The sequence below is a fragment of the Nicotiana tabacum genome, chromosome 7 (assembly GCF_000715075.1).
Source record: "Nicotiana tabacum cultivar K326 chromosome 7, ASM71507v2, whole genome shotgun sequence".
Lineage (NCBI taxonomy): Eukaryota > Viridiplantae > Streptophyta > Magnoliopsida > Solanales > Solanaceae > Nicotiana > Nicotiana tabacum.
Window position 1 is genome coordinate 110,847,908 of NC_134086.1, and position 72,089 is coordinate 110,919,996.

At 40.2% G+C, this 72,089-nt stretch overlaps 1 protein-coding gene and 1 non-coding gene across 11 annotated transcripts; one reads left to right on the forward strand and one right to left on the reverse strand.

Moving 5' to 3' along the window:
• The first annotated feature begins 44,136 nt into the window (after positions 1-44,136).
• On the forward strand, positions 44,137-53,733 carry LOC107760837 (sterol 3-beta-glucosyltransferase). 10 transcript variants are annotated; one of them, XR_012693480.1, is made up of 16 exons: positions 44,137-44,354; positions 45,932-46,003; positions 46,524-46,608; positions 46,776-46,918; positions 47,349-47,419; positions 47,854-47,935; positions 48,251-48,352; positions 48,725-48,780; positions 49,254-49,408; positions 49,956-50,172; positions 51,305-51,520; positions 51,787-51,846; positions 52,068-52,107; positions 52,225-52,331; positions 53,003-53,224; positions 53,498-53,733. XR_012693480.1 is itself a non-coding variant. In XM_016578939.2 (15 exons), exons 1-15 carry the CDS (start codon positions 44,289-44,291, stop codon positions 53,552-53,554), a joined length of 1,644 nt encoding a protein of 547 aa, XP_016434425.2. In that variant the 5' UTR covers positions 44,137-44,288; the 3' UTR covers positions 53,555-53,733. The 10 variants fall into 10 exon arrangements, 7 of the variants coding, with proteins under 7 accessions (XP_016434425.2, XP_016434426.2, XP_016434427.2 ...); XR_012693478.1 differs by having other exon boundaries at positions 52,093-52,107; positions 52,204-52,331; XR_012693479.1 differs by having other exon boundaries at positions 52,093-52,107.
• Positions 53,734-53,949: 216 nt separating this feature from the next.
• Positions 53,950-54,022, reverse strand: TRNAK-CUU (transfer RNA lysine (anticodon CUU)). The gene has a single exon. It is a non-coding gene; the product is annotated as a tRNA-Lys (tRNA).
• Positions 54,023-72,089: the final 18,067 nt, after the last annotated feature.

Consider the following 72,089-nt stretch of genomic DNA (forward strand, 5'->3'; position numbering starts at 1 on the left):
TTACCTTATATTTATCAATAATGCCATCATCTTTCATTTTCCTCTTAAAAATTCATTTAGAACCCAACGGTTTATTTCCAGGAGGAAGATCAACCAATTCCCATGTATGATTGTTCAATATGGATTCTATTTCACTATTGACTGCATCTTCCAAAATAATGATTCTGAATACGGTATAGCTTCTTTAAATGTTCGAGGCTCATTTTCCAATAAGAAAGTTACAAAATCTGATCCAAACGAAGTAGACGTTCTTTGACGTTTACTACGTCTTGGATCCTCCTGATTAAATGTACTTTCTTTTGTTTCTTCCCGAGGTTGTTTAGATCCTTCACCAATCGACTCACATTCTTTTTTATACGGATATATATTTTCAAATAACTCAGCATTATTTGATTCTATAACTATATTATTATGAATGTCGGGATTTTCTTATTTATAAACCAGAAATTGATATGCTTTACTATTGGTCGCATATCCTATGAAAACACAATCAACGGTTTTCGGTCCTATTTTTACCCTTTTGGGTTTAGGAACTTGCACTTTTGCCAAATACCCCCACACTTTGAAATAATTCAAGTTGAGCCTCCTTCCTTTCCATTTTTCATATGGAATTGATTGCGTTTTGCTATGGGGTACTCAATTTAGTATTCGGTTAGCCGAAGAATGGCTTCCCCCCACAAGTTCTGTAGCAAACCAGAACTTATCAACAATGTGTTCATTATCTCCTTTAATGAACGGTTCTTTCTTTCTTTCTTTCTGCAATCCCATTGGATTGGGGCGTGTAAGGGGTCGTTGTTTGATGCCATATTCTAAACATATTTCTTCAAAAGGAGATTCATATTCACTACTGATGGGTTTTCAATGTCTTTGCCTTATGCCTCTTATGTTTTGATAATCTAACAAACTTATTGTCAAGAATCAGATAAAGAACCTTATCCACCTGGTGTACTTTTCAAATGAACAATGTTCAGTCTAATCTCCAGCAAGTGAGTGAACAACCACAAGGAAGAACACAACAGGGATCTGGTCCCTTTGGTTCTCCAATAGAAGTACAAGTCAACTGTACAGCTGGAATGTAACAGTAGGTAGTGACTATCCGCAACTACTACAAAGAGAAACACAACAGGGACATCCTTTAGGGTTCTCTGACAAAAGTACAAGTCAACTATACAGTTGGAACGCAACTGCAGAAAATGACTGTCCGCAACTGTACACGTGATAGTGTAGCAGTACATAACTGCAGAAAGTGACTGTCCGCAACTATACACGCGATAGTGCAGCAAACAGTGCATCAATCACTTCTCATTAGAAAGAAGCATGTACCGAGATTTGACATCACCACTGTGATGTCTTTTGTGGTATAACAACCTGGTGCAAGGCACAACACATTTACTTGTGCATTCAGTGATATTCTCTCAAACATTAAAGTGTTTATCCGACATTGAAGTCACTGGTGTGTCAAGAACAAGAAGACAACTCCACTTAAGGATCAGTTTGACAATGAGTCTATGTGTATCCATAGTTGAGTTGTAATCTTGTTATTTGTTCTTCATTGTAACTCCTATCTTGCTTTCTTAGAAGCTTTGTTTTAGGAAACCCAAAATCCGTAAACTTTCTGAGTTTATGTTGTGACTAGGTTTAGTCATAAGTTTAAAGCCTTTGTAACTAGAGAGTCACAAAGTGGCTTGTGGTAAGAGTATCACAAGTTAGTTAAGTTGAATCCTTTGTAGTATAGGTATTACAACGTGGCTTGTAATAGTGAGATTACAAGTTAGTGAAGTTGAAAGCCTACAAGTGTAGGTCGTGGTTTTTGTCCCCCTGTGTGGAATTTTTCCACGTAAAAATCTTGTGTCTCATTTACTTACAGTTTTACTAGCATTCTCAACTTAACCTCATAGAGGACCAGGTACTCTACTGTTTGGTGGACTCATATAAAATAATAATTGGTATCAGAGCAGGTTCTTTCTAAAAGGTTAACACCTAGAAAGGATCTCAATGGCTGCTCTACCCAACTTTGAGGAAGGACAATCAACCTACAGACCTCCTAGATTCAATGGTCAATACTACGGCTGGTGGAAGTCTCGCATGCATGATTTCATAATGTCCGAAGATTCGGAACTGTGGGACATCATTTGTGATGGTCCACATGTTCCTATGAAGAAGCTTGAAGAAACTGGACCAATAGTGCCGAAAGATAGAAAAGAGTACAACGATATTGACAGAAAAGCCGTAGAAAAAAACTATTACACCAAGAAAATCTTAGTGTGTGGTATAGAACCTGATGAGTACAATAGAGTCTCAGCTTGTGATACTGCCAAAGAAATATGGGAAACATTGCAAACCGCACACGAAGGAACTACTCAGGTTAAACAGTCCAAGATTGACATGCTCACCATAGAGTATGAGCTCTTTAGGATGAAGGATGATGAGTCTATACAGGATATGCACACCATATTCCATTCCATCATAAATGAGCTTCATTCACTTGGATATGTTATTCCCAGAAACAAGATTGTAAGGAAAATCCTCAGTGTTCTACCTGGTTCTTAGGAAAGTAAGGTAAATGCCATCACTGAAGCTAAAGATCTACAAACTCTAACCATGGATGAGTTGATTGGTAATATGAAGACATACGAGATGAAAAGAAAGAAAGACAATGAAAGGAGAGAGCCGAAGAAGGAAAAGAACCTGGTACTCAAGGCTGAAAGCAGTGACTCAAGTGATGAAGATAGTGATATGACCTATCTTACTAAAAGTTTTCAAAAGATGGTTCGAAGAAATGGTTGTATACCAAAGAGGGGCAGTTCAAGTAAGGCAAGGAACAATGATCTCTATCACAGGTGCGAAAAGCCAGGGCACTTCATCAAAGACTGTCCATTTGTGAAACGGGAGCAATACAAACAAAATCCTGACAAAGCATAAAAAAGAAACCTGTTTCCAGACAAACGATTCAATCGAAAAAGTGCAGCTGACAATATTGTGAAGCAGGCTCTTGCTACTTGAGGAGACTCCTCCAGTGAATCAGAAAGGGAACCAGATGCAAAAAACAGTTCCATGATGGCAGTGGAATCTGAAGCAATGAAGTATGACTCATTGTTCGCGCTGATGGCTCAGTATGATGAGGATGAAGATGATGAGGTAAATTTCAGGGATGTTCAGAGAAATCTGAAATCCTACTCTTCTAAGAAGTTAAGGTCATTAGCAAATGTTCTAATTGATGCTTATTATAGCCTTGATAATGATAAGGAGATCCTGACCATAGAACTAGGAGAAGCTGAACAATCTAGAGATGATTTGGTGGTCTGTGTAGTGGACCTAATTGAGACCATAGCTAATCTTGAAAAAGAAAAAGATGCTCTAAATAAAAAAATAAATAGTGTAGAAAATGAGAGAGATAACCTGATGGTAGTGGTTGTTGACTTGAAGGAAACAATAGAAGGTCTCAGTAATGAGAAACACACTCTAGAAGAAATTTTTTAGCTACTGAGCAAGAGAGGGATGATTCTTTAGTGATAATCACTAACCTAGAGAAAACCATTGAGGGACTCATGTGACGACCCGGTCAATCATCTCATGAGTTAGCGCTCGGTTTTTCCCATTTATGCTTCTTATTGCTTTGTCTATCGGTTCTATATATGATCAGGTTGATTGGCTCGGGTTCGAAAAGGATTGGGTAAGGTTTGAGACACTTATAGCCCGTTTGGCCAAGCTGCAAAAATCAGCTTATTTTGAGAAGTGCTTTTTTCAAAAGTGCTTTTCTCAAAAGTACTTTTGGTGAGAAGAAGTTTGTGTTTGGCTAATTAATTTGAAAAGCACTTCTGAGCAGCAATTAGTGTTTGTCCAAGCTTTAAAAAACTGCTTCTAAGTGTATTCTCAAAAGTGCTTCTCAAAAAAGTGCTTTTGGAGAGAGGCTACTTTTTTCTGCTTCCCCAAAACTGCTTTTTTTCATTCCATAACCTTGGCCAAACAACTCAATTTTTGGCCAAACAGGCTATTAGTCTCTTTTGAGGAAGCTTAAGTTGGAAAAGTCAACAGAATGTTGACTTATATGTTAGAGGGCTCAGATGTGAGTTCCGATGGTTCGTATAGCTTCGGGAGGTGATTTGGGAGTTAGGAGCGTGATCGGAATGTATTTTGGAGGTCCAGAGTAGATTTAGGCTTGAATTGGCGAAGTTGGTATTTTGGCGATTTTTGTTTGATGGGTGAGATTTTAATATAGGGGTCGAAATGGAATTACGAGAGTTGCAGTAGCTCCGTTGTGTCATTTGGGATGTGTGTGCAAAATTTCAGGTCATTCGGATGTGGTTTGGTTGGGTTTTTGATCAAAAGCGTAATTTAGAAGATTTTGGAATTCTTAGGCTTGAATCCGATGCGAATTTGGTGTTTTGATCATTCCGAAGGTTGGAACAAGTTTGAATGAGGTTATGGGATATGTTGGCATGTTTGGTCGAGGTCCCGGGGGACTCGGGTGAGTTTTGGGTGGTCAATCGGACCATTTCATGATGTTTGGAATTACAGAAAATTGCAAATCAGTGTTGCAGAGAGGGTCCTCACGTTCGTGAAGGGTCAGTTGATCTGGGATTTAAGCCTTCGCGTTCGCGAGGAAGGCTCCGCGTTCGCGAAGGGCTGGGTGTTGGGTCATCGCATTCACGTGAAGAGGACCGCGTTCACATAGAGGAATTTGGTCAGCTGGACTTGAGGTATTTTATTCATCGCGTTTGCGAGAGGGCTAACACGATCGCGAAGAGTGGTCTGAGGAAAGCATTGCGTTTGCGATGGGAAGGTCGCGATCGCGAAGAGTAATTTTTGGTCAAAGTTGATTTGTGCTTCGCGAACGAGAGGCGTCGACCGCGTTCGCGAAGAAGGATTTCAGGCCCGGGCAGAATGTTTAAATAGTCGTCTTGTCCGCGATTTTGGGGTTTATTTTCACCATTGTTGAGCATTTTTGGAGCTTTTTGAAGATGATTAAAGAGGGATTCAAGGGGAATAACTTGGAGGTAAGATTCATGGACTTATAACTCAATTCTAATGTGAAATCTACCTAATTAATCATGGAAATTAAGCCTAAAATGGAAGAACTAGGGCTTGAAATTGGAGACCTAGAAATGGGTATTTGAGGGGTCATTTGTAGTTGGATTTTGATGCTTTTGGTATGTATGAACTCGAGGAGTAATAAGGAATACATTTATGTGATTTTTACCGGGATCCGAGACGTGGGCCTAGAGGTCGGGTTTTGGTAATTTCGGGATTTATGTTGTAAATTGCATATTTTCGCTTGGGCTTCGTTCTCTTAGCATATTTTGACGCCGTGATTATGATTTTGGATAGATTCGACGCGAGTGGAGGCCGATTCGAGGGGCAAAGGCGCCGTGGGCTAGAGATTTGACTGGATTGAGGTGAGTAATGATTGTAAATGATGTTCTAAGGGTATGAAACCCCAGATTGCACATTGTTATGCCATATTGAGGTGACACACACGCTAGATGAAGAGCGTGGGGTCGTGCACTATTGGGGATTGTGACTTAGTCCGTCCCGAATGACTATTTTACCACGTATTTGACTGAAACTTATTTGTGAACATCATGTTTTGGGCTAAATGCCATATTTGGGCTTCGTGCTATCTATTTGAACCCTTAGGGTATTTGTATTGATATTTCCTCACTATTTTGACTTTATACTTGAACTCAGTCATGCTATATCCTAATGTTTTTCATAACTCAGCCATGTTTACTCTACTTTAACACTTAAATGACATTTTAAATGATATTTTGGGCTGAGCACTATGTTTTACTATTTCTCAAGTGGCTGCGAGATTCTGACTGAGTCAGGCCGAGGGCTTATGTTGTGAGGAAACACTGATTATGATTATGAAGCCGAGGGCTTGAGATATGTACGCCACTAGGTGGCTTTTTGATATGAGACCGAGGGCCTAGTGATGATACCACGAGATGGCTTGATATTGTGCTTGGCCGAAAGGGGCCCTTCCAAGAGTCTGCGCACCCCCAGTGAGTGTGGGTACCCATTATGATATGAGATATAGCCCGAGGGGCTGGTATTGTTCCGAGATATTGCTCGAGGGGCGGATTTGTTGATATTGTGCTCGAGGGGCGAACATTTATGTGTTTATCTTTCTTATTTGTCCATCGTTTACATGTTTAATTGTTGAATAGGCATTTCATGAAGCTTAAACTGAACTTATATGATTTTACATATCTTTACTGAATCACTATTCTTACCTGTTTTACTACTTCATTATAGCATGTAATGTGCCTTACGTGTTTTCATATCTCTCAGTCATTTATTTATGATTATTACTCACTGAGTTGGAGTACTCACTTTACTCCCTGCACCCCGTGTGCAGATTCAGGCGTTGCTGACCCTGCTAGCGCGAGTTGAGAGCTCCCGACAGACTTTGGAGTCCACGAGGTAGCTGTTTGGTGTCCGCAGTCCCGTGTTTCTCCACCTTATCTCATTTCTATCTCCTTATCAGTTGTTCTGTAATAGTTTCATAGGCATTTCAGACTTATAGCATATTTTTAGATGCTCATGACTAGTGACACCCCCGGTATCGGGCTGTGTTGGGTTTATCTTCCGCAACTGTACTGTTAACTACTTACTTTTGGATTATTTATCATGTTTCAAACTAAATTTGTGCTGTTTAATTGCCTAAAACTGAAATTGGTAAGTGTCGGCTGACCTTGTCTTCACGAGAGGCGCCATTACGACCGGGTCCGGGTTGAGGTCGTGACAAGTTGGTATCAAAGTCTAGGTTACATAGGTCTCACGAGGCATGAGCATGTTTAGTAGAGTCTCGTGGATCGGTACAGAGACGTCTGTATTTATCCTTGAGAGGCTGTAGAACCTTTAGGAAAAACTTCATATACTTGGAATTTTTGTCGTGCAAATTTGTTGATCCGAGTACTGAACTTCTGTTATTCTATTCTCTCACAGATGGTGAGGACACACGCTACCGATCAGGATGGATAACCAGCAGTACTGCTAGTTGCGACCACTAGAGGCTGAGAACGCGGTCGTGGTCATGGTAGGGGCGGAGGCGTGGCCCGCACAACAGCTAGGGCAGCACCTGCAGATCCACCAGCCACCCCAATTCAGGATTAGGTCCCAGTTGTGGATGCTCCAGCAGTACCAGCTCAGGCACCAGCTATGCCCATTGTGATTCCAGGTCTTCAAGAGGCCTTGGCTCAGATTCTATCAGTTTGCACTAGCCTAGCTTAGGCGGTTTCAGTCACTACAGCCGTAGCTACTTCTCAGGCCAGGGGAGGCAATCAGACTCCCGCCGCTCGCACACCTGAGCAGGTCGTGCAGGGACTTTAGACGCCGGGGGCACATCCAGCCCAGCCAGTTGCAGCTGCTCAGGACTATGTAGTTTCTGCCATGCCAGATGACAAGTAGCGTAGGTTGGAGAGGTTTGGTAGACTTCAGCCTCCGACCTTCAGTGGTGCAGAGGGCGAGGATGCCCAGGGTTTCTTGGATAAGTGCCAGAGGATGCTTCGTACAACGGGTATTCTGGAGACCAGCGGGGTCGCTTTCACTACTTATCAGTTTTCTGGAGCTGCCTTCACTTGGTGAGAGACTTTTGAGAGGCGTAGGCCTATTGGTGCAATACCCCTTACCTGGCAGTAGTTTTTCGTTCTCTTTCTGGAGAAGTATGTGCTGCAGTCTCATAGAGTGGAGTTGCGTAGGGAGTTTGAGTGGTTGCATCAGGGAGAGATGACTGTGACGTAGTATGAGATGAGGTTCTCTGAGTTATCTCGTCATGCTAGTTGGTTGGTTCCGACATATAGAGAGAGGATTAGGAGATTTGTTGATGGCCTCACTTATCAGCTTCGTATTCTTATGACCAAGGAGAGGGTGACTGGTACTACCTTTGAGGAGGTTGTGAACATTGCTCATGATATTGAGTCTATTCATTGCCAGGAGCGAGAGGAGAGGGAGGCCAAGAGGCATCGAGGATCTGGTAGTTATAGTGGTGCTACTTCGAGAGGTTAGTTTCAGCACGACAGATGTTGTCCATTTAGGCATGCTCAGCCAGCTCGCCCAGGTTATCGTGGGGCGTCATCGGGTCATGGTTCTCACAATTCTCATCAGGTCCAGTCATCACTTAGTGCCCTTCCAGCTCAGAGTTCATCTCGTACTCCATCAGTTTAGGGCTCTTCCATGCCAGGTGTATCTGCTAGTCACTTCGGTGCGAGGGGTTCCCTTCAGTCCCCTTATCTGTTACCTAGGAGTTGTTATGAGTGTGGAGAGATGGGCCATATGTGGAGACAGTGTCCTCGTCGTCTTGCGGGTTCATCTCAGCAAAGGGGTCAGTCATCGACTTCAGTGCCAGTTACTTCACCACCACCCGCCCAGCCAACTAGGGGTGGAGGTAAGTCAACTAGGGGTCGCCCTAGAGGGGGAGGTTGATCAGGTGGCGGTCAGACCCGTTTCTATGCACTTCCAGCTAGACTCGATGCTATTGCTTCCGATGTTGTCATTACAGGTATTGTTTCAGTCTGCCACAAAGATACCTCTGTATTATTTGATCCCGGTTCCACCTTTTCTTATGTGTCATCATACTTTGCTCGTTATTTGGATACGCCCTATGAGTCTCTTGCTTTACCTGTTCATGTATCTACCCCGGTGGGTGATATTATTATTGTAGACCGTGTGTACTGGTCGTGTATAGTGACTATTGGGGGGTCTGGAGTGGATCTTTTATTATTGTGTATGGTGGATTTCGATATCATTTTGGGCATGGATTGGTTATCTTCGTGTCGTGCTATTCTGGACTGTCATGCTAAGATAGTGACATTGGCTATACCGGGTGTGCCACGGATTGAGTGGCGAGGTTTGATTATTTTGTTCCCAGTAGAGTGATCTTATTCTTGAAAGCCCAGCGTATGGTTATGAAGGGTTGTCTTTCGTATCTAGCCTTTGTGAGGGATGTCAGTGCAAAGACTCCCAGTATTGATTCTGTTCTAGTTGTGAGGGATTTTCCCGATATGTTTCCTGCAGACCTGTCGGGCATGCCACCGGACAGGGATATTGATTTTGGTATTGACCTGGTATTGGGCACTCAGCCCATTTCTATTCCGCCATATCATATGGCACCAACGGAGTTGAAGGAGTTAAAGGAGCAACTTCAAGAACTCTTTGATAAGGGGTTGATTTGGCCTAGTGTGTCACCTTGGGGTGCGCCGGTTCTATTTGTGAATAAGAAGGATGGCACTATAAGGATGTGCATTGATTATAGACAATTGAACAAAGTACCAATTAAGAACAAGTATCATTTGCCTCGCATTGATGATTTATTTGACCAGCTTCAGGGAGCGAGAGTGTTCTCCAAGATTGATCTCCATTCAGGTTATCACCAGTTGAAGATCAGGGACTCGGATATTCTTAAGATAGCTTTTAGGACCCGATATGGTCATTATGAGTTCTTGGTGATATCTTTTGGGCTGACCAATGCCCCAACAATATTCATGCATCTGATGAACATCGTGTTCCGGCCTTATCTTAACTCGTTTGTTATAGTCTTCATTGATGATATTCTGGTGTATTTGCGTAGTCAGGAAGAGCACGCGGAGCATTTGAGAGTTATGTTGCAGAGATTGAGGGAGGAGAAACTTTATGCAAAATTCTCCAAGTGTGAGTTTTGGCTCAGTTCAGTGGCTTTCTTGGGGCACGTGGTGTCCAGCGAGGGTATTCAGGTTGATCTGAAGAAGATAGAGGCGGTTCAAAGTTGGCCCAGGCCATCCTCACCATAGAGATTTGCAGCTTTCTTGGTTTGGCAGGCTATTATTGAAGGTTTGTTCAGGGATTCTCGTTTATCGCATCACCCTTGACCAAGTTGACTCAGAAGGGTGCTTCCTTTGTATGGTCGGATGAGTGTGAGGAGAGCTTTCAGAAGCTCAAGATTGCCTTGACCACAACTCCAGTATTAGTTTTGCCATCAGCTTCAGGTTCATATACCGTGTATTGTGATGCTTCAGGAGTTGGTATTGGTTATGTATTGATGTAGGAGGGTAGAGTTATTGCTTATGCTTCTCGTCAATTGAAGCCCCATGAGAAGAACTACCCCGTTCATGATTTGGAGTTGGCTGTCATTGTGCACGCATTGAAGATTTGGAGGCATTACTTGTATGGTGTGTCTTATGAGATCATCATAGCCTCCAACACTTGTTAAAGAAGAAAGATCTTAATTTGAGGCAGCAGAGATGGTTGGAGCTGCTTAAGGACTATGATATCACTATATTATACCATCCGGGAAAGGCCAATGTGGTAGCTGATGCTTTGAGCTGAAAGGTGGTGAGTATGGGGAGTTTGACTTATATTCCAGTTGGGGAGAGACCTCTTGCAGTTGATGTTCGGCCTTGGCCAATCGGTTCATGAGGTTAGATATTTCGGAGCCCAGTCGGGTATTGGCTTGTGTGGTTTCTCGGTCTTCCTTATATGATCGCATCAAAGAGCGCCAGTATGATGATCCGCATTTAATTGTCCTTAAGGACAGAGTTCAGCATGATGATGCCAGATATGTAACCATCGGTGATGATGGGGTGTTGAGGAAGCAGAGCCGGGTATGTGTGCCCAATGTGGATGGGCTTCGAGAGTTGATTCTGGAGGAGGCCCATAGCTCGCAATATTCCATTCATCCGGGTTCCGCAAAGATGTATCACGATTTGAGGTAGCATTATTGGTGGAGAAAAATGAAGAAAGACATTGTGGGATTTATAACTCGGTGTCTCAATTGTCAACAGGTGAAATATGAGCATCAGAGACCGGGTGGCTTGCTTCAACGGATGGATATTCCAGAGTGGAAGTGGGAGAGGATCACTATGGACTTTGTAGTTGGACTTCCATGGACTTTGAAGAAGTTCGATGCTATTTGGGTGATTGTGGATCGGCTGACCAAGTCCACGCACTTCATTCTTGTGTGTACTACCTATTCTTCAGCGTGGTTGGCAGAGATCTATATCCGGGAGTTTGTTCATTTGCATGGTGTCCCAGTTTCCATCATCTCAGATAGGGGCACTTAGTTTACTTTACAGATTTGGAGGTCTGTGTAGTGAGAGTTGGGTACTCAGATTGAGTTGAGCACAACTTTTCACCCTCAGACGGACGGGCAGTCCGAGTGCACTATTCAGATATTGGAGGACATGTTGCGTGCTTGTGTCATTGATTTCGGAGGGTCATGGAATCAGTTTCTACTGCTTGCAGAGTTTACTTATAACAACAGTGACTAGTCGAGTATTCAGATAGCTCCTTCTGAGGCTTTGTATGGGAGGCGGTATGGATCTCTAGTTGGTTGGTTCTAGCCCGGTGAGGCTAGACTATTGGGGACAGACTTGGTGTAGGATGCTTTAGAAAAGGTGAAGGTAATTCAGGAGAGGCTTCGTACAACGCAGTCGAGGCAAAAGAGTTATGCTGATAGGAAGGTTCGGGATGTGTCCTACATGGTAGGTGAGAAGAATTTGTTGAAAGTCTCACCCATGAAGGGTGTTATGAGATTTGGGAAAAATGATATATTGAGTCCTCGATTTATTGGGCCTTTTGAGGTACTTCGGAGGATTGGGGAGGTGGATTATGAGCTTGCTTTGTCACCCAGCTTGTCAAGTGTGCATCTGGTATTTCATGTTTCAATGCTCCGAAAGTATATTGGGATCCATCTCATGTTCTGGATTTCAGCACTATTCAGTTGGATGATGATCTGACTTATGATGTGGATCCAATAGCTATTTTGGGTCATCAGGTTCGAAAGTTAAGGTAAAAGTATATAACTTCAATGAAAGTGCAGTGGAGATGTCGGCCCATGGAAGAGGCTACCTAGGAGACCGAGCAGGAGATGCGGAGCAGATATCCTCACCTGTTCGAGGCTTCAGGTATGATTCTTGACTCGTTTGAGAACGAACGTTTGTTTAAGTTGGATAGGATGTGATAACCTGACCAGTCGTCTCATGAGTTACCACTCCGTTTCCCCCATTTATGCTTCTTATTGCTTTGTCTATCGGTTCTATATGTGATCGGGTTGGTTGGCTCGGGTTCGAAAAGGATTGGGTAAGGTTTGAGACACCTAATCTTTTTTTAGGAAATTTAAATTGGAAAAGTCAACCGGATGTTAACTTATGTGTTAGAGGGCTTGGATGTGAGTTTTGATGGTTTGGATAGCTTCGGGAGGTGATTTGGGAGTTATGAGCGTGATCGGAATGTATTTTGGAGGTCCGGAGTAGATTTAGGCTTGAATTGGCGAAGTTGGTATTTTGGCGATTTTCGGTTGATAGGTGAGATTTTGATATAAGGGTCAGAATGGAATTCCGAGAGTTGCAGTAGCTCCGTTGTGTCATTTGGGATGTGTGTGCAAAATTTCAGGTCATTCGGATGTGGTTTGGTTAGGTTTTTGATCAAAAGCGTAATTTAGAAGATTTTGGAATTCTTAGGCTTGAATCCGATGCGAATTTGGTATTTTGATGTTATTTTGAGTGTTCTGAAGGTTGGAACAAGTTTGAATGAGGTTATGGGATATGTTGGCATGTTTGGTTGAGGTACCGGGGGCCTCGGGTGAGTTTAGGGTGGTCAATCAGACCATTTCATGATGTTTGGAATTGCAGAAAATTGTAGATCAGTGTTGCAGAGAAATGACCTTCGCGTTCGCGAGAGGGTCCTCGCGTTCGTGAAGGGTCAGTTGATGTAGAATGAGATTTAAGCCTTCGCGTTCGCGAGGAAGGCTCCGCGTTCACGAAGGGCTGAATGTTTGGTCATCGTGTTCGCGTGAAGTGGACTGCGTTCGCGTAGAGGAATTTGGTTAGCTGGACTTGAGGTATTTTATTCATCGCGTTCGCGGGAGGGGTAACACAATCACGAAGAGAGGTCTGAGGAAAGCATCACATTGGTGATGGGAAGGTCGCGATCACGAAGAGTAAGTTTTGGTCAAAGTTGATTTTTGTTTCGCGAACGTGAGGCGTTGACTGCGTTTGCGAAGAAGGATTTCAGGCCTGGGCAGAATGTTTAAATAGTCGTCTTGTCCGCGATTTTGGAGTTTATTTTCACCATTGTTGAGCGTTTTTGAAGATGATTGAAGAGGGATTCAAGGGGAATCACTTGGAGGTAAGATTCATGGACTTATAACTCGATTCTAATGTGATATCTACCTAATTAATCATGGAAATTAAGCCTAAAATGGAAGAACTAGGGCTTGAAATTAGAGACCTAGAAATGGGAATTTGATGGGTCATTTGTGGTTGGATTTTGATGCTTTTGGTATGTATGAACTCGGGGAGTGATAAGGAATCCATTGATGTGATTTTTACCGGTATCCGAGATGTGGGCCCGGGGGTCGGGTTTTGGTAATTTTGGGATTTATGTTATAAATTGCATATTTTCGCTTGGGCTTCGTTCTCCTAGCATATTTTGACGCCGTGATTATGATTTTGGATAGATTCGACGCGAGTGGAGGCCGATTCGAGGGGCAAAGGCGTTGCGGGCTAGAGATTTAACCTGATTGAGGTGAGTAATGATTGTAAATAATGTTCTGAGGGTATAAAACCCCGGATTGCAAATCGTTGTGCCATATTGAGGTGACGCACATGCTAGATGACGAGCGTGAGGTCGTTCACTATTGGGGATTGTGACTAAGTCTGTTCCGAATGACTATTTTGCCGCGTATTTGACTGAAACTTATTTGTGAACATCATGTTTTGGGCTAAATGTCATATTTGGGCCTCGTGCCAACTATTTGAACCCTTAGGGTATTTTTATTGATATTTTCTCACTGTTTTGACTTTATACTTGAACTCAGTCATGCTATATCCTAATGTTTTTCATAACTCAACCATGTTTACTCTGCTTTAACACTTAAATGACATTTTAAATGATATTTTGGGCTGAGCACTATGTTTTACTGTTTCCCGAGTGGGTGTGAGATTCTGACTAAGTCAGGTCGAGGGCCTATGTTGTGAGGAAACACTGATTATGATTATGAGGCCGAGGGCCTGAGATATGTACGCCACAAGGTGGCTTGTTGATATGAGACTGAGGGCCTAGTGATGATGCCACGAGATGGCTTGATATTACGCTTGGGCCGAAAGGGGCCCCTCCAGGAGTTTGCGCACCCCAGTGAGCGCAAATACCCATTGTGATGTGAGATATATCTCGAGGGGCTGGTATTGTTCTAAGATATTGCTTGAGGGGTGGATTTGTTGATATTGTGCCCGAGGGGCGAACCTTTATGGGTTTATCTTTCTTATTTGTCCGTCATTTACCTATTTACTTGTTGAATAGGCATTTCATGAAGCTTAAACTAAACTTATATGATTTTACATATCTTTATTGAATCATTGTTCTTACCTGTTTTACTGTTTCATTATAGCCTGTAATGTGTCTTACGTGTTTTCATATCTCTGAGTCATTCATTTATGATTATTACTCACTGAGTTGGAGTACTCATTTTACTCCCTACACCCCATGTGAAGATTTAGGCATTGCTGATCCTGCTAGCGCGAGTTAAGAGTTCCCGACAGACTTCGGAGTCCACGAGGTAGCTTATTGGCATCTGCAGTCCCGTGTTTCTCCCCCTTATCTCATTTCTATCTCCTTATCAGTTGTTCTGTAATAATTTTGTAGACATTTCAGACTTGTAGCGTATTATTAGATGCTCATGACTAGTGACACTCCTGGTATCGGGCTGTGTTGGGTTTATCTTCCGCAACTATACTGTTAACTGCTTACTTTTGGATTATTTATCATGTTTCAGACTAAATTCGTGCTATTTAATTGCCTAAAACTGAATTGGTAAGTGTCGACTAGCCTTGTCTTCACGAGAGGCGCCATCACGACCGGGTCCGGGTTGGGGTCGTGACAACTCAATAGAGAACATAGGACTGTGAGTCTTGGAAAAGGGAAGGAAGTAGCTAGTGAGACACACATCAAGCTTGAACATGAATTAAATGATGTGAAAACTAGTCTACGTGGTGAACTTGAGAATAATCGGCAAGTTCAAGCTGAATTGGAGAAATTAAAAATTGATCTTGAGAAATATCTGAAGTGGACCTGGTCCTCAGATGCTGTCACTGCCATGTATTTGAATAATAGTAGAAACAAGCAGGGAATCGGGTTCCAAAGGGAGAAAACTCCTTATAACCCTCACAGCAAGTACATCACTGTTCCTGATAACTAGTTGTGTACCCACTGTGGGAGCAATGGGCACTTCAAAGAAAATTGCCAGGCCAGGGTTCAATTTGTTCAGAAAAACAAAGTATTTACTAACAAAGTGACTACTAACAAGGGACCAGGTGCCGGTCGCAAGAAATGAATATTACCTGCATGGACTAGAAAAGCCCTTATCCATCCCTTTTATCATAACTAGGGACCCAAACTAGTTTGGGTTCCTAAGTCAAACCTATAATTTGCATGCGCAGGGAACAATAAGAGGAAGCGGACTGCAATGAACCATGGACAGTGGATGCTCAAAGCACGTGACTGAAAGCACCATAGATTTCTTCTCACTGAAATCCCTACAGGAAGGGAATGTATCCCTTGAAAAAGGAAAGGGTACATTCTCAGTGCTAAAAAGCTGGAAAATCTCTTTGTCACTCAATTGAGAACGTGTATTATGTGGATGGACTGAAGTACAGTCTCCTGAGTGTCTCTCAAATTTGCGATAAAGGGAACAAAGTAGAGTTCTTATAAAAAATGTGCACAATTACCAATCTGGTAACTGGCAAAGTGGTCTTAGTGGCCAAAAGAAACAAGAACATCTACGTTGATGACTTTGAATCTTTACAAGCTGGTGATATGAGATGCTTGAAGTCAGTTGATAATGATGTAGAACTTTGGTATGGAAGATTGGGGCAAGCAAGCTTCTCACTTCTGAATAAATTGATTCAGAAGGACCTGGTTCGTGGTCTGTCAAATTCAAGATTCACCTGGTCACTGGTTCTTAGAACAAAGGATGAGACTTTCGAGGTGTTTAGGGCTTTTGTCAAAAAGATCCAAGTGAAGATAAAATTTAAGGTAGTATGCATCAGATCTGACCATGGGACAGAATGTGACAACGCCAAATTTGATGAGCTTGTAACAAAAATGGAATCACACACAACTTCTCAGCACCAAGGACTCCACAACAAAATAGTTTTGCTGAAAGAAAGAACAGAACTCTGGAAGACATGGCATGGACAATGCTCATCGACAGTGGAATCGCCAAAATTTTTTGGGCAAAAGCAATAAACTCTGCTTGCTACTTGGTGAACAGGTATGATCAGGTCCCTCCTAAACAAAATCCACTATGAGCTACCAAATAGAAGAAAACCAAGGACAACTTATTTGAGAGTCTTTTTGAATGAAAATGCCATGGTTTCAACAACGGGAAGGACCATCTTGGGAAGTTTGATGCAAAAGGCGATGAAGGAATCCTTCTGGGATACTCCCCACAAAGCAAAGTCCACAAAGTCTACAATAAAAGAGCACACTGGGTGGACGGAAGTGTTCATGTGCTATTCGACGAGACATCTTCTTCTAACAAAGGAGGAAACAATGATGATCAATGTAATAAACCATGTCTAACACCTAGGAATTATCTGAGGTTTCAAATGGGAAGGCTAATATGATGAGTGAGATGAAGGAGATAGGTGAAAAACAATGCAACATTCTCTTCCACTTCTCATAAGGAACCTGGTACTTCAATTACTACCATTGAAGCTGAAGAAAGAGTGGAGATGCAATGCAAGGCACTCCACAAGTAACAGAATAAGGAGTGCAGGGAAATTCAATTAACCTAACAAGTTCCTCTACCAATCAAACCTCAGTCCCAAAGTGGAAACACAAAAGCTCCCATCTACCTAATAACATAATCACTCATCTTCATTCTGGTTTTAGACAAGAATCAAAAATTCAAAAAATAAAATAAAATTTTTGGCCCCTTCCGTATTTCCACTCCAGAATAGAATTCAAAGTCAAGTCCCAAGAAATCCTACTTGAAGGCTACCAAAAGAAGTTTGAGATACCTAAGGGAACTTAGGACTTGGTCCTGTATTACCCCTCAGGTGACAGTTTTTATCTTATTAGGTATGTTAATGTTAACTATGCAGGTTATCTTGTGGACAGGAAAAACACTTCTAGAATGGCTCACTTGCCATGATCATGTCTCGTCTTTTAGGGCACAAGGAAGCAAAACTCAATGGCTTCATCAACAATTGAAGCAGAATGTGTAGCGGCATCATCTTGATATGCTTAAACTCTTTGAATTAAGCAGTAACTGGAAAATTTTGGGGTATTTTCTGATGGTATACCTTCTCTATCCAGTTCAAAATAAGAGGACCAAGCACATTGAGGTGAAGCATTATCTTCTGAGGATCAATATGGAGAAAGGGTTGATCTGTGGGAAGCCCTGTGGCACAGAAGATCAAATTCTAGATATCCTCACCAAAGCCTTGAGGAGGGAACATTTAGGAAGAAACAAGGTGAAGCTAGGGTTATTGAAACCTAATGGAGAACCTGATTCTCCATTAGTTGGATATGAAAAGCACCTTCAGGTAAAATTAGCTAAAGTGTTTTCTGGAAAAGCCTAACTCACATCGATACCATTGTAGGTAAACACGCATGATGATCATAGAAGCCAAAGGCCTAGTTATGAACTGCGTAAGAAGAGCTGTTAAATTTTTTTTCAAAAAAAATGTTCGGGCGTCGAGTTCCTGTACCACAGGTTAGTAGTAATGTGCTTGTTCTGCATGCCTTCTCAAAAATATTAACAAAATTAACTCAACTGCCACATCATACGACTGTTCAAAGTCTGTATGTCTTGTCTTGTCTTTCAAATCCCTTCATCTCCTCTGCACGATAATGTTTTCCCACAAACCTACCACTATTTTCAAAACTATTCAGAACCCGTTTCTCTCTCTTCTCATTATTAGTCCTCTTTCCAATAAAACTTTCTTTCTCCCTCACAGCAAGTCATGAACCTTCATCCCTTCTGTATATCTGTAATTCTCTCTTCATCTCTCTCTCTCTCACTTTACTTACCTACTAAATACTCCTATAATGGCAATTGAACGATCGCTTCCCTCTCCCACCATTAACACTACTCTCACTTCCCTATCATCCTTAAAATTATCCCCAGAAATTCACCATTCCACTCCTTCCAATTTTACTGTATCCACACCTAGTTCCTCCTCTTTTCCTATAGTCTCTCCTTTTCTAACAAACCTGGTTTTCTTCCATGTATTGAAAACCCTATGTTTCATCATTTCTCTGATATCATCAAAGAACACTCATGAGGTTTTACCTCTCAAGTGTTAGAGGTCTCTGAGGATGATCCTGATCAGTATCTGAACTCCTCCATGATGGACTTAGTGACTCTCACAGAGTCACCAGAAAAGGAAGCAACGCATAATATCATGGCTATCGATGCTAAGAGAGTCTGATGAATGAAGGAGCATATCTCTTGTCTGAGTATCAGGGGAAGAAACTCCATTCCTAGGCGATGTAAGAAACATAGTACTTCTCGAGTTTTTGGCTCATGAGACGCTCCCAGAAAAACCTACTGAAGAACCTGATTCTCTTCCAAGCAAACCCACTTCTACACCTCCTGATCATCTTAAGCTCTTAGAATCCTCTTCCAAGTCACCCACTATCAGGTCACAGCAGAAAGAGGTCTTTTAGTCTACATTGCAGAAAAGTAGGAGTGTCAAGAAAAGGAAAAAGAGGTTGATGAATCAAGGGGAATTTGTTACTGACAAGAGCGTTCCAGTAAGTGGGGTTGACAAAAATGCTCCAAAGAAACCTGGTTCCATAGTGAAATAATCTATAAAAGCTCAAAAGTCTATGGATGAAGCTTCCGATGAAACTATTGAGAAACAAAATGGTGCATCCATGAAGGGCAACAACAAGTCTAAGAAGATTCTAGTTGAGCAAGCCATGTCTAAAGATGATACTGTGGGGCTAGTAAATTGGAAAGGAAAGTCTATTGAAGGATCTAGAAAACGAAAATGGGAAACTATAAGGGAACCTGGTCCTCTGAGGACCACCCAGTGATAGTGGTCTTTGGCAGGAGAGATTAAGAACTTATAAAGTCTTGTGGGGTTGTACATTTGACCCAACAATTTCAGAGATGGCCGGTATGAGAAAAATTCTGGAGATAGTGGAATTTCAGCAATGGGAGCACTTGTTTCAGGGGAGCATGCCTCTGGTGTACGAAGATGGGGTACAAAATTTCTACGCATCTCTCTTCACTATTGAGGGGGATCACATTTGTGCTCTAGTAAATGGAGTAGATATTGTACTCGATGCATCAGCATTGGGAAAGGTTCTCAAAATTCTATGTGAAGGAATGCCCTCAGTCAAAGGTGTTTGTGGTGTCAACTTTAGGAGAGCTATCATGAAAGAGCAAGCTATTCAGTTGGGGGAACAGGTGCATAAGAAGGTATTACTTCCTGACTATCAACTTCTTTTTGAACTGGTCAATAAGGTGCTCTTACCTCGTTCTGAGAGACGGTCCATTGCTATAAAATCGGATATGGTCTTAATGGAGGCGCTTGATGAGTTTGTCCCAATCAATCTTCCAATAATCATGATAGATCATATGCAAAAGGTGGCAAATTTTAAAGGTGGAAATCATGGGCTACCATATGGTTTTCTCCTCACTCAAGTGTTTAGATTTTACAAGGTCCCCTTGGGTAATTCTAGAGTGGGCACACACAAGAAAACCTTCTCTAAAACCATGCTGGAAGAATGTGAGTGCGTAGAAAGAGTTGGTGGAAGCATCTCAACCATTTCTCAGCTGATCAATGCTCAAAATGCAGCTTCTGAAAAGATCAGAAGGTTGAGGGCTCAAAATGCCATACTGGAAACTCAGCTCAGTCAAGCAGTTAAAGAACCTGATTCCATTAATGAAGAAGTTGCCTGCCTGACAAAGGAAAATGACAAACTTCGCGCAAAACTGCTTGAATAACAACTGTCTGCAAATGCTCGACTGGACTTGGTTCTCAAAACCATTGTTGCCTCCTCTTCCAAGCCTCCGTTTTCTAGTGCCCCCTAGGATCCTCTCAGTGGCCAGCTATCTTTTGCTCTAATGATTTGTGGCTGTTGTTTTCCTTTTGTTTGTCTTTTTGTGATAGGCATGCTGGATTTCACCACTACTGCTCCTGTTTTACTCAGTCCATTGTTAATATTAATGAAACATCTCCTCTTTGTGCATGTACAATGCTGTTTTCCTCTAACTTCTTTTTTCTATCATGTTGTGTGTACATATATGGCATGAGTTGGCTGTGTTAGACTTCTTTATACTGATTGCCTATTTGTGTATCTCTTTAATGATGCCAAAAGGGGGGAAAAGGTTAGGGGTCAGGGGGAACTTGTGTAGAAACTTGCTGCAAATATAAGGGATCTAGTTAAGGGGGAATCTAAAGCAAAAGGTCAAGGGGAACTTGTGTAGTTTCTGGTACCATATCTGGTTATCTCTGGTCTAAACAAATACCATCACTGCCTAAGTTTGTCATCATCAAAAAGGGGAAAATTGATGGGTTTTCAATGTCTTTGCCTTATGCCTCTTATGTTTCGATGATCTAACAAACTTATTGTCAAGAATCAGATAAAGAACATTACCCACCTGGTGTACTTTTCAAATGAACAATGTTCAGTCTAATCTCCAGCAAGTGAGTGAACAACCACAAGGAAGAACACAACAGGGATCTGGTCCCTTTGTTTCTCCAACAGAAGTACAAGTCAACTGTACAGTTGGAACGTAATAGCAGATAGTGACTATCCATAACTGCTACAAAGAGGAACACAACAGAGACCTGGTCCTTTAGGGTTCTCTGACAGAAGTCAAGTCAACTATATAGCTGGAACGCAACTGCAGAAAGTGACTGTCTGCAAATGTACACGCGACAGTGCAGCAGTATACAACTACAGAAAGTGACTATCCGCAACTATACACGCGACAGTGCAGCAGTCACTTCTCATTGGGAAGAATCGTGTACCAAAATTCTACATCACCATTATGATGTCTATTGTGGTATAACAACATGGTACAAGGCACAACACATTCACTTGTGCATTCAGTGATATTCTCTCAAGCATTAAAGTGTTCATCCGGTATTGAAGTCAGTGTTGTTTCAAGAACAAGAAGACAACTCCACTTCAGGATCAGTTTCATAATGAGTCTATGTGTATCCATAGTTGAGTTGTAATCTTATTATTTGTTCTTCGTTGTAACTCTATCTTGCTTTCTTAGAAGCTTTGTTTTAGGAAACCCAAAATCCGTAAACTTTCTGAGTTTATGTTGTGACTAGGTTTAGTCATAAGTTTAAAGCCTTTGTAACTAGAGAGTCACAAAGTGGCTTGTGGTAAGAGTATCACAAGTTAGTTAAGTTAAATCCTTTGTAGTAGAGAGTCATTACAAAGTGGCTTGTAATAGTGAGATTATAAGTTAGTGAAGTTGAAAGCCTACAAGTGTAGGTCATGGTTTTTGTCCCCTTGTGTGGGATTTTTCCACGTAAAAATCCTGTGTGTCATTTACTTACAATTTTACTAGCATTCTCAGCTTAACCTCATAGATGACCAGGTACTCTACTGTTTGGTGGACTCATATAAACTAACAACCATCCGTATCACTTCTTATCATTTTGATTTTCTTGTTAAGTTGATTTTCAACTTCATTTTTGTATTGCTTGAATGAGTCTATTATTTCATCTTTACTATTAAGTAAGTAAATATAGTAATATCAAGTACTGTCGTCAATAAAAGTTATGAAATACTTCTTTTCACTGCGAGATGGTATTGACTTCATGTCGCAAATATCTGTGTGAATTAAGTCTAAAGGATTTGAATTCCTTTCAACTGACATATAAGGATGTTTAACATACTTAGATTCCACACATATTTAACATTTTGATATGTCGCATTCAAACTTAGGCAATAATTCTAAATTAATCATTTTCCGCAAGGTCTTATAATTGACATGTCCCAAACATATATGTCGTAATTCATTTGACTCAAATAAGTAAGAAGAAGCTGAAGTTTTATTATTCTCAACGACCATTACATTCAGTTTGGAAAGGCCCTCAGTGAGGTAACCTTTTCCTTCAAATATCTCATTCTTACTTATTACAACCTTATCAGATACAAAAACACACTTAAACCCGTTCTTAATGAGAAGTCCAGCAGATACTAAGTTCTTCCTAATCTCGGGAACATGAAGGATGTTGTTCAGAGTCACCACCTTGCCATAAGTTATTTTCAGAAATATCTTGCCACATCCTTCAATTTTGTCCATTGCAGAATTTTCCATAGAAAGCATCTTTTCGGATCCAACGGGAGCATATGTACCAAACGCTTCTCTAACAATACAAATATGGCGAGTGGCTCCAGAATCAATCCACCACTCCTTAGGATTTTTCACCAGGTTGTATTCATAAAAGCATAGCACACAAGTCATCAACATCTTTGTGCTTTTCAACCATGTTTACTTGACCCTTCTTCTTGTCTTTCTTTGGAGCATGACAATATGTAGATTTGTGTCCAACTTTTTGAGAGGGTTAGCAATTTCCGTTAAAACGCTTCTTGCTTAGGTTATTTTTCGGTCCAGAAGCCTTCTTCCTCTTTCTATTATTTTGAGGAGCATCCTCAACAATGTTTTCTCCTATTATTGTTGAGTTTCCACAACCTTTCTTTTCATCAGCTTTGTTGTCCTCTTCGATTCTTAACCAAACAATAAGATCTTCAAGCGACATCTCCTTATGTTTGTGTTTCAAGTAATTTTTGAAGTCATTCCACAAAGGTGACAACTTCTCAATCATCGCTGCAACTTGGAATGCTTCATTAATGACAAGACCTTCAATGAAAATTCTGTTAGTAAAAATAATATAACTAATACTTTTGACATCAGTATTAATTTGACTTATACCTTCAGCAAGGAGATCGTGAATAATTACTTGCAATTCCTAGACTTGGGTAATAACAGACTTGCTATCTACCATTTTGTATTCCAAAAATTTAGTGGCAACACATTTCTTTAACCCGACATCTTCAGTTTTGTATTTCCTTTAAAGAGCAATCCATAATTCTTTTGACATCTCCACATTACTCTAGACGTTATATAGATCGTCCTCCAGTCCGCTAAGAATGTAATTCTTGCATAGAAAATTAGAATGCTTTCACGCCTCAGTCACGAGAAAGCGTTCATTGTCTGGAGTTTCATAGGGCAGAATAGGAACATCTTCCTTAATGAACTTCTGTAGACTTAAAGTCGTCAAGTAGAAGAACATCTTCTACTGCCACCGTATGAAATCAATCCCGAAATTTTTTTCGGATTTTTCCGCCAGTGCCAATATCATTGTTGTTGGGCATGTCGATGCATTGGCAGTCACCATAGGAACAATCTGGTTCCCCTTGTCATTCATCATTTCTGTAAAAGAATGACACAAATAAAAGTTAAAATCACGTAGATTTTAATCTCCAATGGAGTAGAAAACTACAAAGGTTTTAGTCTCCAAAACAGTGAGTATAACACAAATACAAAAAATAATTAAGTTCTTTAAGCTTGTTAGTAAACTGTATTTGTAAAATAATTCTAGAGAAGATAAAATAACATATAAACAAAAATTTAAGAAACAGAATATAATCTGAGCCCACTAAATTCACAGTGTTTCCTTAAGGAACTTAATCCCCTCCTAGTACCCGAGGTTGTAGATTATTTCCTCCTAGGATAGAACGAATTACATATTGGTGTAGTAGTACTTCAAACCCCAGTATTTCAGCGAACATAATGATCGATAGCAAATCACATTTATTGTTGCTTTCTTTGTAGGTAAAATAATGCAGAAGAAAGGAGGAGAATTCAGAATTTCATATGGAAAATCTGAGAGAATGGACTGCTATTTATAGCCCCAACCTGTTGAGTTCAAACGAAGAGGGTCAGTTACGTAAAACAACCATAACGTAAATGGCCATTTATGCAAATTAAAACGGGAATTCAAATGCAGAGGAAATTACTTTTTTGTTACGAAAAAATGGACGGGCAGATAAATTACTTTTCCGTTAAAAAAATGGACGGGCAGAGAAATTGATTTGGAATTAATATTAATTCTCCGTTACAAAAACGAATATTTGATAATATTACGTTAATATTTACTATTAACAAATAAATTTGGTCCAAAAAATTAATCAATCAATCGTTTGACCGAAGCCGAAGCCGAGCGAGCGACGACGACGACGGGAGGCTTGCCTTCTTCCTAACTCTTTAAGAGCTAGAAGAAGAACACTTGTATATAGGGAGAATTACACAAAAATACAGTCCACCTATATACATTGCAGCAGAATAACCCAGTTACAACTTTATAAATCTGTAGCCCATTAACAATAAGCCAAAGTTTGAAATATAAGCATTTTTTTATTTTGCAAATCTTCAAGCACGAAAATTCGATGATTTTTTATTCAAGCATAGCAAGAGCTTAGTGCGTTGAATTATCCTCGATCAAAGCAAACATTGTATCTAAAGTAATAATATGATGCAAACAACATGTAATAACCATCCAAACAAGTTGTAAAGGGATCAACCCTTTTTAGGATAGAACAAAAAGAAATTAACGCGATATAAACAAAATTCTTAGGTTTAGTTCGAAGCTTAAATTTGAAAGAAACTCTAAGTTTGGTCTACTTAGGGTTAGGACTGTGCATTTGGATCGGATATTCGAAATTCGAACCGATTCGCTCAATTTAAGATTTCGGATTATGTTTATTAAAATTTTAGATATCCGGATAGGATTCGGGTTGGTATAATTTTAACCCGATCTGATCCGAAATTCAAAATTATCAGGGCATGTATAAATATTAAACATTAATTTCGGTTAGCCAGTACTTCCTTCCTTTACATCTTCTTCCAAGTTATATTGTAGAAACATGACACCATAGTACCCTCATAATTGTAGAAACATGAATTTTTCTTGCTGTATTGCCTCTTCTACAAAGAAAATATAGGTATGAGTTTTTCAACTTAGAGGCATAACAACTTGAACCTCCAAAGAAATATTTTCTTAGAGTTGCAATGCTGATAAAAGGGATAAAAAGTAAAGAGATATTTGTATTAGCACAGAACACAAAAGAAACAGATAAGGCAGATGCATTAGCCGATTAGATTAGCAATAGCCTTAATAATAGGTATAATCCGATCTGAAAATTCAAAATATTTATCTGATCCAAACTTTAAAAGCCAATCCAATCCGATATTAATTTGGATCAGATTCGGATTGCATTTTGTAGAATTCAAAATTCAAAATTTCAATCCGTAATGTGCTAAATCGAATCCGATCTGGTCTATGCACGACCCTACTGAGGGTGCTTTGGTATGACGATAAGATAGTACATTGATATACTATAAAAGGGGATTACCAATACACACATTAAGTTATGAGGTGGTTAAATAATACTTCATCTGTGCCGATTTATTGGATATTGTTTGTTCTATCACATTTTAAAAAGAAGACTTTTAACACATAAGTTAAATTTGCATATAATACATCCATGTCTCAAACAAATCATACTGTGAACATGTGATAAAATGAAAACATACAATTTTCAAGTATAAAAGTTGGCAATATTTTTGGGATGGACAAAAAAGACAATGCATAAACAAAAAGGGAGTATGTGAATTAATAGTCTATTATTTAGTTCATCGTATATATAAAATACACGAATTATATACAATATTATGGTTGCTATACAATAAGGAAATCTTTCCCAAAGATGTATTTTTGGCTCGATAATTCTAGTAGCTTGTTGTTTTAAATATGCCAAATGTATTTATAGAATGCGACTTAAGGATAAAGCATAATGAAAAAAAGGATAGATGTAAGCAATTATTATATGGGTTATAAGTTCATTTGTTGAATGCAAATTTTAAGTTGCATATGCCAAATGTGATTTATTAATCGCATTTGTCGAAATGCAATTTATAAGTCATATTTGCCTAATATTGTTTATGTTCGCTAGTAGATATACCTCATTTTTTTTCATCTTCGGTTCCCATTTGGATCCTTATAGTATATTTTATTTTTTTATTCAAAATTCTAGCTCTTCATTTATAATTCTTCGGTTGAAACGACTTGCAAAAAAGAAATTTTACCTATACATAGTAATAAGTTATTCTTAAATGTAGCATGAAACATATTTACTAACAATCTAGAAAAATTTAATTTTTATGCACTATTGAGTGTATAGAGTCAAATAAATTAATAACCATTGATTATGTAAAGGGTCACCATCATAGATTTTTTCTTTTTTTAAATAAGTTATATGTTTATTATATACCATATTTTGATGGCTGAGTGACGAAGGAGAAGAGAAATAGCATCCCGACTAGCTAGTGATGAGGGGAAAAGAATCCCGATGTATGGTCCTAATTTAAAGACGCCTTGCCTTTACTTTAGCTTTAGGAAGAAATCCAGACTTTGGAGCTCAGCTTAGGGATCAGATATCGATAAAGGAAGATCAGGCCCATCACTTCTTCTTGGTCATTGTCATTGAGATTCATGTCAATTCAGATTAATATTTAGGTATAGATATTACCTCTTTTTTTCTCCTTTCAAGCAAAGAAAAATTATGCATTATGAGGGAATTATAAATGACAAATTGCTATGAATATATTATATTATGGATGTTCATTTAGTAATCCATTGTAAATAAGCTTCCTTAAGAAGCTTATCCATATTAGACTCCGCCGTAAATATGTTTATCTATTTAGTACTCTATTGGAAATAAGCCTTCTGAAGAATCTTATCACTTTCGTACCCGGTTTTGGATAAATATTACCCCCGGTAGAAGATTATCCATACCGGGTATAATAAGCTTATCCTTTCGATACTCGGTTATGGATAAACATTACCTCCGTTAGAAGATTATCCATACCGGGTATAATGAGCTTATCCTTTCAGTACTCCGTTATGGATAAATATTACCCTCAATAGAAGATTATCTATACCTGGTACAATGAGCTTATCCTTTCAGTACTCCGTTATGGATAAACATTACTCTCAATAGAAGATTATCCATATCTGGTATAGTAGCAGCTTACACAACAGCTTGCAGTAGCAGCTTACACAACAACTTCCTTTCTTCTATAAATAGAGATTTAGTTCATTATGTACATCAGTTTGAATTCGAATAATATATCAGTTTGTCTCTATACTTATCTTTACTTTACAGTCTGTATTTTATAACACGTTATCAGTACGAAACTCTAACCAACAGAGTGTAGAAATGAGCTCGAAGCTGAAAAAAGGCTATTAATAAAACAAAGAAAAGCAAGTCAGTTGGAGCCGCAATTAGAAATTAGGCAAAAGCGAAGAAGGGGAATTAAAGAGAGTGAAGAATTGAAAAGCGGAAGTGAGAGCGAGAACCTCGCGCGGAGAACAAACAATCAATTTGCAGAATCTTTGGCAAAGCACACATGATGGAAAAACAACTAATCTTTGTTGTTGAAGGCACTGCCGCCATGGGACCTTTTTGACAAACAATAATTTCTGATTATCTCGACAAAATGATACGTGTAAGGTGATGCTCTTATCTCCGTGGATAGATTTTGTTCATTTCGAGCATCATAAAGCATATTATATCCTTGAGGTGGTGAGTTTTTCTTCTTGGCAGTAGTAATTGCTTATATTGGTTTAATATCTTTATCATCGCTTGCTTGGTTATATGCTACGTATACAGTACCTATTTTGGTATTATTTTATCCGTATTATATTAATAAAGGGTGTGACGACCCGGTCAGTCATCTCATGAGTTACCGCTCCGCTTTCCTTATTTCTGCTTCTTTATGCTTTGTTCATTCGTGTTTTGTGGTATCGGGTTGGTCGGATCGAATCCGGAATGATTTTGGTAAGGTTTGAGACACTTAGTCTCTTTAAAGGAAAATTTAGTTGGAAAGTCAACTAGATGTTGACTTCTGTGTTAGAGGGCTCGAATGTAAGTTCTGGTGGTTCCGTTAGTTTCGGAAGGTGATTTGGGACTTAGGAGTGCGATCAGAATGAGTTTTGGAGGTTCGGAGTAGATTTAGGCTTGAGTTGGCGAAGTTGATATTTTGGCAATTTCCGGTTGGTAGGTGAGATTTTTATATAGGGGTTGGAATGGAATTCTGAGAGTTGCAATAGCTCCGTCGTGTCATTTGGGATGTGTGTGCAAAATTTCAGGTCATTCGGACGTGATTTGGTTGGGTTTTTGATCAAAAGCAGAATTTGGAAGATTTTTGAAAGTCTGGCTTGAATCCGATGTGTTTAGGGTGATTTGATGTTATTTGAGGTGTTTTGATGATTGAAACAAGTTTGAATAAGGTATTAGGATGTGTTCGTGCCTTTGGTTGAAGTCCCGGGGGACTCGGGTGAGTTTCGAGGGGTTGAACATATCATTTTGGAGTTAAGAAAATTGCAGAAGCTGCAGGTTCAGTTGTTGCAGGTTTTACTCTTCGCGCTCGCGAGTGGACCCTCGCGTTCGCGAAGAGTCAGTGGAAGTCAGTGGAATTTTGGCCTTCGCGTTCGCGAGAAGGTCTTCGCGTTCATGGAGGGCTGGAAAGTGAAGCATCACGTTCGCGAGAAGTGCTTCGCGTTCGCGTAGAGGAATTGGATCAGCTGGGTTGAAGTCAAGTTGTTCATCGCGTTCGCTGGGGAGGTAGTGCGTTCGCAAAGAGTAAGTATGAGAAATCATCGCGTTCGCGATGGTCATGTTGCGTTCCCGTAAGAGTGAAAGTTGGTCAAAGTAAATTTGTGCTTCGCGATTGCGAGGGTTTGACCGCGTTCGCGAAAAAGGAAATTGGGCCTGGGCAGAAGGTTTTTAAGCTCGTCTTGTCCGCGATTTTGGGGCTTATTTCCTCCATAGCTGGTCGTTTTTGGAAATTTTTGAAGGAGATTGAAGAGGGATTCAAGGGGAAACGTTTGGAGGTAAGAATTTTGGACTAAAAACTTGATTATTATGTGAATTTCACCTAGAAAAATATGGAATCTAAGCCTAAAATTATAGAACTAGGGCTTAAAATTGGAGACCAAACATTTGGGATTTGAAGGGTCATTTGTGGATGGATTTTGATGTTTTTGATATATATGAACTCGTGGGGAGATAAGGAATCTATTGGTGTAAAAATTTCTGAATTTCGAGACGTGGGCCCGGTGGTCGGGTTTTGGTAATTTTGGTATTTGTACCCTTTTATTGATTGTTTTCGCTTGGGCTTCGTTCCCTTAACATATTTTGACGTCCTCGTTCTGATTTTGGATAGATTCGACGTGCATGGAGGCCGATTCGAGGGGCAAAGGTGTTAGGAGCTAGTGATTTAGTCGGTTCGAGGTGAGTAATGATTGTAAATGATGTTCTAAGGGTTTGAAACCCCGGATTGCACATCGTAGTGCTATATTGAGGTGAGACACACACTTGATGACGAGCGTGGGGTCGTGTACTATTGGGGATTGTTACTTGGTCCATCCCGACTGATGATTTTACCGCGTGTTTGACTGAAATCTATTTGCTATCATCATTATTTGGGATGGATGCCATATTTGGCCTGAATGCCATATTTGGGCCTTGTGCCAACTATTTGAACCCTTCGGGGATATTTACTGGTATTTTCTCACTGTTCTGACTTTATACTTGAACTCAGTTATGTTATTTTCCATCGTTTTTGTACTCAGCCATGTTCACTTAGTTTTAATACTTAAATGATACTTTTAAATGATATTTGGGCTGAGAAATACTGCTTTACTATTGCCCGAGTGGCTTGTGAGAATTTTTGACTGAGTGAGGCCGAGGGTCTATGTTGTGAGGAAACATTTGATACTGATTATGAGGCCAAGGACCTGAGATATGTACGCCACGAGGTGACTTGATTGATATGAGACCGAGGGCTTAGTGATGATGCCACGAGGTGGATTGATATTGCGCTTGGGCCGTAAAGTGCCCCTCCAGGAGTCTGTATACCCCCAGTGAGCGCGGGTACCCATTGTGATGTGAGATTGAGCCCGAAGGTCTAGTATTTTTCTATGTGATTGCCCGAGGAGCTGGTATTGTTCTGAGATGTTGCCTGAGGGGCGAATTTGTTGATACTGTGCCCGAAGGGCGAGCCTTTATGTGTTTATTTTTCATATTTGGCTGCCAATTACCTGCTTAATTATTGAAAAAGGCTTTTCATGAAACTATATTTGAGTTAAAGGATTTTACCTACCTTTCACTGATTTACTGATTCTAAATGGTTTTACTGCTTCTTTATAGAATGCTTTGTGCCTTACATGATTTATTGCTTTCAGTCTTTATTTACATTTGTTACTCACTGAGTTGGAGTACTCACTTTACTCCCTACACCCTGTGTGCAGATTCAGGCGTAGCTGGTTCCGCTCCCGAGTGCTGATTCCTTCCAGCTTCAGGCGGATCTCGATGTGTCTTTAGGTAGCTGTTGGCGTTTGCAGCCCGAAGCTCCTTCCTATCTCTTTTCCTTATGTCCTTAGTTCAGTGTTAAACTCTGTAGTTACATTTGAGTATTCAGTGTTGTGAGATGCTCGTGACTTGTGACACCCCGGTTAGGGCTGTGTCGGGTTGTACTTCCGCACTTTATTGATATTATTCATTACTTAGTATTATTAAATCATCTTTTAGACTACTTTTATGTTGTTTAACTGTTTCAAAAAGTGAATTGAGTTTAATTGGCTGCCTTTGTCTTCACAAGAGGCGCCATCACGACCGGGTTCGGAGTTAGGGTCGTGACAAGTTGGTATCAGAGCCTAGGTTACATAGGTCTCATGAGTCATGAGCAGGTTTAATAGAGTCTCGCGGATCGGTACAGAGAAGTCTGTATTTATCCTCGAGAGGCTGCAGAACCTTTAGGAAAAACTTCATATTCTTGAAATTCTTTTCGTGCGACTTGTTGATCCGAGTACTAAACTTCTGTTGTTCTATTCTCTCACAGATGGTGAGGACATGCACTACCGGATAAGGTGGACCACCACCAGTACCACCGGCTGTGGCCACCAGAGGCTGAGGACACGACCGTGGTCGTGGTAGGGGCAGAGCAGCTAGGTAAGCACATGCAGATCTACCATCTGCCCCAGTTTAGGATCAGGTCCCAGTTATGGACGCTCTTGCAACACCAGCTCAGGCACCAGCTATGCCCATTGTGATTCCGGGTCTTCAGGAGGCCTTGGCTCAGATCTTATCAGTTTGCACTAGCCTGGCTCAGGCGGTTTCAGCCACTACAGCCGCAACTACTTCATAGGCCGGGGGAGGCAATCAGACTCTTACCGCTCGCACACCTGAGCAGGTCATGCAGGGACTTTAGATGCCGGGGCATATCCAGCCCAGCCGATTGTAGCTGCTCAGGATTACATAGTTCCTGCCATGCCGAAGGATGAGCAGTGTAGGTTGGAGAGATTTGGTAGACTTCAGCCTTCGACCTTCAGCGGTGCAGAGGGCGAGGATGCCCAAGGTTTTTTGGATAAGTGTCAGAGGATGCTTCGTACTGCAGGTATTCTGGAGACCAGCGGGGTCGCTTTTACCGCCTATCAGTTTTCAGGAGCTTCTTTCACTTGGTGGGAGGATTTTGAGAGGCGTAGGCTTGTTGGTGCAGCACCCCTTTCCTGGCAGCAGTTCTCCGTTCTTTTTCTGGAGAAGTATGTGCCTCAGTCTCGCAGAGAGGAGCTGCGTAGGCAGTTTGAGTGGTTGTGTCAGGGGGAGATGACCGTGTTACAGTATGAGTTTAGGTTCTCTGAGTTGGCTCGTCATGCCATCTGGTTGGTTCCGACAGATCGAGAGAGGATCAGAAGGTTTGTGGATGGTCTTACTTATCAGCTCCGTATTCTCATGACCAGGGAGAGGGTATCTGGTGCTACGTTCGAGGAGGTTGTGGATATTGACCGGGAGATTGAGTCTGTTCATCGCCAGGAGCGAGAGGAGAGGGAGGCCAAGAGGCCCCGATGATCTGGTAGCTATAGTGGTGCTCCTTTGAGGGGTCAGTTTCAGCACGACAGATGATGTCCATTTAGGCCTGCTCAGCCAGCTCGCCCAAGTTATCGTGGGGCATCGTCAGGTCATGGTTCTCACAGTTCTCATCAGGGCCAGCCATCACTTAGTGCCCTTCCAGCTTAGAGTTCGACCCATGCTCTATCAGTTTAGGGCTCTTCTATGCCGAGTACATCTGCTAGTCACTCTGGTGTGAGGGGTTCCCTTCAGTCCCCTTCTCCAGCACCTGGGAGTTGTTATGAGTGTGGCGAGATGGGTCACATGTAGAGGTAGTGTCCTCGTCGTTTTGCTAGTTCATCTCAGCAGAGAGGCCAGTCATCGGCTTCAGCGCCAGTTTCTTCACCACCACCCACTCAGTCAGCTAGGGGTGGGGGTCAGTCAGCTAGGGGTCGCCCCAGAGGGGGAGGTTGATCAACGGATGGTTAGGCCCATTTCTATGCACTTTTAGGCAGATTCGATGCTATTACTTCAGATGTTGTCATTAAAGGTATTGTTTCAATCTTCCACAAAGACGCCTTTGTATTATTTGATCCCGTTCCACCTTTTCTTATGTGTCCTCGTATTTTGCTCATTATTTGGGTATGCCCCGTGAGTTTCTTGCTTTACCTATTCATGTATCTACTCCAGTGGGTGATACTGTTGTTGTAGACCGTGTGTACCAGTCGCGTGTGGTGACTATTGGGGGTCTAGAGACCCGAGTGGATCTATTATTATTAAGCATGGTGGATTTCGATGTCATTTTGGGCATGGATTGGCTATCTCTGTATCGTGCTATTATGAACTGTCATACTAAGACAGTTACATTGGCTATACCGGGTGTGCCATAGATCGAGTGGCGAGGTATGACTGATTATGTTCCTAGTAGAGTGATCTCATTCTTGAAAGCCTAGCGTATGGTTGGGAAGGGTTGTCTTTCGTATTTAGCCTTTGTAAGGGATGTCAGTGCCGAGACTCCTAGTATTGATTCCGTCCCAATTGTGAGGGATTTTTTCGATGTGTTTCCTGCAGACCTGCCGGGTATGCCACCAGATAAGGATATTGATTTTGGTATTGACATAGTGCTGGGCACTCAACCCATTTATATTCCACCGTATCGTATGGCACCAGTGGAGTTAAATGAACAGCTTCAGGAACTCCTTGATAAAGGGTTCATTCGATCTAGTGTGTCACCTTGGGGTGCGCTGATTCTATTTGTGAAGAAGAATGATGGTACAATGATGATGTGCATTGATTATAGGCAATTGAACAATGTAACAATTAAGAACAAGTATTCTTTGCCTCGTATTGATGATTTATTTGACCAGCTTCAGGGAGAGAGAGTGTTCTCCAAGATTGATCTCTGTTCAGGTTATCACCAGTTGAATATCAGGGACTCGGATATTCTTAAGACGACTTTCAGGACCTGATATGGTCATTATAAGTTCTTGCTGGTGTCTTTTGGGCTAACCAATGCCCCAGTAGCTTTCATGTATTTGATGAACAGCGTGTTCCGGCCTTATCTCGACTCGTTTTTCATAGTCTTCATTGATGATATTTTGGTTTATTCGCGTAGTCAGGAGGAGCACACGGAGCATTTGAGAGTTGTGTTGCAGAGATTGAGGGAGGATAAGTTTTATGCAAAGTTCTTCAAGTGTGAGTTTTGGCTCAGTTCAATGGCTTTCTTGGGGCACGTGGTGTCTAGCGAGGGTATTCAGGTTGATCCGAAGAAGGTAGAGGCAGTTCACAGTTGGTCCAGATCGTCCTTAGCCATAGAGATTCACAACTTTCTTGGTTTGACAGGCTATTATCGCCGGTTTGTTTAGGGATTCTCATCTATCGCATCACCCTTGACTAAGGTGACTCAGAAGGGTGCTTCGTTTGTATGGTCGGACGAGTGTGAGGAGAGCTTTCAGAAGCTCAAGACAGCTTTGACCACAGCTCCGGTGTTAGTTTTGCCATCAGCTTCAGGTTCATATACCGTGTATTTTGATGCTTCGAGAGTTGGCATTGGTTGTGTAATGATGCAGGAGGTTAGAGTTATTGGTTATGCTTCTCGTCAGTTGAAGCCCTATGAGAAGAACTACCCCGTTCATGATTTGGAGTTGGCTGCCATAGTTCACACGTTGAAGATTTGGAGGCATTACTTGTATGTTGTGTCTTGTGAGGTGTTTACTGATCATCTTAGCCTCCAGCACTTGTTCAAACAGAAGGATCTCAATTTGAGGCAGCGGAGGTGGTTGGAGTTGCTTAAGGATTATGATATTACTATATTGTACCATCCGGGAAGGGCCAATGTGGTGGCCGATGCTTTGAGCCGAAAGGCGATGAGTATGGGAAGTTTGGCATATATTTCAGTTGGGGAGAGACCTCTTGCAGTTGCTATTCAGGACTTGGCCAATCGGTTCATGAGGTTAGATATCTCGGAGCCCGGCCGGGTATTGGCTTGCGTGGTTTCTTGGTCTTCCTTATATGATCACATCAGAGAGCGCCGGTATCATGATCCGCATTTGCTTTTCTTGAAGGACAGAGTTCAGCATGATGATGCCAGAGATGTGATCATTGGTGATGATGGGGTGTTGAGGATGCAGAGCCGAATATATGTGCCCAATGTAGATGGGCTTTGGGAGTTGATCCTGGAGGAGGCCCATAGCTCACGGTATTCCATTCATCTGGGTGTCGCGAAGATATATCAAGATTTGAGGTAGCTATATTGGTGGAGAAGAATGAAAAAAGATATTGTGGGATTTGTAGCTCGATTTCTCAATTGTCAGTAGGTGAAATATGAGCATCAGAGACTGGGTGGCTTGCTTCAGCAGATGGATATTCCTGAGTGGAAGTGGGAAAGGATCACTATGGACTTTGTTGTTGGACTTCCACAAACTTTGAAGAAGTTTGAAACTATTTGGGTGATTGTGGATCGACTGACCAAGTTCGTGCACTTCATCCCTGTGTGTACTACCTATTCTTCAGAGCGGTTGGCAGGGATCTATATCTGAGAGATAGTTCACTTGCATGGTGTTCCGGTTTCCATCATTTCAGATAGGGGTACTCAATTTACTTCGCAGTTTTGGAGGGCCGTGTAGAGAGAGTTGGCTACTCAGGTGGAGTTGAGCATAACTTTTCATCCTCAGACGGATGGGCAGTCCGAGCGCACTATTCAGATACTGGAGGACATGTTGCGTGCTTGTGTCATTGATTTTGGAGGATCATGGGATTAGTTTCTACCGCTTGCAGAGTTTGCTTATAACAACAGCTACCAATCGAGTATTCAGATGGCTCCGTATGAGGCTTTGTATGGGAGGCGATTTAGATCTCCAGTTGGTTGGTTCGAGCCCGGTGAGGCTAGGCTATTGGGGACAGACTTGGTGCAGGATACTTTAGAAAAGGTGAAGGTGATTCAGGAGCGACTTCGTACAGCGCAGTCAAGGCAAAAGAGCTATGTTGATAGGAAGGTTCGGGATGTGTCCTACATGGTTGGTGAAAAGGTTCTGTTGAAGGTTTCGCCCATGAAGGGTGTTATGAGATTTGGGAAGAAAGGGAAATTGAGTCCGCGATTCATTGGACCTTTTGAGGTGCTTCAGAGGATTGGGGAGGTAGCTTATGAGCGTGCTTTGCCACCCAGCTTGTCGAGTGTGCATCTGGTATTTCATGTTTCTATGCTCCGGAAGTATATTGGGGATCCATCTCATGTTCTGGATTTCAGCACGATTCAATTGGATGATGATTTGACCTATGATGTGGAGCTAGTAGCTATTTTGGATCGTCAAGTTCGAAAGTTGAGGTCAACGGATATAGCTTCAGTGAAAGTGCAGTGGAGAGGTCGGCCCGTGGAGGAGGCTGCCTGGGAGACCGAGCGGGAGATGCGGAGCAGATATCCTCACCTATTTGAGGCTTCAGGTATGTTTCTTGATTCGTTCGCGGACGAACGTTTGTTTAAGTTGGGGAGGATGTGACGACCCGACCAGTCGTCTCATGAGTTACCGCTCCGTTTTCCCCATTTCTTCTTCTTTATGCTCTGTTCATCCGTGTTTCGTGGTATCGGGTTGGTCGGATCGAATTCGGAATGATTTTGGTAAGGTTTGAGACACTTAGTCTCTTTTAAGGAAAATTAAGTTGGAAAGTCAACCGGATGTTGACTTATGTGTTAGAGGGATCGTATGTGAGTTCCAGTGGTTCGGTTAGTTTCGGGAGGTGATTTGGGACTTAGGAGTGCGATCAGAATGAGTTTTGGAGGTTCGGAGTAGATTTAGGCTTGAATTGGCGAAGTTGATATTTTGGCGATTCCGGTTGGTAGGTGAGATTTTGATATAGGGGTCGGAATGGAATTCCCAGAGTTGTAGTAGCTCCGTCATATCATTTGGGATGTGTGTGCAAAATTTCTGGTCATTCGGACGTGATTTGGTTGGATTTTTTATCAAAAGCGGAATTTGCAAGATTTTTGAAAGTCTGGCTTGAATCCGATGTGTTTTGGGTGATTTGATGTTATTTGAGGTGTTTTGATGATTGGAAGAAGTTTGAATAAGGTATTAGGATGTGTTCGTGCCTTTTGTTGAGGTCCTGGGAGCCTCAGGTGAGTTTCGAGGGGTTGAACGGATCATTTTGGAGTTAAGAAAATTGCAGAAGTTGCAGGTTCAGCTGTTGCAGGTTTTTACTCTTCGCGTTCGCGAGTGGACCCTCATATTCACAAAGAGTCAGTGGAATTTTGGCCTTCGCATTCGCGAGAAGGGCTTCGCGTTCTTATAGGGCTGGGAAGTGAAGCATCGCATTCGCGAGAAGGGCTTCACGTTCACGTAGAGGAATTGGGTCAACTGGGTTGAGGTCAAGTTGTTCATCGCGTTTGCGGGGGAGGTAGTGCGTTTGCGAAGAGTAAGTCTAAGGAACCATCGTATTCACGATGGTCATGTCTGGTTCGCGTAAGAGTGAAAGTTGGTCAAAGTAAATTTGTGCTTCGCGAACGCAAGGGTTTGACCGCGTTCGCGAAGAAGGAAATTGGGCCTGGGCAGAAGGTTTTTAAGCTCGTCTTGTCCGTGATTTTGGGGCTTATTTCCTCCATAGATGGTCGTTTTTGGAGATTTTTGAAGGAGATTGAAGAGGGATTCATGGGGGAAACGTTTGGAGATAAGAATTTTGTACTAAAAACTCGATTATTATCTGAATTCCACCTAGAAAATCATGGAATCTAAGCCTAAAATTAAAGAACTAGGGCTTGAAATTGGAGACCAAACATTTGGGATTTGAAGGGTCATTTGTGGATGGATTTTGATGTTTTTGATATGTATGAACTCGTGGGGAGACAAGGAATCTATTGGTCTAAAAATTTCTGAATTTTGAGACGAGGGCCCGGGGGTCGGGTTTTGGTAATTTCAGGATTTGTGCCTTTTATTGATTGTTTTTGCTTGGGCTTTGTTCCCTTAGTATATTTTGACGTCCTTGTTCTGATTTTGGATAGATTCGACGCGCGTGGAGGTCTATTCGAGGGGTAAAGGCATCGCGAGCTAGTGATTTAGCTGGTTCGAGGTGAGTAATGATTGTAAATGATGTTCTGAGGGTTTGAAACCCCGGATTGCACATCGTAGTGCTATATTTAGGTGAGACACACACTTGATGACGAGCGTGGGGTCGTGTACTATTGGGAATTGCGACATGGCCGTCCCGACTGATGATTTTACCATGTGTTTGACTGAAATCTATTTGCTATCATCATTATTTGGGTTGAATGTCATATTTGGGCCTTGTGCCAACTATTTGAACCCTTCGAGGATTTTTACTGGTATTTCCTCACTGTTCTGACTTTATACTTGAACTCAGTCATGTTATTTTCTACTGTTTTTGTACTCAGCCATGTTCACTCAGTTTTAATACTTAAATGATATTTTTAAATGATGTTTGGGCTGAGAAACACTGCTTTACTATTGCCCGAGTGGCTTGTGAGAATTTTTGACTGAGTGAGGCCGATGGTCTATGTTGTGAGGAAACATTTGATACTGATTATGATGTCGAGGGCCTGGAATATGTACGCCACGAGGTGGCTTGATTGATATGAGGCCGAGGGCCTAGTGATGATGCCACGAGGTGGCTTGATATTGCGCTTGGGCTGTAAGGGGCCCATCCAGGAGTCTGTACACCCCCAGTGAGCGCGGGTACCCATTGTGATGTGAGATTGAGCCTGAGGGGCTGGTATTGTTCTATGTGATTGCCCGGGGGGATGGTACTATTCTAAGGTATTGCCCGAGGGACGGATTTGTTGATACTGTGCCCGAGGGGCGAGCCTTTATGTGTTTATTTTTCATCATTGACTGCCAATTACCTGCTTAATTATTGAAAAAGGTTTTTCATGAAACTACATTTGAGTTAAAGGATTTTACCTACCTTTGACTGATTTACTAATTCTAAATGGTTTTACTGCTTCTTTATAGAATGCTTTGTGCCTTACATGATTTCTTGCTTTCAGTCTTTATTTACATTTGTTACTCACTGAGTTGGAGTACTCACTTTACTCCCTGCACCTTGTGTGCAGATTCAGGCGTAGCTGGTCCCGCTCCCGAGTGCTGATTCATTCCAGCTTCAGGCGGATCTCGAGGAGTCTTTAGATAGTTGTTGGCATTCGCAGCCCGGAGCTCCTCCCTATCTCTTTTCCTTATGTCCTTAGTTTAGTGTTAAATTCTGTAGTTACATTTGAGTATTCAGTGTTGTTAGATGCTCATGACTTGTGACACCCCGGTTAGGGCTGTTTCGGATTGTACTTCCACACTTTATTGATATTATTCGCTACTTAGTATTATTAAATCATGTTTTAGACTGCTTTTATGTTGTTTAACTGTTTCAAAAAGTGAATTGGGTTTAATTGGCTGGCCTTTGTCTTCACGAGAGTCGCCATCACGACCGAGTTCGGGGTTAGGGTTGTGACAAAGGGTTACAAAGTGAATAACATCGTTAAATCCACTTAAACTCCAGGAGAGTTTGCAAGAAATATACAACCACTAGAAATGGTTATATTTTGTATATCTCATTGTAACTAAATTTTGTTAACCACCAGAAGTGGTATATGCTATGACCACCAGAAGTGATAATTTAGGCTTGCTATGGTTACAATGAAGATAAGTTAGAGAAAATTTCTCTATATTACATACTTACCTCGATTTGCTCCTGAAGTAGCAAATATATTAAAAGAGGTCAGACACAATCACAATTTAATGTGGTTATTGCACCTTCAGATAATTATGTTCGATTTCCTGAAGGATGAGAACTTTTAATAATATTAATCTATTCCCTAAAGTGAATGTGACAATATTAATAAAGCCTTAAATATGAATGCGCTCTTAATGTAAATATATTACGATTCACCTCCAGAAGAGGTAATATGATCGAGAGAATATATACTCAATATTTCGTATTTTAAATTTGCTCCTGAAGTAGTAAAACAATTAAAATTTTCTCCTGAAGTAGGAAAATATTATGAAATTGTGTCTTTATGTGCTTAAACAAAATAATGAGCTATTCAAAGTTATTTTTGAAGCATATTTTCATTTCGTGGAGTGAATGAAGAAATAACACAACTCACCTCCTGAAGAGGTAGAATGACAAAGAATATAAATATCATTTTTGTGGCATAAATATCATAGTTGCACGTACCTGTTGTACGTAAAACATCTTGGATAATTTTATTAAGTATCATTCTAAGACAAAAGCATTGTTGTAGAATATTTTCTACTACAACCACATTAATATATTATGGTTAGTTATTGAGTTCCCCGAAGGAAATAACAACTTGTGTATCTCTCCTTAAAGGATGCAATGACTATGTGGTTGCCGCATTGATACAAAATATTGAGATGCTAACGGTATTTCTCCTTGAAGGAGATATTTGTCACAAAGTTAGTGGTAGAAATATTAAAATTTTTAATTTTCGTCATTTATAAATTTAGAATTGGCTTTATATTGTTCATTTGATTATGATTTTCTCTCATGACATCAGAAGTGTCTGAGCAATATTTTGTAGTACAAAATTTATCAAAAGCTCCCGAAGGGCTAACTGTTTTTTAGAAGACACATGCCACAAGTAGTGTCTGAATAATATTTGATTGTGGACAATTTAAAGGCTCTCGAAGAGCTTATATACAAATATATCATTCATATTATATGATTATAGTCAAAACATATGTTGTAGTAAACCTGAAGTTTACTAATACAAATGACTATCATATTGAGACTACAAATGATTGAAAGATTGATAATCTTCATGTTTCCACAATCATAAGGGGTAAAATAATATGTATGTGAGAAGTTACCCGCCTTATTCTTTAATTTGTACTATATCATGTATCACAGTAAACCAGAGATTTACTAAAGCAAAAGCAGTCACAATAAATCAGAAGTTTACTAATGCAAAAGTTTATGCCATAGTAAACCAGAAGTTTAATAAGAGATAGCACATGCCATGATAAACTTGAAGTTTTCATTTGCCATTTTTAAATGAGCTATTTGAGAATTCAGATAAGCATATACTGAAGAACTAGAAGATTCTTCAAGAATTCTCATGTGTTGCTTGTTCTCATAATAAATGATTATACCATTTAAAGTTGGGACTAAGACCCCTGATTCTGAAATATATAAAAGGTGAATATGGGTCCGTTCACCTATCATATGAACCACTTATAGATGCATATATGAGATGGTTACATGTGTAATTATTGTCAACCTGCAGTTTGGCATATGGAATTGTTTTTCTCGATTAAGAGCATAATTTTCAGATTATGAAATCAAGACAGTTCATCTTGATAATGCTGGTTTATATCCAAGCTGGTTTAGCATTGAATACCTCTTATTAATGGCTAAACCATTACTTATGAGAACAAAGCTTCATGTGTTGGTCTAAGATTTTTTAAATTACATATAACAGCACTTGTATGCACCAGACCAACAATATATGATAGGTCCTCCCTTCACAATTGGTTTAGGATCAGAAACCAAATATTTTTACTATCTTTTATTGTGTAGTATATGATTAATTTGTCTACTATAATACACAAAGATATGTTTCCCAAAGATGATTGGGGATATATGTTAGTTTTTCTAGCATTTGGGGGATGAAATAAACAGCTAAAAAATATGCTATATGAATCGAATTATCATTAATATAATCCTCACTTATAAGATAATTCAAGTCGAATGCCAGAAGCATTTGCTGATCGAAAATTAAATATTATATTTCAACTGCAAATGCTCCTATTAAAATTAAAGTCCCTGAAGGATAAAGTTTACTACACGCATGAAACGTAGTAAATCGATCGGTTACAAAGGTAACAATCTTTGAAAAATGATAGGAGTAAATGATCAAAATGATCATAATGAGGAGGAAATGAGCTCTAAAAGAGCCCACGACATAACATTTCATGAAACTCCAGAAGAAGTTCGGGTACCTAAAAATAAAGAAAGTTATGAGATCTCAACAAGTTATGCTGCTTAGGAACCGATACAAAATGATCGTCAACGATATATTTGATACAATATATTGCACAATATTGTAAAAGATTGTGAGGATCAGACATGCAGTACAAACACTTGGAGATGTCATGCAATTTAAATGCAAGGCATAACCTATATGACTCATTTGATTAAGTATATATGAAGATCCCTGGAGGATTTAAAATGCCTTAAGCATATAATTCAAAGTCTCAAAAAATGTACTCGATCAAATTACAAAGATCTTTGTACGGTTTAAAACAATCTGCGCGCATGTGGTATAATCGCCTCAGTGAAAATTTGCTGAAAGAAGGTTAGATAAATGATATTATTTGTACATATATTTTTATAAAGAAAATGTCATCAAAATTTGTTATACTTATTATTTATGTTGATGGCATAAATCTTATTGGAACTCTAGAAGAGCTCCAAAAGGGTCTTAAAAATGCCTTTACATGGACAAAGTGTACCCATTAAGTACACCAATGGATATTCAATCACTTGAAGTGAATAAAGATCCATTCCAACCTCTAGAAGAGGATGGGGAACTCCTTGGTCCTGAAATACTCTATCTCGGTGTAGATGATGCACTTATTTATCTTACTAATGCTAGCAAAAGTGGTGCAAATTGTATTGGTTATGCAGATGCAGGTTATTTATTCGATCCCCACAAAGCTCGATCTCAAAACGGCAAGCAGGGAATGCATATGATTGAGATCAGTGATTCATTCGAGAAACATGTGGGTTGGAATGTGATAAAAGACCCACAATATTATACGGAGATAGTGTTGCATGCATAGCCCAATTAAAGGGAGATTTATCAAAGGAGATAGAACGAAGAATATTTCACCAGAATTATTCTACACACATGATCTTCAGGAAAATTGTGACATTGATGTGCATCAAATAGTTCAAGTGACAATCCAGCAGATTGTCTTTATCGACTTCAACTTTTGAGAATATGGTATACAAGATTGGAATGCAGAGACTCAAATATTTGAAATAAGGTTTTCTTCAGGGGGAGTAAAATGCGCGCTGTACTCTTTTTCCCTTACTAAGGTTTAGCCCAAAGGGTTTTCTTTATAAGGTTTTTAATGAGGCAGCCAACAATGCGTATTACTAAATATGTGTACTCTTTTTTCTTCACTGGATTTTTTTTCCACAGGGTTTTTCTAGTAAGGTTTTATTGAGACACATTATCTTTTAATGAACATCCAAGGGGGAGTGTTATGAATATATTATATTATGGATGTTCATTTAGTACTCCGTTGTAAATAAGCTTCCCGAAGAAGCTTATCCATATGGGACTCCGCTGTAAATATGTTTACCTATTTAGTACTCTACTGAGAATAATCCTCCTGAAGAAGCTTATCACTTCGGTACCCGATTATGGATAAACATTACCCCTGGTAGAAGATTATCCATACCGGGTATAATAAGCTTATCCTTTCGATACACGGTTATGGGTAAATATTACCCCGATAGAAGATTATCCATACCGGGTATAATGAGCTTATCCTTTCAGTACTCCGTTATTATAAACATTACTCTTAGTAGAAGATTATCCATATCTGGTATAGTAGCAGCTTACACAACAGCTTACACAGCAACTTGCAGTACTACACAACAACTTCCTTTATTCTATAAATAGAGGAGATTCAGTTCATTATGTACATCAGTTTGAATTCGAATAATATATCAGTTTCTCTCTATACTTATCTTTACTTTAGAGTCTTTATTTTATAACACAAATTACATTTTTGGAAAAAAATTATAAGTCATTGTCGATGGAAAAATTATAAATGAAGAGTTCTATTTTTTTTTAAAAAAAAATTATATGAAAGGAAGTCCAAAACGGGAATACAGAATGGGAAAATACTACCTCAATTTTTGACCAATATTGTCCCTTATCTTTGAGGGTATGACTATTTTAATCCTTAAATATTAACCTGAGCATATTTAGTCCCTTAAGTATGCTAAAGTGGAGCACTTTTAGTCTCACTGACAGAATGTATTAAAAAACTAACGGTGTTAACCAACTCTGATTCATGAAGTAAATCTTCTGCTCTAAAATAAAACGTTTCCTCTCATTTTATTGGATAACGCAAATTATCACTTTAATTCCTCATTTTTAGATAATGTCTTCTAAAGTTTTGACCTTGAAAATATCCCTTATGTGTCAATTTTTAATGAGAAAATGACACTGTATAGCCGTTGTAAAAATAATAGCCAAAAAATATATATATTTTGTATATATATATATATATATATATATATATATATATATATATATATATTTTGTATGTTATATACAAAAATTATACAAATTTTATATACTTTTTCGGCAACCATATGTAAATAGTTTCTAGCGCAAACTAAAAGTGATAATACAATCTGGTTATTCGTTTGCTTCAATAATATGCCTAGAAGTGATCTTGACAACTCTATTTTTTTCAAATTTTAACCTTCTTTTTGGAAAAATCAACCGAAATTTTTATGAGTAACAGTTTCAGCTCTATGCTATTAATGGATGTTGGTTTATAATATATTTTCGATAAGTAAATTAAAAAGACGGTGAGTGTGAAAACTAACTACACATTTTAAGAAGTGCTCCAATGATAAGGGACTTGGTCAAAAACTTTGGGACGTGACAAGCCAAATGCGACTTATAGATGCAGTGTAAATACGACTTGTACATTGCGACTTATAAATCACTGCATTCTGATTGCTACTTGTACATCGCAGTTCGAACTTACAAATTGCTTTTTCATGTGACTGGCTAACTGCCACAGAATATTCTCCTCATATTAAGGCAACGAAGCTGGGAGTTTTCATGTGAGGAATCGAATTGGTGGGCAAAAGCAAGCAAGATGAAGAGCAAACCAAGGGCTGTTTTCATGGCTTTTGGAACTAAAGGCGATGTCTACCCTGTTGCCGTAACTTTCCTCCTCCTCTCCCTTTTGTCTCTTTACATTTGTGTGTGTATTATGTTGTAATGATATCACGCTGTCGTTGATTTTGTTATTGCATCTAATTGTGAATTTATCTTACATTCTATATTGAAATAGTTTTCTTCCCCTGACGCTGGCCATGTCTGCAAACAACGATTTGCTGCTTTCTTAGTTAGAAAACTGTTTTAAAGATTATTTCTAGTGTTTTTAGTGACACTTGATAGCTGTTGAAAGTGAGGGTTGGGGCACGAGAGCGGTATCGTGCTGATACTTTTAATAATCAAGATAGATAACAATTGAATGGTCCTTGAAACAAGTGATATGGAGTAGGAGTTGAGATATTTGAAGGAAAAAATGACAAACTCATAAATAGTGTGAATATTTTTGCTGTGATGAAAGAATTTCGAGAGCCGAGTAATGAAAAATGATTTCAAAGCAACTTAAATATCTTTTTTTGCTTCCCGGAGTGGCAGGAATTGTGGCTTTTGAATTTGGAGAGAAAGATGACTAGTTCTCTTTCAATTGGATGCGTCTAAACTTTATTTCTGATAGCAACATTCTGTGAGACTATAAATAAACCACATGAACTAGGTGAGAAAACATAATTCTGATGTCAGAACTAAACTTTATTTCAGATGTAATAGTGTATCTAATTTGGTATAAAGCAGAAGATCTTGTGTTCTACCATATACACATTGAGTATGCTCCATGGTTAACGGATTTTATCATTGGAAAAACAAAGAGCGTTTAGGCAACAAAAGAAAATGCCATAGAGAGAGTAACTCACTTTGCATTTGGAGTGACAAAAGACCTAGAAAATTGCAAATACCTAAGCAAAAGGCAATTGGCCGTATCCCAGTGGAGATCTTCACCCTCAAAATGTGCAATAATAATGTCGAGAACTGTGGGACACATTCAGAGCTATGTTTGATGGGAACCCGAACTATGCCATAACTGTGTAAACTGATAGGACATAACTAATTAATTTCTAGTTCAACTGATTAGACGTATAAGAGATTTCGTGATAAGTGGATCTGCAACTGGTGTGCTTTTTAGACAATGTTTGTTTATCATATAATAGAGAAGATATGCAACACCAGTTAGATCTTAAAATGAGTTAAACTATATCCAAGTTCATTTAGTTTTTTATTTTTTATTTTTTTAAAAAAAGGTCAGCCTGGTGCGCTAAGCTCCCGTTGTGCGGGGGGTCCGGGGAAGGGCTGGACCACAAAGGTTTACTGTACGCAACCTTACTTGCATTTCTGCAAGAGGATGTTTCCATGGCTCGAACCCGTGACCTCCTGGCCACATGACAATAACTTTACCAGTTACGCTAAGGCTCCCCTTCCAAGTTCATTTAGTTTGTTTCTGAATTTTTTGCTGTACTGGCATTGGAGTCGAATTTCGTGAGGAGGCCTTGTATATTCCCTTCTCCATTGTTATTATTAGTTGGAATTTAATTAGAATTTTTGCATGAACCTTAAAATTACTTGTATAGAGCTATTATTTTCCTTGTTCCATGAACTGGGATATATTTTTAATAAAAATGCCTTGATGAACAGGCCATTGCTGCAGCCTTTGCTAGTGATCAGGAACAATATCAAGTGGTTTTTATAACTCATTCAGCTCATGAGGTTAGCAAAAGTGGAAGAGTTTTTTTTTTTGGCAAGTAGATTCATTGTTGGCATCAAGAAGATGCAAAGTTTACAAAAGAGATGTTGTTAGCTTCATCATATTTGTCTGTGCTATAGCAGGAAGCTAACAAGTTACAAAAATAACAGACTAAACTAATCTATTTAGAATGTTACTCTAGCTGACAAAAAACTAGTCTATGTGCATGGAGCTAACAAAATCAAAAGCAGAACAGTTCTAATCTGTTGCTTTTGTCACAATTTTAAGCAGAGAGCTTTTGGTATGTTATTTTCTTCTTTGCATATTATTTTTATTTAAAGCCCAGCCCACTTTTTGATCTATTTTGAGATCAGCATACCCTGAAATAAACCTTGATAATTTTGACCTTCTAAGGAACCTTTAGGCTGGATAGCACAGCCAAATTCCTTTTTTCTTTTAGCATAAATTATGTGAAATTTCAGAAAGTTGACACTGAATGCTTCAGAGTATTCTTTTATTTCATTCTTTATTTTTTCATGACAGAACTTGAGAGTGCACTTGAGAGCAAATCAAGTTATGTATATTCCAGTTTCATCACCACCTGCCGTTTCGCCTCTTGAACATTATGGTATGTCACTTTTCGTCAGCTTGATAATGTTTTTCCTTGTCCTAATTTATGTGAGTCAATTATTGCATGTTCCTCTTGGATAAATCATTTTCAGTAACAACTTACATACAAATATGAGAATGAATTTCAGTAAATTCACAAGATCTTATTGGTAATTTTACGGTCAGGTTCAACGGAGGTTACTTTTTCTGCCCACAAAAGGGAAATTACCCAGAATCATAGGCATGAGTGTACTTTGATCTTTGAGGATATCTTTGGAGATGTCCCAAATGTGGAGGGTGATCTTATTGCTATTAATTTCTTTGCTCTGGTAAATTCTCTGGGCTTTTAAATGTTCTTCATCCCTTTTAATTTTAATTTTTGGAGAGTAGAATTTTATTACTTTTATAAGATGAGCTTGGAGAATATATCCCCTTACCAGTAACGCTGTAAAGTTTGAGGAGGGGAGGGGGGAGGCCGAGCTGGAGGGGAAGGATGAGGGTGTGAGTTGCTCTCAATGATAATTGATATGTGGAAAGTAAAGTCATCGTCAACAGGATGAGTTCCTATGGTGTTAAAAACTGGCGAAGAAATGGGAGGAAAAAGAATTGGACAGATTTAAATGATATATTATCGGAGTGAAATTTTGAAAAAATATAAAACAGAATTGTTGGATGAACATTAAACTGTGAGAGTTTGAGTTGTTCTCATTGTGAAAGTCACAACGTTTTCTTTTCTTTATTTCTATAACTTGACTTCAGGAAGGTTGGAGTCTTGCAGAGCTTTTTCAGATCCGTTGCATTGTGGTTGCTCCTTATGTTGTTCCTTATAGGTAGCAAGAGAAACTTTCTTAATTCCTTTTCTTTTGATAACAAATCGTATTGTCTTCACCTCTGTTCTTCAAGTATGTATTCAAAGTTACGACAATTTATGGCCCTTCAAATGGTTAATTGGAAAACTATGGACTTGCATCCTATGGCAATGAACATGATGAACATCTTATCACGAACTTCATGGTTCTGGACATACCAGTTACTTTCTTTCCAACTAGTAGGTATACCTGTCTAGGAACTTGGAGAGGAATGCAAACATTTAAACTGATGAATATGTCACTTATGCGTAAAATTTCACATCTTCATCTGTTCCTGCTGAAGCATCTTAGGCATTTGAACATCCTCTAGCGTCTGGAGGCTTTGGTTGGGTATTAATGCAGAAGCCGTATTGCTTACTTTTCTGACTTTCAGCTCTTCGTCTCATGCAATGTAGTGCTCCTTCATCATTTGAACGGCAATTTAGGAAAGAACTTCCAGATTTATATAAGTATCTCCAGGAAGCTCCCAGTCACAAGGTATTTGATGAATTATGTAGCCACTTGGTATATCGCTTTGCTGGTTTTCTTTTGAAAAATCAGTTCCATTCTTCATTTAAACTGTTCAAGTGTTGTTAATATATGGTCTTATGGCTGTATTCTAGTAAATTCTCCTTACTTCGTACACTTGGTATAAGCTTCTGCAGTTATGCTAATACCTGCTGACTAGTCTTTAACTTTGTTTCAAGCCCGTAATGTTGTATAAGGTCCTTCCCAATGCATTTTAGTCTTTTTCGCTGTGACTTAAGACAGTGATTGTATGAGTTAAGGCTTTTGCATACTTGCTGATGGTAGGTTGGCTGGAAAGATGTCATCCATTGGATGTGGCCACTTTTCGCTGAGGAGTGGGGCTCATGGAGAAGTTTGGACCTGAAGCTGAGTGCCTTTCCTTTTACGGTGTGTCCTCCACTTCTGCCAATGACAATTTTCCTATTATTTTCCCTCTTTTCTCATCAAAGCTTTGGGGTGGGAATTCAGTCAGTTCCAGTTTTCAGCTTTAAAAGGGCAAGCCAATCACTGATCCGCACGGTTCAGTTTTTTGAGCAGTTCATCAGGTACTTCGGTTTCTTCCGGTATCTGAAAACAGAATGGAACCTAGATTTTGCAAAACAAAAACCAGTAGCCAATTCGAGTTACCAAAAACTGAACCCATAAACTAAATTGTTTTGGATCGATGGTTCTTTGGTTAACAACGAGTGTGCTCACTCCTATTGTATCTCTGTTAATTTGGTTGCTTTGTTGTATTTACTGGTTGTTCATTCAATGCAGGATCCTGTAACTGGTCTTCCAACATTCCATGAGAGGCTCCCGTCTCCTCTACTATTGTAAGATTATTGTACCAGCTAAAGAACATCTATGGAACTATGGAACACTATAGAGATCTAGAAGATACTAATAGGCTAAATCTTCAAGGTGTATAAAAGAATTAATATTGTCTTTACTAGCTTTTTAAAAAATTTCTATGCAAGGTGCTTCCTGGTGAAGAGCTTACCTGAGATTTGGTATTCCATTAACCATGTTGCTCTTTCTACACAGAGCGACAGGGGAAAATTGTTTAAAGATTATTTTGCAAAGTATTTTGTCTTCTTGAGCCGAGGGTCTATCGGAAACAGTCTCTCTACTCCCTTGGGGTAGGGGTAAGGTCGTACACACTATCCTCCCCAGACCCCACTAGTGGGATTTCACTGGGTTGCTGTTGTTGATGTATTACAAATAAAACAAGTTGGCATTTTAACCTTGACCTATAGGTTATTGACATCTTGATTTATATGTTTCCATGGTCTGTTAATTGTAACAGGAAAACTGCTATTGCACTTTCTGACATACGTATATTCTCTTCTAACATGCACTATCCTGGTGCCTGTATTACCTTTTGTAAAGAAGAACTGCTTTCTGACATACAGTGGCTTGATGACAGGTATGGATTTAGCAAAGAAATTGTCGAATACCCTGGTATGGATTATGTTGAAATATTTCTAGATATCTCTTCATAGTTCCATGTGGACATTTCCCTTGGCACAGGAATAAATGCCAATAATTTAATTGCTCAAATCATATGGCTTTTATTTTTAATATAACTTGAAGTTTTTCAAGACTCAAGACATGGCCCTGGTGACACTGCCATGTCGGAGCAACTTAGATGAGGAAACACATTGATGGTTCTCAGAATGTATATCTGTGCCTTGTTTTCTTCTACTGAGTTCTAAAATTCTAATCGTACATTTTAGTGGAAACCCACTTTGCTGTTCTATTTTAGAGTAAATCCAGCTATATTACAAGTTTTCTGTTGAGTTTAAGGCTAAAAAATTTTCCGTACTTTGGCTATGTAAGATAATCAAACTACATTCTTTGTAAAGTGACGAGAAGACAAGATTGTTAAGCCACCTCTCTCAGATAGTTTTGTCAATGCAAAAGGTGATAATTAACGAAGCCTTATTGAGAAAGCTGTTGTGGTTTTCTGTTGCTATTGAGCTGATAAGTGAAAACCTTTACTATTTAGGTTATTGGCCATCAAAAGTGTGGGTTTGTGGCTTTTGGTTTCCTCCCAGGAAATGGCAGTTTTCATGCAATGACTGTGCAGAAATCTCTGCATCTGGTATTTCAGGGAATTTGAATCAGCAAAACAAACTGTGTTCTGCCCACCTCGGCTTGCAGTTTTTCATCGAATTTCCTGCTAAAGAGCTGCCTGTTTTCATAGGACTGAGTTCAGTTGGAAGGTAAGGTCACATTTGAGGTTTTTTTTAATGCAAAGCTATGTTCTTCTTTCACTATTTAAGTTTTAAGGGACTAATGGATGGTCTTTTTCCTGTCTGCAAGTTAGTTTATGCTATCTATTTTTTATGTTCATTTTAAGTGTGTCTCTGTTCTTCTTGAATGACCAAAATAATTAAAGCAGCATTAAATTCAATACTGATAAGTGAATCTCCGAATTCTTGATTTATGTCAAATCAGATGGCGATTCTACTTTTTCTTTTTTTATTAAGAAATTATTTTTTCTTTTTTATCAAGAAATGATTTCATTAACAATGGGGAGAACTACTCCCGTATAGAAGAGGTATACCAAAAAAGTAGAGCCTACAAAACTAGATAGGAACCTCATGGCTGCAGCTGCACCAATCCCCATACAAATAGGAACCTCATGGCTTCAGCAAAACGACATCAAAGATAGAGGCTATTCTTCAAATATACAAAATCAAGCTCGAGTCCCTCAAAAGCTCTCGTGTTTCTCTCTGTCCAAACAACCCACATAAGAGCTAGCAGAGTAATATCCCATGCCCTGCATCTTTGCTTTCGTCTTCTAAAACCCCAACTGAATCCTTTACCATCCCAGCATGGTCCATAATAATCCAAAACATCTCAGTATGACAGATGGAGATTGTACTAAATAGGACGGTCTGGAATGAGAGAAACTGTAGAGTTCTTGGCGGGATTGAAAATAGCTTACGTATTAGTAGTACTTTATGTTTGACTGAAAAGCTTTGGAGCACCAATCAAGTTCCGATTGGCATAGACGATCAGTTGGTCCTTGCGAAGAGTCATAGCTGTGTAAGATTCCCTACGTTTTTCATACCCTTATATATGGGATTTTCCCTTTGATATTTAGTACTAAGAAAATAAGTGTGGCCCTTCAGGTTAGTAAGTCTATAATGGAGGAACTATAGTTAGTTTAAGTTTCTGTTCCTTTCATAGAATTTAACACATTTATTTTGGTGGTTACAATTCGTGATTCCTTCGTTTTTATGTTTCGGACATGTATACTTTTCTGCAGGACAAGCTTTAGTTGAATTTTGTTTGTGCTGTTGTCTGAGAACATTCTTATCATGAACTTGTCTATTGTCTCTTCTGCAGCATGGGTTTCCTGAGGAACCCTCGTGCATTCCTTCGGGTGCTTGGAACTGCATTAGACATATCGGGTTGCAGATTTATTCTGTTCTCAGCTGGCTATAAACCTTTAGAAGAAGCAATTGAATCATATGCCAAGGAAGCATCCTCTTGTTCAGAACAAACACATTGGAGTAATGAAGGAGTTTCTCTTTTCGGAGGCCGACTCTTTTGTTTCTGTGGGTAAGTTCTTTATACTGGATCTACTTGAGTCTTTGGTAACTCAACTAGAAGTCTACAGTTATGCTTTTTGGAGTATGTTTTTGCTCTAAAAGGTGTGCAAAACTGGAAGTAATGTTTCATTTTCTTATAATAAATGGTTATTGGTTATTTCAATACTTATTAATCTCCATACTCCATGTTTAGGATTTAAACTAACAGTTAGGAAGCTATTTAAAATGTCATATACAGTTATTCTGGTAATTGATATCTGCTTATTTTTCTCCAAGTTCCGTCCCATACAACTGGCTGTTTCCAAGATGTGCAGCTGCAATCCATCACGGTGGAAGGTTTGATGTGTTTCATTTAAGTTTCTTTATCCTCTTCCTGTGTGTGTGTGTGTGTGTGTGTGTGTGTGTGTGAGAGAGAGAGAGAGAGAGAGAGAGAGAGAGAGAGAGAGAGAGGAGAGAGGCTAGGGAGGGAGGGAGGGAGAGAGGGTGAGAGAGAGAATTAACTATTATGTGCCTTGTTATTGACAATTTGCTGCTATCTTTGGTGTTAACATCCCCAGTGGATCCACTGCTGCTGCTTTACAGGCTGGAGTTCCTCAGGTTTGTTTCGTCATTGATTTTTTTGGAATTATTTGCAATCTCTGAAGTCTTTCAACCCCTTAATATTTCTGGAAAACCATTTTGTTTTTTTAACAGAATGGCTTGTATGGTTTTTAGTTTATGTGATGGACATTATGAAGACAGTGCCTGCATCTGGACCATAAATGAGTTATTGGCATGAAGAAATTTCAATTGTTAAAGCAATTCATTGTCTGGAAAACTTGGTATATTTAGGAAGAACCTTGAATTTTTTTTCCTTTTTACTTTATAAGGTTTCAAATCTGTGGAATTTTCACTTAACTATCATCTCATTTATTATTTGAGTAGTAATATTCATTTTTGTGGAGTGGAAATGTGAGAAAGATTAATGTAGAGAAGTTATTGTAATGACCCTGATATGTGGGCTTTCTGTGAGGAAGAAGATATCATTAATCAAAGCATATTACTTCATTGCTTTTTGGCAAAATTATGATATATTACTTAAAGAGATTTGCATGCCACTAGAAATGTAGAGAACTTTTAGTGTTAAAAGAACTTAAATTATTGCATATTGGAATGGCACGGGTCTAAATGGAGCAAAATAGATAATGGATCATATAGCCCGCCCCAATTAGCTTGCGATTTGGCATAGTAGTATTTTGTTATAATAAATTGTTTAAACTGACAAAGGAAGCTTAGAGAGACTTTCCAGGTTGATATTAACCATCATATATAAGCTCATGTGACCGATAATTGCATAAAGGTCAGAAGTGTATTTTGATAGAGTAACTGTTAAGAAGATGTCATGGAATGTTCCGACTGACGTGGTGAAACTAGGATTGATGTTTGATATTAAGATTTTAGTTCAGTATAGGTCAAAGGTTGGAAATTGATTCAGCTTCTCCTACAATGGCAGGTGATATGTCCATTTATGCTGGATCAATTCTACTGGGCGGAGAGGATGTTTTGGCTTGGTGTTGCCCCCGAGCCATTGAGAAGAGAACATTTGGTGCCAGATACAGATGAGGATTTCTACATCAAGGAAGCTGCAAACATGCTTGTGAGGGCCCTGGACCATGCACGGTCTTCTGAAGTCAAAGCCCGTGCTTTGCAGATTTCTAATAAATTGTCAAATGAGGTAGGATCAATTCCTGGTGATGAATAAACTAATATAATGCTACATTATAATATGTTTCGCATGCTGCTGCTGTAGCCAGAGGCAAAATTAAGATTTAAAGTTAACAGGTCATAAATTGATGTGATTTATAATATATTTATATTTTATATAGTATTCTTGCATATGTATGAGTGATTTGAGCTGAAAGTAGTGTGTTCAATTACTACTTTCGTTTAGCATTATAAGATTTAAGTGACATTTTTAACATCTTGCTTGGTTTTGGCAAATATCCAGGATGGAGTATCAGAAGCAGTCCGTGTCATAAAGGAAGAGCTAAGAAGTTGTCAATAATACTAGCGCTCATTTTTTTTCTTTTTCTTCTTGGGTATTACATTATAGTAGTAGTGGATCCTTTTCTTTGTAACAATTTAACGGCATTTTAAAGTTTTCGTCAGGGTTTTCTCTTTCTTTCACACTTTTGTAGACACCCCTTTCTTGATAGTTGAACTAATATGGAGTATTAAACTGCAGATCTGATTTTCCATGCATTTATTCTTTGATTTGGTTAAAAGAGGACTACTTGGAATCCTTACATTACTATTTGCTTGGAATTCATGTTTAATATTCTCAAGAAAACTTAAGTTATCATTAAAGAAAAAAATGTCACAAAATTGCGTAACACACCGAATCAAACTTACGTTGAGAAAATTATGCATTAAACTTGCTACTCGAAAAAATTTAAATACCGCCCACCGTGGGGCTCGAACCCACGACCACAAGGTTAAGAGCCTTGCGCTCTACCAACTGAGCTAGACGGGCTTCTTGTCGTGTTATAGAAATTTATTTGTATTCTCCGATACTATAAGTGGGAGTTAGCAAGCACCTCCTGTCAACATGCTTGCTTATGTAGGGGCATTTATGGAGTTTCACATTATATCTGTTTTAAAAGTAATGTACGTGCTAGCTTCATCGCCGGGAGAAATTCAAAAATAGCCAGATTTACAAGTGGTCATTCAAAAATAGCCATAGTTTCAAAAGTAATCAAAATTTAGTCACTTTTCATGTAAAGATAAATCTGAACGAAAACACTGTTCAAAATTCAAAAAAATACTCCAGCATAATATACTGGAGTTTCAATATATTATACTGGAACTCCAATCTAATATATTGGAGTTCTTGTATAATATACCATTCCAGCATAATATACTAGAGTTTGGAGCACCGGTGCTCCAGTCTCCAGTATAATAAAAATTAGAGCCAGCAAAGTATACCATGCTGGAAGTTCATACACAGGTGCACCGAACTCCAGTATATTATGCTGGATCGATCTCTATTACGGCAAAATAATGACTATTTTTTAATGACTTGGCAAACGCTGGCTATTTTTGAATGACTAATCTTAAAACTGGCTAGACCGTGCTACTCGATAAGATGGCTGAAGTGTAGGGCCTATCTCAATTTCCCATTTCATGCGTTCACACCTAGCTCTTATTTACACCCCTGAGTTATAACTTTATTACTTAAGATGACCTATTTGCTTCTGTAAATTTTTTTAACTTAGAGCTTTTTATATGTTCCAAAAACATCAAATGTCTGACTCATGGTCCCCACGTACCTATCTAGCCCTACCCTTATACTCTTTCGCAAGAAAGTAAAACATAAGATAGCTTCAATAGTAAAACAAGATACAAAAATAATACAGAAGTAATACAAGACATTTATTGGAATAAAGAAATTTGTTTTTTTCGAGCCTCTAGGTATGAAGTCGTCTTTGTTAGGGAGTGCTTTACCCCTAATGTGGGACTTTTCGGCACAAATTTGAATTTAATCGGGCCCCAATATGAGTATCAGACACCGGGTGGGAAACAAAAAAAGAAGAAATTTATTTTTCTTAATAAAGTCAAAAGAAGTAGGCACACAATGGTAAAAAAAAATTGGAAATGCTCGATAAGCATGCAAAGTTCAATAGTTTAAATACAAGTATTATCAAGTTATATGATTCTGCTTGGTGCAAATTTTGTGTAATAACATTGGTAAAAGTATTAGCTTTTTTACAATAATATTAAAGATAAATTCTCCACTAAGACAAAAGAAGGACGTTTAAGTTATGCTAATAAACTTATCAAAATGGAGCAGAAACTTAGAGTTTTTACAAAAGAATTAAGAGGAAAAGAAGGATTTAGTTGGGATTCAGATTTAGATGGCAACGTCATAATTAAAAAAGGGACGACCCATTCCTTGAAGTGAATAAGAAAAGATCATGTTGCCAAAAGTGTCGAGCGGGCACTGATAAAAAAAAGTAAGCAATAAAAATATTAAAGTTTATGCCTTAACTAGAGGAAAAATGACTTCATTTCAAAACTAACGTCTCAAACAAATATTGGGAGCAACATTAAGAAGATAAGGTGAAATAATACTTAGGTAAGCATTTGATATTAAAGGATTAGAAATAAATTATGATATTAATGAAAAGAAATTATTTTCATACTAAAACATAAAACAAAAAATAGATAGTTTGTCCCCTATACCGTGTCATTGTGGTTCTTTTAAAGACAGAGAGAATACTATCACTATAGGCTATGTATATTATTTGCTAGGGTTAAATTTCAAAAATTAGTGAGCGTTAGAAATAATATTTAAAATTGAAATCTAAAAATTTATGATTGGAAAATCGCATTTATTTCATGTAAAATACTCCTTAAATAATTTTCTGAATATTTTACCGGTATTTTAAATATTGAACTCAGTGAACAAAATAAGGATTAAATTTCTTTATCATACTCAAATCTGTAGAATACAAAATTAAATTAATTAATTTGAATTATATTAATTTGTCTATTAGAGCTTGGGCCCGTGGTGTTGCTTACTAGTCCTATAATAAACCAAAGAACCTGAAATAATGAAAATAAATAAAATCTAATATCCAGAAAACAAAAATTTAAATAAAATGTAATATCATACTAGAGCTTCACCATATGCACGTTCCTGGTGCAAAAACTATGGGCTTCTTTCTCAGAGATTGTAGCAATGGTTTTCTTCTGGATTGAGGATTTTGGCCAAACCTAGAGTCAAATTAGGAGAAAAAATGGACTGGAAACGGCAAGTTTTCCTAAAATCAGCTTTTTCCTGTCGGCTCAAGACCTTTAGAATTAGAGGTTGAAAAAGTGTACCTTTTTTAAAAATAGAGTATGGGTAGTTATCCACCTCTTTCAAATATACCATATTTATTCAGTTGGACTCTCATATTTATCCGAATAAATTATTATTTCCACAGAGATAAATCTTGCCGTTATCACCGAAGAATGTGGCTAAATAGGTGGAATTTCTTAAGCCTTGATAAAAAAAAAAAAAATTGGGTGTGACAGAAAACCTTTCAATTGGATACCTAACTCGTTTTAATGGATTTACCCGATATAAATTAGAATTAGTTGGTTCAATGATTTTCGAATATCAAATGATGATAAAACTCAAAAAGAAAATATGCTAGTTAATTTATCTTTGCTTTCACCTACTTTGCACAGAAGTAGGACAGATTTGACTTAAGACTTCGACAGTAGTGGTCCAAAGGTCACTCAAATTCAATTTATCTCTTGAAAGTTGTAAGATGGTGTATTTATTTTGGAGTAGTTAGTCACTTCAATCCTGCTCTTCCCACCAATTTCTAAAATTTTACCGGAATTTCATCGGATCCGGTTGCTCTGCGCCTCTACCCTGCACATCTTACGCATAATCCCCATGAACTCCTCGACCTTAATGCGCCTACAGTAGCTAAAATCTTGGTGACTCTCAGAATGCTCTAATTCCCCTAGCACAATATCTCTGTCCCTTTGTTATTCAACAGTTTATGAAAATAATTTTGCCATCTCCGCTTAATTTAAGCATCTTCCATCAAGGACGAGGAAGGCAGAGTGTTGATAGAATATGCTAAGATTTTAAGCGGAGATGACAGACTTACTTTCATAAACTGCTGAATGACGAAGGGGACATAGATATTGTGCTAGGGGAATTGAAGAACTCAGAGAGTCACCGAGATTTTAGCTACTGTAGGCGCATTAAGGTCGAGGAGTTCATGGGGGCTATGCGTAAGATGCGTAGGGGCAGAGGGACCGGGCCCGACGAAATTGTGTAGAATTTTGGAGGTTGGTGGGTAGAGCAGGATTGGAGTGGCTAAGTGGGCTGTTTAATATGAAAAAGATGCCAGAAGAATGAAGGCGGAGTACGATGATACCGCTGTACAAGAACAAAGGCTATATCCAGAATTGTAAAAACTATATGGGTATCAAGTTACTAAGTCATACTATGAAAGTTTGGGAGAGGATAGTGGAAGTGAGGGCGCGGAGGTCGGCGTCGATATCAGATAACCAAGTTAGGTTCATGCCTGGTCGTTATACTACGGAAGCTATCCATTTTACAAGGAGGTTGGTTGAATATACATGGATAGGAAGAAGGATTTGCACATGGTGTTTATTGACCTAGAAAAAGCATATGACAAGGTCCCTAGGGAGTTCTTTGGAGATGCCTGAAGGTAAAAGGTATTTTGGATGCTTATATTAGGGTGATTAAGGACATGTATGATGAAGCTAATACTCGGGTTAGGACAGTGGGGGCAACTCGGAGCATTTTCCTGTTGTTATGGGTTTACACCAAGTATCTGCGCTCAGTCCGTTCTTATTTGCCCTGGGATGGACGCACTGACACACCATATTCAAGGGGAGGTGCCATGGTGTTTGTTATTTGCTGATGATATTGTTCTGATCGATGAGACGCGAGGTGGTTGTCACGACCCAAACCGATAGGCCGTGACAAATGCTCGAGTTCTACCTATCGTACAACCCTAAGCATATATTTAAGATATAAACATGAAATATAGGTCACGCATAACGTCTAGAAATAAACTACTGATTCATATGAACAACATACGTGGGAAAGCTTGCCCAAAATACATATATACATATATATACGGAATACGGTAGGGCGAGCCGACAAGGCCACATACTATCTAACTATACATGACTGTCTACAGACCTCTAACAGAGTGTACAACTGTATAAAGGATAGGACTGGGCCCCGTCACACCCATATGTATACAAAAGTATCGTACCAAAACTCAATAGCAGCTTTGGATCAAATGGAGCACACCAACTCTCGGTGAGCAAGGATCTTAAGATGGGGGACCATCAACCTATCTACCTGCACCTGCGGGCATGAAACGCAGGCCCCCAGGCAATAGGGGCGTCAGTACGAATAATGTAACGAGTATGTAAGCCATAAAAATTAGTATATAACAGACATGAAAGAAACATGGAGTAAATGACTCAACCTGTAAGTCTGAATAGCATTGTGAATCATGAAATATTTATAATGTCATGCATATGCGTATAAATGTCATATCATGCATAGGTATATGCGTACATAACATCATCAAGCCTCTGAGGGCATCCCATTATATCACCTCAGCCTCTGTGGGCAAAAAAATAAACGTATACCAGCCAATCAGGTGGTGGTGCGTATATAATGCCATAACCTTTCCCCATACCCTATATACATATACTATAGGCGTATATAACGACATCTGATCATGGGTCAATATACATGTGTAAATGGATGCTATGCATAATGAAGTAAGTGTATACGGCAAAAATCAAAGGGTTCAATTTTGTGACCGCTGAGGCACCTCGTAAATACTGCCTCCAGAAGGCTCGAAGTTCAGCTCGGAGCTCGACCTCGAGGGTTCCCAATGATTGATCTCGAGTCAATGCAAAACAACAGCTATGATGGACTAACGGAAAGTTCCCAAGGCACATGACTAAAGCTAACCAAGTCTATTAGGCTAGTTCAAGCCCGTACCGTGGCATTAAATGGTTGTACCAGTCAATGTCTTTGTAATAAATGCACTTGTACTATGTTGGGATTCCCCTGATATATAAATGGGACCCTTGTCATTTTTGTAAGAAGATATATACCACTCACAACATTCAATACAAGAACATTCTCTCTACTCTCTAACTTAAACATATTCTCTTGATTTCACTATTTATTGCTTACATTTATTGCGCTCTATTTATTGTTCTTCAATTATTGCTCATTATTGGTCATAAATAGCCTTCACCAAAGCTCTCAAAATTGTTATTCTTTCATTGTCTATCCACATCTCAATACCGAGCTCGACCTCGAGGCCCCGTATAGCCAGGCTCGAGACCCCGATTCTCAGCCGTTCAGTTTGCTTGAACATATTATTTTCAAGTTCTTATCTCATTTCCTAATCTCATACTTAGCATCTATCACTTAACAACTAGCATAAAAATAAATCACGTATTTTTAGAACCATAAAATCAAATCTAATTGTAATTACCATTTTCGAGGTAAACAGTTTGGCGCCCACCGTGGGGCTAAAAATAATAGTGATTGTTTTGTTGCTGGTTTACTACATAACACAAGTTATCTTTCACACTTTTTCTTGTCCAAGCTTTGATTTCAGGTCAAAATGTCTAAATCAGTAAATGCATATGAAAACAACGGTCTTGAAGACCATGGAGAAAATGGCGTGGCCATTCCAGGTATTGGTGTACCACCACGAAACCCTGAGGACGTACTAGAGCCAATCCCATCGGATTTGGTCTCATGCGATGCCCAACATGTCGATATAAGCTCCTACACTAACAGGAGCATACGCCAAGGAGACCAACAAGAAGCTCAGAAAACCCCGGCTTGGAAGGAACAAGAGGTTAGCCTTCACGTTATTTTTGATATGTTGCAGGCACAAAAGCTGGCAATTGCTCAACTACAAATCCACCAAAAAATCCCAAGTACAGCGGCCCCGGAAATGGCCCCTCGAATTGAACAGGTACCTGAAAGGGTGTCGATTCGAAGAAATTCATACAAAAACCATTCCCATCAGATGCCTCTCCAAAGCCCATCCCGAAGAAATTCTGAATGCTCAATCTACCGAAGTACAACAGAACCTCAAATCCTAACGAGCATGTCACAGCTTACACTTGTGCCATAAAGGGAAATGACCTGAAAGGCGACGAGATCGAATCTGTCCTGTTGAAGAAGTTTGGAGAAACACTTTCAAAAGGGGCCATGATGTGGTACCACAACCTAGCCCCGAATTTCATAGACTCATTTGCCATATTGGCAGATTCTTTCATAAAAGCACATGTCGGTGCCACCAGGGTGGCTACAAGGAAATCTGACGTCTTCAAAATCAAACAAAAGGAAAACGAGATGTTTTGGGAGTTCCTATCTCACTTCCAAATGGAGAGGATGGAATTACCACCAGTCTCCGATGACTAGGCAGTGCGGGCCTTCACCCAAGTCTTGAATGAGCGAAGCTCGGTGGCTTAAAAGCAATTGAAGCAGAATTTGATTAAATATCCCGCCGTGACTTAGTCTGATGTCCACAACCGATATCAGTCGAAGATTAGGGTCGAGGAAGAACAACTGGGAGCCCCCTCGGGCTCGGTATATCCAAGAATACTCCTGGCAAAGAAGCCAAAGCCAAATAAGAAAAGGTACCAACTATACACCAAAGATAGGAGAAATGCTCCAAGGCGTAACATACCCTGAAACGATCGAAGAACAGACCGAGGTCAGAATTCTCGGGGACTCGTGAGCAGAGTAGAATTCAATAGGCATACAGGACCGACAGAGGCACCCTACCTATCGAAATACAACTTCAATGTTGACGTTTCAGACATCGTATCTGCCATCAGTAAAATCAAAGACACCAGGTGGCCAAGACCTATGCTATCAGATCCGTTGCAGAGGAACCCCAACTTAGTGTGCGAATTTCACGGCACACACGGTCATAGGACCGAATATTGCAGACAGCTCCCAGAGGAAGTATCCCGACTACTCAGCAAAGGGCACCTCCAAGAGTTCCTTAGCGACCGATCCAAAAATCAGTTCCCGGGAAAAGAGGCAAATAGGAAGAATGAAACAGATGAGCCGCAGCATGTCATCTATATGATCATGAGAGGAATCAACATCCCACAGTAGCCCACTGTCAGAAGAACAAAAATATCCATCACCAGGGAAAAGCGAACTTGAGGCTACATATCAGAGAACGCTCTCATGTTCAGCTACGAGGACATCGAGACCCTGTCTCAACCTCATAACGACGCACTAGTAATCTCTTTTCTTGTGAATATATTTTAAATTAAGAGTGTACTTATGGATCCAGGTAGCTCGGCCAACATTATTAGGCCAAGGGTGGTGGAGAAGCTCGGACTGCTTGACCAAATCGTGCCCACCTCTCGAATCCTCAATGAATTCAACATGGCAAGCGGAACAACAAAAGGGGAATTCACCCTCCCGGTCAACGTGGCTGTCACGACCCAAAATGCCAAATTCCATGTCATCAAAGGAGAAATGAGGTATAATGCCTTGTTCGGAAGGCCATGGATACACTGCATGAGAGTAGTACCATCAACCCTTCATCAAATAATGAAGTTTCCAACAAAGGAAGGAGTAAAAACCGTGTATGGGGAACAACATACAGCAAAGGAGATGTTCGTGGTGCACGATGTGGAACCGCCATCAATGCCTTTAACATCAAAGGAGCCAAAGGATAAGCAAATAGTTAAATAGCACTAACGGGACACATTTCGGCTATACCCGAGTAAAACAAGCAAAGGACTGTGCCGCGTCCCTAGAGCGAACATTGAAAGCATATCGAGGCTCGAAGCGCCATCGCCACTAAGGTATGACCATCTCCCCTTTTATTTACATCTCACACTAACCTTTGCGCAGATGTCCGATCAAAACAGTCGAAGCACCCTCCAGCTCGAAGACCTTAAGGTTTCAAAGTATACGTTGCACTCTTTTCCTTCGATCGGGTTTTATCCCAAGAAGGGTTTTACCGACAAGGTTTTTAACGAGGCAACATCTATATGCTACCTAAGGAGAACCTAACAAGTATTCAAGGCTTCTCTTAAATCAACCTCAAATAATGGGGGGCATCCCCCCGGAAGATCGCCTTCTTGAAGAAGTCAAGATAAGTCAAAAAGGGTCTCGATAGGAAAATGATGTATCGGGCCAAACGGTCGAATGAACCGTGTCCGCATAGAATAATTGAGCCCTTGATAGCAAAAACATGTATGCTTGTTCCAAGTAATCAAATAATATTTCCTCCTCCATCAAAACGCTTTACGCTTCAAAGAAGTTTGATGCTTTCGCAAGAAATGGCTCCAAATCCAAAAATTTCCCAAACACTCGAGGACTGGCGTCAGGAACTTGACCTCCAGGTCAGAAAACTTTGAACTCATAAGCCCTCAATAAGGCAACACCAAGTTTATAAAAAGCGACTCCAGAGCCGAAAAAACTCTCGATGTCTCGGGGACTATCGTCGATAGTCACCCTATCGATTTGAAAAGTCGAGGCTATAAGATCCCATGCGGGCAACCGCGAGCTCATAAGGCCTTCATAAGGCAATACCAAACCTATAAGGCCTCAAGCAAGGCATGAGTCACACTTGTACCAAGTAACCAAATCTGTAAGACCTCAAGCAAGGCATGAATCATGCTTGTACCAAGTAACCAAGTCTATAAGACCTCAAGTATGGCATGTTAAAATTTATAAGACCTACAAAAGGCATAATCCCGATTTTAAAGTTAAGGCTATATATTCGAACTTGTAAGACGCCTAAAAAGGCATACCTGCGATATAGATGCCGAAACTACTTCACTCGGAGATTGAGGCTCTGGCCAAACACAATGACTACGGACACAAGGCTGTACTAGCCAAACTAATGCGACTCAGGGATGCCCAACTGTCGCTACAAAATCACAGGCCTTCAATTTCTTCGAAAAAACTTCGAAAAGAACCGGTTAATCAGGCTACCCTCGATATAAGAAAAAGAGCTTTGATCATACCAGCTCCAAAAAATAGGCTTCAAAACAATTCAGCCGTTGAGCGAAACCTCCCAAGGTGCTGAATTACCGCTACCTAACGGCTCATATTCGAGGTTCTTATTTAACCGTTGAAAAGTCGGGCGAACAGAAAAACTTCAAAAAGTCTTTAGCGAGGGAAAATAAATCCTACATAAGAGGTCGTACCGACCCAATGCGTAAGAGCCACTGTCGCCAACTTAAAATTAAAGGTCGTACCGACCCAATGTGTAAGAGCCACTGTTGCCAGTTTAAAATTAAAGGTTGTACCGACCCAATGTGTAAGAGCCACTGTCGCCAGCCTATATTAAGAGGTCGGAACGCGTAAGAGCCTAAGGGCCAGCTTAAAACTTAAGGGTCATTGAGCTCGAGTCGAAATTCGACTCGGAGACCGAGCTCAAAACAGTTAACTAAAAACGCCCAAGGGCAAATGCGTAAAAACCCAGATGCCAACCTATATTAGAGGTCGTACCGACCCAACGCATAAGAGCCTACGAGCTATCCCAACAAGCCTCAGGTCCAAATTACAAACCGAGTGGTTTCTTTATATATACGCATGAATGAAACAATGCGAGGATACATTTACAAAGTTCTCTAAGAACATTGTACAAAGAATCAAATAGAAAAACACCTAGTCTATTTTCCCCTCGCGGACTGCGGCCCCATCGGCCTCTTCTCCACTATCTTCGGCATCAGACAAGAGGAATTTGGCATCATATTCATCCGTCCTGGCCTGCGCTATCTCTTCCGAGAGATCAAAGCCCCTAACGTGAATCTTTTCGAGGGTTTCCCTCCGAGATTTGCACCGGGCATATTCGTTACCTCTGCTCTCTCGATCGGAAGCACCTCTAACCTCAGCAGCGTCTTTTAAATAGACGACCACTTTCTTGTCGACCTTAGTCTGAATTTCTTCAGCTTCAGTCTAGGCGTCCATGATCTCGACCTTTATCTCCAAAAGGTCAGACTCGAGCCTTGCAATCCTGCTCGTTTGAACCGAGCTATTTCACGGGCGTTCCAGAGCTACACCCCGAGCACAAAAACCTTGGCAAGAACATTCTTCTTGGCCGCAACATGGACATCTATCTGAGCCCTTAGCTCGTTACACTCATGCTTGGCCTGGTTGACCTCACCCCAAAGGCATTCCAGATCCTCTATCTTACTCTGCAACTGAGGTATCAAAATATTAACCTCTGAGGATAGAAAAAGGATCATGCACTCCCTCCGAACAAAGGTTACCTGTTTCTCAAGGTGGCTCTCGTAGTTCAGGATTTGATTCGCCTCGTACCGAAGGTGCCTCAACGCTTTTCCCCTTTCATCACAAAGAAGCCTAAGGGATTTTTCCTTATCCAAGGCTTTCCTTAACCAAGCTTCACAGCGGAGCAACTCGGACTTGAGCTTGTCAAAGGCTTATGAAAAAGAAGCTCGATAAGAAAATAAAAACGTAAAATCAAAAGATCAACAAAGTCGACCAAAGCTCACCATAGAACAAAGCCGCTGAGCGTCCTCAAAGGTCGAGCATGCGACTGTTGGCCTGATCTCACCGGTCCTAGTTGAACCGATCTTAGTGAGGGCACGGCTGCTCGAGACCCCACTTGATTTAGGCGGCCCCTGGTCTCGAACACCCCTCAATGTACCTTCAATAGGGGGCGAGGACAGCGGCTGAAACCTGTATCCCTCTAAGTACTTTCGGCGGGAAATGAAGACGGCGACAAGAGAGGAACCACTTTTCCAAGGCTAGAAGCCTCAGATGTCGTAGGACCAGCAAATACATCTTATTTGAACCTTCGAGCAGGGCTTGCCTTGATATGAGAACTCTCATCCTTCGAGGACCCCTTTCGTTTGTTGTCGGTCCTTGACCCTAAAGCCAATGATTCTTCTTCCTCCTCGAGGGGGCACAACCTCATCTCAAAAAAATCTCCAATGCCTGCGGTGACGGAGTTAGTACACATAAAAGAAAGTACCTTTTAAAGGAATCAAGCCACATACCACGTACCATGATGTTTTGCCTCCCATCTACCCTTGGCCAAATCTCGCCACTTACGCTCATCGTAAGTCGAACAAGCTGCCAGTTTCCGAGACCAATCCACCAGGTCGGGAATCTCGTATGGAATCCATGGGATTGCTGCAAAAGGAAAAGGAAAGGAAAACATCTTTACAGAGTTCGCCTTCACCATGGGAAAAAATAATAAGAATACAAGTGTACCACTTACGTGTGAAATTCCATTTCTCAGGAAATGGAAGGAACTTTGCGGGGATAATATTGACAGTCCGCACTCGGATGAAATGACTCATCCACCCTCGATCCCTATCTTTTTCATTGCTAACAATAAAGGGCCGAGTGGATCGACGTCGTAGAGTAATCAGGCCTCGATGATACAAAGGCCGGTACAGTCTAAGAAGATGACTGAGGGTGAAATCGAGCCCGACTTTATCTGCAAAATACCTTGCCATCAGCACTATCCTCCAAAATGACGGGTGAACCTGTGCCAGGGTAACTCGACATCTCTTACAAAATTTGAGCACGACTTTATCAAGGGGGCCCAACGTAAAGGGGTACGTATATACATTCAAAAACCCCACGGCGTGAGTCATGATGCTCTCTTCCGGGGAAGGTACCTGTAATACCACTTCTTCCCCCCATCCATAGTCTTTTCTAACTACCTTGAGGTGCTCCTCCCCTATTGAGGAAATAAACCTCGATGCATGCTCCCGATGGCCTTGAACATTGGGAGGTCTTTCTAATGCAAAGTCCCTCCTCGTGACAAAGCACCTCGAGGGTAGCTCACCAGATACCGACAGTGTACCACCGATCGAGCACAAAGCAGAGGCTAAACTTTCCTCTCCTTGGTGAACGGGTTTTGACGTAGCAACCATGAAAGGTAAAGGCTTGGGCGAAAGCTTTTGAAATGGTAAGAGGACTAGCACAGAAAAGAGATCTATAAGAGGGATAATTACTAAAAGTAGCGGAGTCCTCAGACAAGAGATAAGCAAATGCATATATATAGAGAAAGCAGTGACTGTTCGCCTATCCTGAAGGCCAATTAATTCTGACTATGTCAGTGCCATTTTTTGGAGGAACTGTACCGATGGGACCACCCCGACCGCTTCACAACCATGGCACATGAATGATACTGTCACACAGCGCTCGGGGCCATTGAGACCCCGAAGATTTCTATTGTTACAAGAATCGATCCTAAAAGGCTATAGACCTAATCTCGAGATGGTTCCCGATCTTGAGGGTCCCGACTACTCCAAATATGGGCTCTGAAGAGCCAACGTCAAAATTCTACGGACTAACTTTACATAGCATTGAGAATAAATTCGAAGACTTGAAGCAGAAAATTTTTCTTATATAGCCAAAAATATATTTACAAGGGGCGTCTTTGAAGGACCTTTTCCCCGAGAAGTTCATACACAAAAAAGAATGGAAGATGACGTGGGCCTATTCTTTGCCGTCACTTCTTTTCGTGTCACCTCCGAAACCCTCAACTAAAGTAGCCGAGAATGCCAATTCTTCCTCCAAGTCTCGGGCTTCCTCAATCTCAGCTAAGAGATCGACGCCTTTAGTGTTTGCTTCCTCGAAAGCTTGCCTCCTTGCCTCTGCACGAGCGTAAGCGATGGCCCTATCCAGCTTCTGCTTGGCTGTCTCCAATATTTCTCGGGCTCATTCATTCGTAGTAGCGGTATCTTTCCTGTATGAAGACGCATCTTCTTCGGCCTCTGACTTGGCCACAGATAGTGCAACAGCCTCCTTTTGGGCACTTTGAAGAATATCCTGGGTCGATGCCAGCTCCGACCGCAAAATGTCCCTTTCTGAGGCCACGACCTCATTTTGCCCCCTCAGCTCGATGATCTCCGCATTCTTGGCTGCAACCTCTTCCTGAAGTCGCCCCATAATGGCATCCTTTTGCCCTATCTGCAAAGACAAAACAAAGTTTGTAAGTATCAAGCTACGAGAATAAAAAACAAACTCATGGATGTCGTGTTACCTGCTCAGCAAGGCTAGCCCTTTCCTGGTACACTCCCTCTAAACTAGCCTGAAGCCTGCTCAACTCTTCCCCCTTTCGGGCAGAGGAGGTCCTCGACTCTTTTAACTCCGAAGTAAGCTTCTCGACGTCCTTCCCATAGCATGAAATCTCACCTTAGAGCCTAGAGAAGCCATGGTCATACATCTTCTTAGCCTGCAACAACACAGAAAAATCAGAAAGTCGGGCATAAAGATTTAAAGCACAAGTGATATGTCAAGAGTATCACCTGCCGCTGAAGCCTCTCCGCCTCCTCGAGAGCACCGGGAGCATCGAGATCAATGTTATCATCAATACCGGCGTGGAGGTCTTCGATCACATCTCCCCCTCCATGAAAGGCCCCCACACCACCTGAGCATCCTTGATCTCCCCCGGTGAGTATGGAGGGCCCAAATTAAGGCCACTCAGGGCATTAATTTCCTTAAGGACCTCATATTTCTCGCGAGAAGCTTCGGGTTCAGGCCCTTCGAAGTCACCAGCAGTGGGTTCATCATCACAGACTGTGCCATATCTGACTTGAGACTCGAGGACTATCCTCGAGGGTCTCCTCAGCATGGGTTTGGTCTAAATCGCCCGCCCTCGATTTGGCGGCCTCCCGCCTGATAGCTTGCGGAGCATCTTTGCCTCGTCTCGTCCTTTGTACCAAAGGGCATGTACCATCATCATCACCTTCATCCTCAGTACGAGGACTTTCTATAGCAGTCGAAGTCGAGATCGTGGCGTCCTTTTTCCTCTTCTTACCCTTGCCGGTTTTCGAGGTGTCCTCTTTACCAGTAAGGGCCGGCCTCATCAAAACTCCATCCCTGAGGCCTACACAAGCATGATGCATCAAACAAAAGGATACTCGCTAGTGAACATAGTAAAAATAACGGTAAAAGGCATACTTGGCTCTTGGCCTGCCACCGCGTTCTGGCCAAATCGCGCCAAGAGCGCTCAACATAAGGAAATTTGGAGTCCAACTGTCTGATCCATCTTAATAGATTCTGAACCACACCAGAGTACCAAATAGTGGTTGCACAATCAAAAGAAGATCATTTTTAAAAAGCGGATGAAAGGGCAATAAAACTTGCTCGAGGTAGGGGCACTTACGCTGCGTATTCCATTCCTCCGGGAATGGCATCAGATTGGCCAGGATTATGTCCGAGGTCCTCACTCGGACAAACTAGCTCATCCACCCTCGATCTTTGTCCTCATCAATTCTCGAAAAGAACGTCCTCGTAGATTGGGGATGAAGCTTGATCAAACCGCAAAAGAGACGGGGGCTATATAGTCTAATCAAGTGATTGAGAGTGAAGGACATACCCTCGACTTGGTTAGAAAAATTTCGGAGCATATAGACTATCCTCCAGAATGAAGGATAAATTTGGCCAAGCGTCACCCTGTACTCACGACAGAAGTCGAGGATCACCGGGTCTATCGAAGGAAAAAAAGGGTCCGAAGAATCTTCGGGACCTAAAGTAAAGGGGTATGTATATACACTAAGAAAGCCAGCCTTATGGTCTACTATGCTTTCAGCAGGTCTAGGAATCTCAACTGATACTGCTTCCACCTACTGGTAATCTTCCTTCACTCTATCTATGTTGGTCACCACGCTGTTGTATAGAGACACATGCTTGCATCGGCCTAGTGTAGTGGGAGGATTCTCGACGGAAAAATCGGATACAAAATCAAATTTAGTAGGGGTACATTGTTCGACTGTTAGGGGTACTTTTGGTTTACCTATAACGACCCGAACTGTTGTTTCCTGTATTTTCGTCCCGTATTCCCCGTTAAATGCTTATTCATGTTTCAATATGTGTACTTGGTGAATTTGAGTCAATTCGGATCGAGTTTGGTATGAAATGGGACAATTAGTCTCTTTAAGGAAGAATTAGTTTGGAAAAGTCAACCGGACGTTGACTTGTGAGTTAGAGGGCTCAGAATTGAATTTCGATGATTTGATTAGTTTCAGGGGATGATTTAAGGCCTAGGAGCGCAATCAGAATTAATTTTGGAGGTCCGGTGAAGAAATTAGCTCATTTTGGCGAAGTTAGTATTTTGGCGATTTCCGGTTGATAGGTGAAATTTTGATCTGACGGTCGGAATGGAATTCCGAGAATTTCTGTAGCTTTATTATGTCATTTTGGACTTGTGTGCAAAATTTGAAGTCAATCGGACGTGATTTGATAGGTTTCGGCATCAGAAATAGAAGTTGGAAATTCTAAAGTTCATAAAACTTGGATTGGAGGTTGATTCATGATTTTAGCGTTGTTTGATGTGATTTGAGGCCTCGAGCAAGTCCGTAATGTATTTTGGGACTGGTTGGTATTATTGGTCGGGGTCCCGGGGGCCTCGGGTGTGTTTCGGATGCCCAACGGGTCATTTTTGGAAGATTTTTGCCGTTTTGAGCATAAATGTAATGATCTAAAGGTTCATTTTTAGTTCTAGAGATCCAAATTTGATTTCGAGACTTCCAAAATTTAAATCATGAATTATAGGACTGATCTGGAAATTTTGGTTTAATTTCATCAAGTCGCGATTGAGTTTTTGACGTGAAATGTGAGTTAATTGTTTAACGAGCGAAATGGGTATTGAACTAGGCAAACGAGCTCCGAATTGAATTTTAATTAAAGGGTTGTGTTTGTATTATTATATGTGACTCATAGGAACAAGAATCGTCTAATTCCGAGTTCGTATGATGGAGTTACAACCATTTTAGTGAAAAATGGTTGTGCTGCAAATTTCTTAAAAGCTGTTGTATTTTCTGCAGCAGTGAACAGTAACCGCGCGGGGTGAATAGTGAAAGTGACCTCACGCGCATGAACAGTTCCCCCGCGTGAACAGTACCGAAAATTTCTGGACAGATTTAATGTCCAGCAGTCCGAGTTTGGTCATTTTTTTGACTTCCAAGCTCGGATTTTGGGCGATTTTTAGCAAGAAATCTTGGGAAATCTTGAGGTAAGTCACTTGTGATTATTTCTACTCCATAATATTGAATTATCATCGAATAATCCGACTAGATTACATGTTTTTGAGGAGTAAATTGAAGATTTAGGCCTAGGGATTTGAAAATAAGATTTGAAGATTTGAGGGGTCATTTGAACTCCGATTTTGGTAAATTTTATATGTACGGACTTGTGGCGAGACGAGGAATCCGTTGATGTGACTTTCGTAATTTTTCGAGAAGTGGGACCGGGGCTCGGGTTTTGCGAATTTCGTGAATTTCGATATTTTTCGAGTCTATTCGATTGGGTTATATTCCCTTAGCCTATTATAATGTATTCGTTGTGGTTTTGACCAAATTCGACGCGCGAAGAGGTAAATTCGAGAGGCAAGGGAATAGCGGTAGACATTGGACCGTCTTGAGGTGAGTAATGATTTTAAATGATGCACTGAGGGTTTGAAACCCCGGATTGCACAACATACTGCTATGTTGAAATGAGACACGCGTTGTATGACGAGCGCGAGGTCATTTACTATTGGGGATTGTGTCTTGGTCCATCTGAGTTGATATTTTTACCGTGTAATTGATAAAGATTTATTGTTTTTCACTATGATTGGGCTTATTGCCATATTTGGGCTTCGTGCCAATTATCTGAAATCTCTTGTGAATTTACATCACTATTTTCCTCACGAATTGAAATATTATTTGAACTCAGTCCAATTGAATTATATTATTTTGTGAACTCATCTACATTTATACTCAACTCGAGATTTAATGATATTTATAATGCTGTTGAGCTGAACACTATTGTTTTACTGATGCCCAAGAGGCTTATGATTATTTTCTGGACTAATTGAGGCCGAGGGCCATACGTGAGGATATGTTGAGTGATGTGAGGAGGCTTTCAGGCCTCGAGTGTTATATGAGGAGGCTTTCAGGCCTCGTGTGTGATGTGTGAAGGCTTTCAGGCCTATTGATATTGCGCTTGGGTTGTAGGAGCCCCTCCAGAGTCCGTACACACCCCCAGTAAGCGCAGGGTACCCAGGTGAGTTGGGAGTGGGCCCGAGAGGTCTTTGCTTGTGTGTGGTGAGTTGGGAGTGAGCCCGAGGGGTTGATGTTGTGTGCTGGTGAATTGGGAGTGAGCCCGAGGGGCTGATACTATACTGAGATTTACATATTGAGCCCGAGGGGCAAGCTTTTGATTTATCCTTACTGTGGAAATTATTTGTCTTTACTGTTTTAAAAGAAGAATTATCTGATACTCACTATTTTACTGTATAACTGATTTTACTGCTTGGGATAGCGCTATATTGTGCCGTTATGAGATTTCATGTTTTCAGTCGTTATTTATTTTTATTACTCACTGGGTTGGAGTACTCACATTACTCCATGCACCATGTGTGCAGATACAGGCAGAGCTGAGTTCGCTCCTGAGCGCTGATTCTTTCCAGACCAGGCGGTAACTAGGAGTAACGAGGTAGCTGTTGACGTCCGCAACCCCGTTTTCTCCCTTATCTTTTATTTATGATAATTCCAGACTTTGTAAAATATTAGTAAACTCTGTAGTAGCTCATGACTTGTGACACCCCGATTTCGGGCTGAGTTGGGAGGGTTTTCCTTATTCTATCACGTTTATTTCGCATTTAAGATTATATTGCCCATGATTTAGACTTATTCCTGCTAAGTAATTATAAAGAGATGTATTGTTTTGTTGATTGGCTGGCCTTGTCCTCACGATAGGCACCATCACGACCGGGTTGGGATTTTGGGTCGTGACAAGTTGGTATTAGAGCCTAGGTTACTAGGTCTCGTGAGTCATGAGCTGGTTTAGTAGAGTCTCGCGGATCGGTACGGAGACGTCTATATTTATCCTCGAGAGGCTGCAGTACCTTTAGAAAAATTTCATATTCTTGAATTCTTATCGTGTGTCCTTGATTCAGCTGGAAAAAATAAGTAACTCTTACAATTCCATCCACGTGTTCGTATGCGCGAACGAGCGCTCAGTATTAGATGTGCCTTGATGGCTTGTAATTTCCCGGATGAAGGGG

What these genes read in the sequence shown, in the direction of transcription:
- LOC107760837 (XM_016578939.2), top strand. Translation starts at nt 44,289, where the DNA reads ATGAAGAGCAAACCAAGGGCTGTTTTCATGGCTTTTGGAACTAAAGGC. An exon ending in CTCCCGTCTCCTCTACTATT is followed by an intron (nt 48,781 to 49,253) that starts GTAAGATTATTG and finishes TAATTGTAACAG; the next exon opens with GAAAACTGCTATTGCACTTT. An exon ending in GGACTGAGTTCAGTTGGAAG is followed by an intron (nt 50,173 to 51,304) that starts GTAAGGTCACAT and finishes TCTCTTCTGCAG; the next exon opens with CATGGGTTTCCTGAGGAACC.